The sequence below is a fragment of the Strongylocentrotus purpuratus genome, unplaced genomic scaffold (assembly GCF_000002235.5).
Source record: "Strongylocentrotus purpuratus isolate Spur 01 unplaced genomic scaffold, Spur_5.0 spur5_scaffold_8, whole genome shotgun sequence".
NCBI classification, from domain to species: Eukaryota; Metazoa; Echinodermata; class Echinoidea; order Camarodonta; family Strongylocentrotidae; genus Strongylocentrotus; species Strongylocentrotus purpuratus.
The window spans coordinates 5,173,052-5,237,216 of NW_022145614.1; the positions used below are offsets into that span (position 1 = coordinate 5,173,052).

The window sequence follows — 64,165 nt, forward strand, 5'->3', positions numbered from 1 at the left end:
TATTTTTGAAAGGACCATCTCTCGTTATGGAAGAAAGACAACTTCTTGGAGAAGTGATGTGAGTAGCTTTAGATCTAGATCGAAATTTCTGTAGGTCTACTTTTATTTTGTTTACTTTTACTAATTTTACCCTTCGATAATGCTATGATAACACGTCTGTTGAAGACTACTTAGATGTAATATTTTTTCTTTTCAATTCTAGGTTGAAATACCCTCTTCTGTTCAGGCTTTTACCACAATCATCTCGTGACGATACAATGGAGTTCCTTAAAAAGGTAAGGCGAAGAGCTAGACTACATTTGGATGGCATAATATGGGCCCGAGGGGGGGGGGGGGGGGGGTTGGGTGTACTCGCATATAAAGACATAATTATGGGACTGTGCCGCTCTAATGGGTCCCATTTTTAACAAAAATATCCCTAGAAGTAGAAAACAAGGGTGTTTTTGCATGGCAAACGCCAGAAAATTGTGAAAAATTGGCCTTTATTTCGAGAAAAATCCCCCAAAATTAATGATCCCTTAAAATGGGGTTTCAGGCTTGAGCGGCACACCCCAATCCAAACCAAATCTGAGAACCCCCCCCCCCCCCCGGAATTTGGGTCCAGGGCCCTGCCGTCGAGAGGGCCTTTAATTTATTTGAGGCTAGGGGGCCCTGGCAACATGGTTTAAAATCTTTCAGGTGTGGATTTAGTTCCGAATGTAATGGGGGAAGGCGGGGGTGAAGGGGGGGGGGGCACATACATTGATGTATTTCCAGACGTTGTGTGTCCGGAAAGGTTGTGTAGACTAGTCTAGTCTAGGACAGTTGATTTAAAAACAGACATTTGAAGACGTTTACACGCAATATTTCATAAATCTTTTAAGCGCCCCATTTTCACCTCTGGTGAGTGCCTTTTTAGGTGCGAGAAATTCCCCCTTTCTTATCTGATAGTTTTGCCCTTTTTTATTTTGACTCGTGCCCCTTTACCCTTTTTTTTTTATATGAGCACTTTCCCCTTTTAAAAATGCCCCTGTCAAAATCTGAAAGGGGCCCTATTCCTTCAACAGCGGAAATTTCCCTGCGCTGTCGACGACCTGGATCCGTCAATGAAATCAATATTGTATGTGGTGTTTGTTATTAAAATGAGTGGCAATTAGGATAATTATGAAAGGAGAGGAGAGGGGCATCTTAGTCCATTTATTATTCTTCGTTTACAAGTTTTTTCATTTGAAACTCAAACATGCTGTCTTTTTACTTATATGTCAATATGTTCATGATAAGTAATTAGTTAATTTCTATCTGCCGTATGGTATGTTCTTTCTCTACCTCTTTCTCCGATGTTCTTTGAGTATTTGTGTATGCATTTAACATAATCGAGTAATTCATGTCTTCAATGTCATCGAAACTATTTTTTAAAAATATTACGATCGCTTGAAAGAAAATGCTGGATCTGGGTGTACAGAAGGTTGACGAACTGAACTGCTTCCGGGTGATGAACGGCCATCTTTACTGGGAGATGATGCACTCGACACCTCTCTCGGATTTCGATTTGGCGCTGGAGGAGTTTCTGTTCAGAGAAAGACTGGAATCGGCTGTCAAGTCTCTTGTCGACAAAACGGGAGAACATAGTGATACCAGTTATCCAAAAATCGCAATGAATGTGCAGGAACATGTTCAAAATGGTGAAAACCTTAGAAGCACGAGATACCAGTGCACAGGAATTTATATAGGTGATAATTTAAGCAGAACTATTCACCGTGACCATGGCAACACAGAAAGTTTTAAGGAGGATGAAAGCTTGCCAGTGGGACACATCTTTGGCACTGATGTTAACAGTACTGGAGAAGGGTTCCAAGATTTCAAAGTAGAAAAACGTATTAATCACACTCATGATTTTCAGAATGAGCATCGGGCCATTACATTTCATACCGAAAAAGAAATTTTAAAAGTTAATGAAATGGGGGAAAACAAAAGACATGGCCAACACGATGGAGCAGTTTCGTCCGTGAAGAACAAAATTGATTGGAACTGCCAAACTTTACCCTATTACCATGGTAACCAGCAATTTAACGTCACTTGTCCTATTTTCAACGATGTAAATCGAAGCGGGATTAAAGCCTTTCAATTATGATCAGTAGATTCAACTTTGACCTTTTGCACGTTCTCGTTCTCGTGAGAGTTTGCTTTGTTACTGCGTAAGTCCTTAAAAATGTGCCTTATAACCATGTAATGGGAATACCTTGTACACGGTAAACTACAGACGGTATTATGAGAAGAAATCAAAGTATTGGACAGTGCCAAGAGAAAGGAGAGGGTAAACAAAGGATGATAATAGTTTGTATGGGAGAAGAAAAAACTGATTTTCCTCTCTCTTATTTAGGAGACATTGACGAGACAAAATTAAAATATTTAAATTAGTTTTCTGTCCTGTATACACTATTGCAGTATTTTGTATACCATGAACAGTAGTTTATCATTTAAATAAAAAAGATATATTAATGTTTACGAATAAATGTATCAAACTCACTAATTATGGAGTTACCTGTAATAGTCAAGAATCATGAGAATTAATAAGCAAATAACTACCGTTGGTGAAGGTGATGGGACAAACTATCACTTCCGAGGCGATCTGGATGTAGCTATCTTTCCGAAGCAAAGCTGAGGAAAGATAGCGTATACATTCTGATCGACGAGGCAGTGATAGTTTGCCATCGCCTGAAACCAAAAGGTGATTATTTGCTATATAAATTCCACATCTAAAACAATTTAACTACAAAAAGAAAAGGACGTGTATGCATCTACATGAAAGACACCAGGCCCAAATTCACACCAAAAAAGTTAAAAGTTTAACCAAATCCCTTGAGGCTACGGTGCGCGCATGTGTTTGCTTAATTGCGCTCATTACGCCTGTTTTAGTGCGCTTTTGGATAATCTTCAGTGAAAGTGCGTTGCCCTGTGTAGATAGTACCTCTATCTTCAGTGAAAGTGCGTTACACGGTGTAGATAGTAGTACTATCTACACAGTGTAACGAACTTTTTGCTTCTCCCATCAATAATGAGCGAACTATTTTTCATCACGTGATTTACTTTTGACCAACCGTAGAGCAAGAATCGTCCTTGTTTTCACGAAGTGACGGTAGTGAGGAAAATCGTAACGCAAAGTGAATGCAATTTTTTTTCACTACCGTCACTTCGTGAAAACAGCGACATTATGTGGAATATAATAATATCTATTCTTTGCAATAGGTATATAGCACACGATGCTAGCTTTTAACACCCCCTGTTCGACTATTCACCACTTACTGGGCACGTCACCACTAATGACAAAGTCTAATAGGAATATAGGCAAGAACATTATATGATGATAATTATGTCTTGTACATGTATTTCAATCTTCATGCATGTAGGCTCGAAATACAACAAGAGTGATATTCTATTTTGTTTTCAATAATTAAAATCATTTATTCGCACTAAGTTCGATCAAGAGATTTTTGTTGTTAAAATCAAATATCAAAAGGGTGTATTTGAGCAAATATCATCTAATAAATAAAATTGATACCGAAATGAAATCGATGTCAAAACGGTTACGCAGTTTCCATTTATTTACGAATGCGCTGGAATGGAAATGACTCGGAATCATTTTCTCTTAGAACATTCATACATTATTCATGTAATTTACAACAGGGCAATGGTATTTAAGTTGTTTTAATCACTGCAATGAACATAATTTATTACACATTTCTGTCATGGAATGTTAGCATATATCACACCTCTCTTTAGTTGGATTGTATCCATCGAGTACATGCTGGCAATCAAGAATTTTTATACAGAGAAAACACAATACTTCTTAAAGGGGCATGATCCCCGTATTCCAGAGGGCGCTCAAAATACGTACGCGCTGGCGGACGGCGCGATAGCTGCCTATATTGACACCAACAGAATACGGCTCTTACGCAGATGGCATGTTCTGATAACTACACTGGCGGGAACGTGCCCCTTTAAATTTATTGTTATGATACAATATGTAATTTACGGGTATAAAATATACATAAGATTAATAATTCCGAAATAGAACGCATTAGAGTGACATCATTATATACAACCTACAGTAGTTAATTACAATTGTATAACAATCCATTTATATCATTGATCTGCATTAGTCAAACAGATTTAAAATCTTGCTAAAAAAAGTAAGATTATACTACTGTATACATTGGAATGTAGTGTGATACGATTTAAAAAAAAATCAACGTTAATTTTAACGAAATTTCAGGGCCCCTTTTTATAAAAAAAATATTATCCGAATAACAAGACACGATAAGTGTTGTAAGCTACTGAAATCCCTACGTTAATTTGATTGGCAGGGATCAGGAAAAAAGTCATAAACTATGGCAGTTGCTATTGATAACAAGTTTTAGGAAACGGGGCCCAGAAAACTGTATTATATTAATTGGACTGATACATGTATGTTGTTCTTGTAACATCGTAATACCTCGGTTGACATATCAGCCGATAAATTACTAGTGATTCAGTACATTGAAAACACGGCTTTGATCATCGTTTATTATATAAAGTATCTATTTCATTCTTTACAAATGCTCACTTAATCTGACATGTATATGGCATAAGAATACAACAAAATATAAATCGTATGGTTTATAAAATAGAAACCAATTTCTACTTGCTTAAAGACATTACTTATCGGAGGGACAGCTAACCTTTACACAAAAACAGTACGTGTACTTTAAAACGCCGAGATACACTTCACTTTTCTACAAAGCTTTACATAAATGTGCTCCAAGATCACAATGATTGTACAAATATTGCATGACTGTGTAGACTTACGTATTAAATATTTTAGAAGTACTGGTCGAAATATAACTAGATAAAGTGCAAATATAATATATTCATTAAGACTTGCAATTAATTAAAAGCTCTTTATAAACGCGGGTATTTACACACTAATCTCATTTCTATCGACGGTAACATGATTTGAAAGATAAAATAAATATATACGATAATGTGAACTCATATAAATATAAATAAAATACCTTTTCAAAATAAGACATCAAATGTCACTGAACAATAATTGTTATATTGTGCTATAAGCATGCGACGCAACAGGCATGTTACATTGTTAGTCTGTTCGTTTATCGACTCTCAGTCATAATTGATATATAAAAAGCGTTTGTATAAAAGTAGCAATTATAATCGGATGAAATTAAACCAAAAATAATAATAATATAAATCCCAAGACACTGTCATTTGTTTTCCAATGAGGACAAAAAGATAATAAATAGTATATAAAATCAGTAGTTATTATTTTGTCAGTTCTGAAATTATTTTGTATATCTATTCTTCACTTAACATTGGTAAAGTATGTATTTGATATGTCATCTTCTGTTTGTAAGTTTAAAAAACCCTAAAGCTGATAAACATTCGGATTTGCAGAATTTAGAGCATAATTCCTTTTTACGTTATTTAAATGATAAAATGGCAACAAGTCATGTTCACTTCCTTAACATTCAGGAGATTATGGAGTGCGTAAATAACTGTTTTTAATGACCGGACGGAATATGATTGTAAAATGCTGGACCGCCTATAAATCATAGATGATCTCTCTTTTAGTACCCGACAAAGATTTTTTTTCTCAAGATAATAGATAAAATATCAATCTGAATTAGGAATGGCTTTGATATTTCATCTCGGAGGTAAAATGATAATGATAATAATAAAACGAATTTAAATTGCACTAGAGAGACCGAATTCCAATCATCAATTTAGAAAATAACTTTGAGACGAAATTAGTGTTCTCGAAAGTCCTTTGTTTTTTTGAAAAAATCCCTATCATTTACCATTTGCGTCTATGAATTAAGAAACCATTTTTACTTAAAAAGAAAATATCTTGGAATGGTGTGTCGATAAAACCGGTAGCTCTCAGTACAAGTCTGGATGGAGGAAGAGGACGAGAAGTATGTTGAATAAAATGACGTTAAGAGAAAAGACTAGCTGTACCGCGCTGCTTCCCTTCGTCTCACCGATGTCAATACTAAGACTTGATTCAAGGCTTGTCAAATCTTGTCTGATAGCTGCAAGGACGACATCAGCGAGAAGCATGCCACCATCATCTATTACATTTTTGTATGAAAAAGAAGGGAGTGCGAGAAGGAAAGCGAGACAGAGAGAGACAGACAGACAGACATAAGACAAAGAAATAATCAAATCAATTTTTCTTAATTTTAATTTTCAGAGCTTTTTATATGTACTGTATTCCATTCATTACCAAACTTTTAATTTGCGTATGTGTCCTGAAACATATGTAGGTAAACTGAAGAAGAAAAAATAATCAGGGTACAATCGCTTTTTTTTATTCTTACGAGAGTTTAAAATAATGATGACTTAAAAAAACAAGATGGTCTTGAAATACCAAGTATTTGACATAAAGAGTAACAATTAGAATATAAGCAAGTTGAATCGAACTTTGATTGAGATTCAAGTGAATATGGAACGCTATACGACGCCATTATCTTATGATGGACGTTACCCAAGCAAGCCAATTCTAGAGGTTACAATTCAACTTTAAAGCGGCATAAAATATATATCATTACTATATCCTCGTCTCTTTTCGGCCCTTGTTAAAAAGTATCTCCTTACCTTCCCGACATACTCCCGGAGCTACGGGCGAGATCCCGGTCACTTGTATCCAGTAGGCTGCTGATGTATAGTCTAAACTTTCCTCAGGATAATCATCACCAAGGGTTAGACCAGTGCTAGAAAAGTCGCTGTAAAAACAAAAGATAAATTATAATCATGCAGCTGATTCTTGTTTATGTTTTGCGATTTTTTTTCTTCCTCTCAGTGGCTTCACTCGACCATAGACATTTATACAGTAGGCTTGCGGTTGCACCATGTGAGAGAGAGAGAGAGGGGTGATTGAGGAGTCCTGAAAAGGACTCTCGGTAATCTTTCTTGAGGGTTTGTAGTCCCGAAAAGGACTGTTGGTGTAGTCTTGAAAAAGACTGTTGGTTATCTTTCTTTCTTAGCTTATAGTTCTAAGGAGAACTATAGCGCTTGGAGGGATGACTGGTGCACCCGCAAGCCTATTGTATATCTACATCACCATGCAAGCCGATACTTACAAGCAGCTTGTATAGACATTGTCGACAGATCCGCCATAAAATGATCCAAAATGTACCCGCCCCATTCCAATTTTTTGGCAATTGGCTGACACGATTCGAAAATTAATTGCCGACACATAAAAAGAAGGGGGTATTGGATCATCTAGTAATTTTGGATTGGGGTGGGGCAGGGGGCAGCTTCTCTCGGTGGAAAAAATCAACAAGCATCAGAAAAGCTGACCACAACATGAAAAAGTGACTACATTAATGAATAAGAAACCAAATAATATTGGAACCGCTGAGTTTGCTTATTGTAAATGTGTGATGTAAAGCTGCTTACTAACCTCTGTAAATTAAGATTTCAATGTGGTTGTTGCCACATCAGACAAAGGTTGAACAATTGTCGTCAATCATCGAGAGTAACTTCTGAACCATGCAGTATTTATACAACTTGAATTGTGTAATTGGTTATATGGACCGAAGTTTTAAGACTCAGTTTCTAACATAGTCTTGCTGCCTTATTTCATTAGAGTAATAGCTTCAATTTTGAACTTCAACGTGTATCAATAACACTTTTTACACAGTTTTGTTTAACAACTGAAATATTCGATTTATTTAAAATCTCACACGACAGTATTATTGGCGGCTGGGCAGCAGGTTGATTGTCGGGTACTGCAGTACTCGATAACGCTTGTCTTCAGGGCATTCAGTACATCGGCTTGAATGGAATTCCACTGCAAAGGAAGAGACAAACAATTAAGTTAAAAATCTGTATCAGGGGAAGACTGGGACTGAAATTCAGTTAGGGAAGATCGATGTGAATGCATGGCACACACAACCTATCGACCGGCATTCAGAACACAATTTGACCAGCCTTTAATATTATTAATACAGCCAAAATAGCGGCCCGTGACGAAAACTCCCCTACTTCTTAATGGTCAGTCCGCCCCTGGTCTGTTTATCCAGTGGCAGACCCAGGGGGAGGCGGGGGTGATGGGGGTGGGGGGGGGGAGGGCGAGGACAGGTATACGCTCATGGCTCTTGCCAAATTCGAGACCTTTCGTTGACACTTTTCAAAGATTTTGGATACAAATGTGAACCGCCCTCATAATTATAGAATCCTGATCCATATCAGGTTAGAATACTTAGGTTACAAAGAAAGAAAGGTCATACAAGAGCATTATCCTATGAAAATACAGTCAAATATCTAATTACATTACTTGCCAATAACACTCCTTTACCTAATGAAAGCAGGACCTACTGTAATTATATACAGTAGGTCTTTTTCAGGAGAAAGAAGGGCAAACAAAGGCGCACAATCCCTCCTTCAAAAACTTGAAGAGATTGAAAGAATGCATTGATACTCACATCATTTATGTCTTCATTTAGAAGAATGAGAACTCCATTCTGTTTTGCAGTAGCTGCATCTGTATTTTGAATATTTTAGAGCATTAAAATTCCAATGGTGAAATGATCAAAACGATCTTCAGATGGTAAACAATGCTAGTATAAAGACTGGTTACACCACATGCAGAGGAAACATCACGAAGGGGAACTTAGGTATCACAAACACACCGGGGTTAACATTACTGTAATAATCATTCATTTGAACTTAACATTGCGCAATCAAAGTTTCCGCTTATACAGTCTTCTTTTCATGCAATTTAGTTACCAAAATAGCTTTGCCTTCTATAATATGTCTGTTTTTATTTGCTTATCACGTATGCATGAATGTCATTTAGTATATCATTATTTTAGTACAGTATAAAATTACATATACATCTATATATTTCCTTTAAAATCAACAAATAAGAGCCGTAACATAACACCGATATTTTCGAGGCAGATTCGGAAAGGGCTTGATTATTTTGATTTCGTTAGGAATTGGAAACTTGGTTGAGTTACTTAAAAACATGCAATAGCGAAAATAAATAGGACATGCAAAACACAGCAATAAAACCCACAAAGCACTTCAAAAAGAAATAAAGGCAAACAGAACATAATGAAGCTATGAGAATTAAACTAAACAGTCTAAGCATTTTCTTTGTTTTAACCACCATGACATTTTGACTTTAAAAAAAAAAACACCGCCATGAACCAGCATTTGATATTTCCTTCTTTTTTTTTTAAATATGCAGATGAAAAAAATCTTTTGCAGAAATACGGAAGCAAAATAATGCAAAATGATGATAATTATATGCAATAAAGCTATCAAACATACGCTGACAAATGTTTCCATAATAACTTCTGGTACAGTTGCATCTACACATTTCTTCTTCAAAAGCCGAATCATGCAGACAGTTTGAAATAGAGCAATCACTGGCAGCAGTCGTGGTGGCAGCAATAGGTATCGATGTTGTAGCCTCGACTGGATCATAAAATGTTGTAGACAATGAGTTTATGGTTTGAGTTGTTGTCTTTATCTCGCCTCTTGTCGTTTGGCTCTGCGTTGTAGGGTTGCGACCGAGGGTTGTAGGCCTTAAACTTGTTGGATTGGGCGTTGGTTGCTGCACTCTTATTTCCACGGAGTCAAATTTCACTCTGAATGGCGTCAGCTGGGAGTCAACTCTATTCCTAGTTAAAGTGACACGGATTCCGAATCAATTTGACTCGGATTGTGTGGCATCAGCTGAGAATTGACTCAATTCAGAGTCAATATGACTCCTTTTTCGTGTCACTTTAACTAGGAATAGAGTTGACTCCCAGCTGACGCCATTCAGAGTGAAATTTGACTCCGTGGAAATAAGAGTGTGTGCAGGTGTTGTTTGAGCTAATTTGGCATTTGGCGCGTAGGTAATAAAATCAAAACACAGTGTCGAAAATTATCAGCAGCAACAACGATAGGTCATTGGATTGTGACAGGCCTAAACAATTTTATGATGTTCTAATATGGTGTATATTTTCTGAAAAGGTAAAATGTGCTTAATTTATTAATTTATACGTTGTAAACGCTATCATTAGTAAATGCCGTAGTACCAATGTGTGTGTGTGTGTGGGGGGGGGGGGGTGAAGTTCCAGATCAAATTCTAGTACGACTACCTATATACATGATTGTATATTATGCTGTGCGTTTGCAGGTGAGACAAGACTTGGTCGCTCTTTACGTGTGCAAGAGCCAAATCAAGTGAAGAGACGAGATGAAGTCTAGACGAAGTGAAAACAATATCATGCACATTTAGAATCAACATCAAACCACAATGGGCAAACACAAACCATGCATATACATATCCGTTGCACACAAAGCGTCATTTTCTAACGCAAGACTGCGTCACGCGAATTTCGCTGTCCCTGAAGCGCCACGCAGGAGAGACATCGTACAAATTGAATGCAAAACAAAAATCACAGAGCATACATTGTTTTGGATACTGGTGCATGCACTAATTTGCCTTCACGTGTATAGGCTTGATTGGCGCAAAAAATAACGCAATCGAAATGACGCCTTGAGTGTAATTATCAGGATCGAACTCTTTATAGTCGGGATTTGACATGCATATACGACAGATATACAAACTAGCTAGAGGTATGTTAACGGATGAAATTGGGAGTATACAACACCAAACACATTGACACACACGAGATTATTATTCTGTGCGACTCTGATCATGTGACATGATCTGAGTCATAATGATCATGTGCCCATTATAGAAAGTGATAACTACCATCCAACCCAAGTGCCAAGATCACTGTGCTCCGTCTTGAAAAAAATGTCAAGTTCTCGGACAAGAAATACAAATACTTAGGTCTATAGACAGAATTAACATCATCAGCGTGCCATTATAAAGTCCACTCTAAGAATTCACTTATGTCGCCATTTCCGACGACAAACCACAGTCCAAACCACCATGCTAAGTGGGTAACTCTAAAAGTGCTGAGCTGTTTAATATCAAAGACTCTAATGAAACAAGGATGTATTGAAATATACTAGAATGTAGTACTAAAGGAAAGCTTATCTTTGCCATTTTAGTTGCAGATGCATGCTTTATTTTTTTAAAGTCCCATTTTATGTATGTGGTACCGGTATATTATCACCATGGTGACGCCACAACACAAGCATTGTATTGTACAGCTATGATACCCTCTACATGATGATATGCCTGTGGTGCAAGGACATTTTATTCCCAAACTGACATTGAATCAAATATTAGCTGAGAAAGCAACTCCCATGTTTATCATTATCCCCAGTGGAGACTTATAAAACGGAGCATATTCACACGATGAAAGTAACTATCGATGCCATATCAAAGTATGTTTAAATCTGAACAGTTAAATTCATAAAAAAACAGGCCATAGTGTTTGGTACTGCTCTGGGGTTTATCTTTGTATTATCTGAAGCATTTTTATATCCACATTAATATCAAAGGGAGCCGAAGAACATGACGCCGCCATTGAATGTCGATTATTTACCCTTCTTAAATATGTATCTGTTTGTATAAAAACATGATAACGGTTTACTTTTTTTTTCTACGATTTCAAACTTGTCTAATGCCATATTGTTGAATGCAGCCTATGAAAAGATTTGATCGCCCATACTTACTACACACAAAATCGGGGTTCTCTGCATCTGTTGGGGAGAAGAAAATAATAATAAAAAATTAGAGGTATAAATTATTCACGGTCAGAAGCTAGCGTATGACCGGAAATGAGAGAGATATTTCATGGGTCATTTCTTCTTCCAAACACACACACTGTTGATAAAATCACAAGGCTATATTCTGTTTACCTTCGTATTTTTTCCACAGAATGGTATGAGAGATTAAAATATATATATAACATGATGGTTTAAAGCTTATCAGTACTAGTTTACAGGAGGGATTAGACCGCCCTACAAGGTCACTGGACAGGTGGTTATCTCATCAACTCAGCTCTCAGTTAACATAAGAAAGACAGGATCATGGGGACCAATGGTCACCGATTAGGCACTGTTTAATATAGAGAGGGCGCAAGTAGCTATACAAGTAGTGCAGTGGGCCTTTAAGTTTGTATCTTGATCATGATTTTCATTCATTTGAAAACGATAATCAAACAAAATGATTTTCATGACAATATTAGATAAAAACAAACATGTAAATTCGCCAGCTGATATTTTCTTTTATAACTAACCTTTTATATTTAGTTTTTGATGAGTTAGTTGGTTTATACAAATCCTACCCTGATGTCATTATCTGCACAATTTGATTTCATATGAGGCCAAACGTAAATTGTAAATTGCGTCATTGGAATTAAACAAAAACTTAGAGGATTAGAAACCTAAAAAGAAATATTTTGGTGAATACACACAGCTACACCCCATTACACAAAAAGATCATTATCATCATCATCATTCCTATATTAATTACCTAATTGTTCTCACCTAAATGGTTAATGAATTCAACGGCCATTATCTCATTATTTATATTATTTTGTAATAGAATCAGGTGCATAGTCATATCCGGCAGATTGAAGGGAGAGGGGGGGGGGGCTGGGGTCGCAGTCCCCTAGCATTTGAAATCACCGATATCCGGGTATTCACCACCCCATGTACGAGCATAAAGAGGTGATTTGTTATTTGTTTATCCCGACTTGTACAGCTTGACGATTTAATTACTTTGTTATACTTAGATCGCTCGCTCTGTTCGTTTGCTATAAATTTACAAATATTGAGTTGATATTAGGGCAAGAGATATCAGATCCCCCCCCCCCCCGCGCAAACGGCGAATGTCCATACAAAGGGAGTAGCTTATCGGAATTTTCTCGAGATAAACTTTATTTCAGTGCACACTGGAAGGGCAGACTCGGGGATATTTTCCTTGTGCACCTCCCCCCCCCCCCCCCCCCCCTCTCCTCCGCCAAATTATGAGTGTACATAATTGATAGGAGCATCCTCGGGCACTTTCATGGGTTTACTTTATCCGGTCCGGTCTTTTTTACCCGACACTTTCTGAAATTATTTTACAGCAAACCTACGTAAACTCGTCTCTTGGCCCGATACTTTTTAATACGAGATAAGTAATCACAAGAGTTCGTAGTCTTTTTTTCCTGTCTGGTATTTATATCGCAAACTTACTGCACATAGAGCAAAAGGCCGGGCATCCGTTGATGACGTAACTCCTATCACACCAGCTGAGGGGCCATCCGGGACTAGCTCCACAGTTCTCATGAGTGTCTTCACAATAAGCTAGGGAGGAAATCAAATCAAATTAAATCAATTATTGAAATAGAATTCAGAATTTTGGATTACCATTGTTACGAATATTTCATGAATTTGTAAATGATTGTGTGCTCACGCAAATAATACTAATTGAAGTGAATTGAAGTACACCTAGCCTGGTAATTTTCTTTTAATTTCCCGTTATTTAATTCTCACATTTGGTGTTGTTGCTTGTTCGTTGGATGAGAGAAGTACTATGTCGAACTCTACTGTCCGTAATATACAAGTAATTATAACACAGGAAAAAAACATGTTATTAATTTGCTCCACATTTCAATTTTATCTGATCCACTCACTTGCGCAATCAGAACCAAACCAGCCATCTTTACACGTGCATGTACAGTCATCATTCAGTGTCCCACAGTTTTGGCATTCGGCTCTGCATTCTAGCAAATACAAAAATAACAACAAAAATAATAATAACAATAACAATAATAATAAGAATAATCATAAAAATAGTGATGATAATAATAATGATACTATAAGAAGAAGAAGAAGAAGAAGGAGAAGAGAAGAAGAAGAAGAAGAAGAAGAAGAAGAAGAAGAAGAAGAAGAAGAAGAAGAAGAAGAAGAAGAAGAAGAAGAAGAAGAAGAAGAAAGAAGAAGAAGAAGAAGAAGAAGAAGAAGGAGGAGCAGAAGAAGAAGAAGAAGAAGAAGAAGAAGAAGAAGAAGAAGAAGAAGAAGAAGAAGAAGAAGAAGAAAAAAGAAGAAGAAAGAAGAAGAAGAAGGAGAAGAAGAAGAAGAAGAAGAAGAAGAAGAAGAAGGAGCAGAAGAAGAAGAAGAAGAAGAAGAAGAAAAAGAAGAAGAAGAAGCATGATGATGATGATGATGATGATGATGATGATGATGATAACAACATTGACTTTAAAATAAAATGCGTAATTATTTTACTTACCACATTCCGTTTCTGTGGGTGAACAATCACCTAAAATAAATGAAAAAATACAAGAAATGTATCAGAAAATTGCAAGAAATATAAGCATAAACTGGGCAATTACACGTCCATTATTTATACAATTACAACAATATTAGTAAAACCGAGTCCAAATTAAAAAATGAATAGCTGTAGCGGCCTATGACCTCGCTCATACAATGAAATAAGAATATTCTAACAACATTCCACTGATTTTCAGTATAACAGCTATGATGGCGTTGAAGTTTCATGATTGGACAGAATGCATCTGTGGAATAACATACACCTCATGAGATGATCAACAAAATGGGAGGTGGTAGAAAGATCCACGGAGCAAACCATCAGGTTGGTGATATGGGGCGGTAATACAAAAATATGGATGTTAGACCTCACGATTTAACTGGACCAAATGGCATTGGACCGAATGGAAATTGGCTATACACTTCAGGTTTTGAAACACGATAACCCTTTTAATTTGCGGTAGTTTGAAAACATTCCAAAACCATTGTGACTCAGTGTTTTAGGATTCGAATACTTACTGCATAGGTTGTCCTTGCATAAACCACTTCCACCTTCGCATTTGGTACAGGACGGTCCGCTCACGTAAGGGGATGAGCCCACGTAGTTCCCCCTGTAAATATAATTGAATAAATAAAAGAAATACACGATATTTTTCAATTTTAACTCTATAACATTGGCGTATCCAGAACACAACGAGCCACCCCCCCCTTCGTTTGAGGGGGGGGGGGGCTGTACTGTACATCCAGGAACACATTTATCCCTACATTCATCGGTTTATCTTGTTTTTCGCATTTTAATCTACCCAATTTAATTTTCACTTTTAATCCCCCACTATCATGACACTGATGCCCACTAATTGACTCGGCCCACGCCACATATTTGCTCTCACGCTCATTTCCATTTTAGAAATGAGTAATAGTTTCATAGAGAGCTAAATCACTTGTAGAAACCATGTAATAGTATCGGGACAGCAGTATCCAGAAATAATTTTGACGAAATTTATTTCACCATTTCGATAAGTGAACTGCTTAATGTTGGCCGATTTTCACAACAGTGACTATACTTCTGGGTACTTTTTGAACCGTGCCTCCATCGTAATAGCTTAAAGTTCAGCAAACATGGAAATCGTGTATCATCATGACAATAAATACTGGAAAAGGGTTTTGCGTGGGATATTCAGTTTAGTTCAATCACACATTGATTGATTACTGAGCATTATACATTGGAACCGTTTATTCAGAGTCCACTTTACTTCCGTCATAGCCCTTCGATAAAATGGGATAAATGAGATTCAACTCATTTTCTTTTCGTTCACTCGGTGGTTGCGAAAATAGCAGAGATAAAGAACGATTTCGCTTCAGAACACCTAGTCCTTAAGCCCAAATCCAAACTTTGTTTAGCCTTAGTTTAAAACAAAACAATTGCTGAGACCCCGGAAGAGAAAATACAAGCTCTTTAGAGTTTCAATTTTCGAGCAAAATATTCAAGCAACAAGAAGCCAGAATATACTATTGTTTGTAGCTTAGCTATACAAATATTTTTAAAGTCCACTCCAAATTTTATTAAGTTAAACCGAAAATGAAAATTCTTTTTGCCCAATTTATTGATCGTGAGGCCGGCAGCCACTGAGCAGCGCCAGATCGACGTTGCTCTATCCTTTGTTATTGTTGAACGCCAAACAAGGTAGCAGCAACTCCCGTCTTTTAATGTCTTTTGGTATGACGCGGGCCGGGGTTCGAACCCACGACCTCCCGGTTGTGAGGCGGACGCTCTACTGACTAAGCCAACACACTGGCTTGCTCGCTCGCGAAATATAAAATCCGTGCCGAAATACATAGATACTACATTGTTCAGAAATACAAGTAGCCGAACGCCATTTCGCCCCCCCCCCCCCCAAAAAAAAAAGAGAAGAAGATTGATAATAATAAAAAACAAAGTAATAACAAGCAAACGTAAAACATCTTAACTTATTGATGTTTACAGTTTTGTGGATTACGGTCTGACAGTTTGTGCTATTAAAATTTAAAAATCTGTAAACAGATTGTGATATTACAAATCAAAGAATGATAAAATATTATGACTCTGGGTTACACTGGATTACACTGGTTCAACAAAGTATTGAATAAACATTGCTAAGAGTTAATAATCTTGGCAGTTTTAATTGCCAGTTACTGTACCGTTTCATAGTCCATTATTCTGGCTATCGAATTCTATAGTTGATTTTTTTATTTTAAGAACAAATCTTTCAAAATGGAATTTCTGACCTCGCCCATTGTAGTTTAAACAAAACAAACAATAAACAAAACAATAACTTACGCAGGACCATAGTTACAAGTAACGAGCCATGCATTAGTGAATGTTCTGCCATCGTTATCTCTTGCCTCGGCGCAGAACGTTTGTCCACAACCCACTGCGTACGTCGATGCCCATACATTCTGAATCAAATGAAATAAGGATAACAAATAAGTAATTAAAATATAAAATCTTGATAAATTGAATGAAATTCCCATTTTCCCTTCTTTTCCAGTCAACAACATTTGGATTATTGCAGATTTTGGGCACCAAGCCCCCCCCCCCCCCCCTGTTTACATGTATAATTGGAGCTTTATACGCATATGGCTGCTCTTTCAGATTTGATAGGGGGAAGAGTCAAGCTGGGCACGTACCAAATGCATTTATAATTGAGAGACACAACAAAGAATTACAAGTCCTCAAATACAGCGGAGCCAAAATGACACCAGGGCCACCAACGCCCCCAGTCTTCCCTTTATAGTTAAACCTGCTTTAGTGACCACCTGTCTACAAAGACCCCTTGTCTACAGCATGCACATTTTTTGTTTCCCTTGAAACTGGTTTCTCATTGAAACGTGTACTAAAGGAACCTGTCTACAAAGACCACTTTTTGTGTTGCCTTGGGCGGTCGCTGTAGACAGGTTTGACTGTACTACGGTCTACAGGCGTAGTACTCTGTCCACATACCTGTGTGTAGTGCCCACACTGCTCCCCGGATTGACATGTCATATCTTCATAGTTGTAGTATATGTCCTCATTGTACCAGGCCTCGGTGGCCCGGGTCCCGTCCTCAGGGGTCCCCGGGGCGGCGAGACCATAGCGGATGTAGAGGTTCTGGCCCACAGCAGGGAAGGGTGAGGTGTTGGCTGGGTTGCCATGCTCGTAGAGGCAGCCGTCCGACCATTCCTGCGCCATCGAGGCAAGGGTGTCATCCCACTCCTGCATGGTCGAAAACGAAGAGATTATTAAAAAGAAATATAAAATGTAAATTAGTATCTATCTTATAATAACAAGAACAGCCACCCCCAAAACCCACAACTACAATACCAACAACTGCACGACTACAACCGCCAACACCAACAATAATAACATTTATTATTATTATAATAACAACAACAAGAAGAACTATTATTATAATAATAACATCAACAACAAGAACTATGATAATGGAAGAGGATGAGAAAAAGAAGAAGCAGGAGACAGATTTTTAGTAAAAAGGCGCACACACATAATTCTGATCACATTAAGTAGAGAACATTTTTCGGAATATTGTGCCCCCTCTTTGACAGAATCCCGGATCTAGACTATCCTGGCCCTGAATATAGGACCGTAATCATCTAGAGGTAACCATGGAAATGTAAACTAACATTACATTGTCAATATAGGCAGAATGAGGGCAGGTGAATTCAGAAAATTATAAATATTGATTATTTGCTTTTCAGTCGATGCATGATTGTATTTTATTATGACGACCAAGCGAGAGAAAGGGAAATAATGATCATAGTAATATAGAAGGAAAGCAATAGCAAACAGAAACAAAGATTCGGATTTTGTTACTAATCATTTGCTGAACAAAATCATGAACAATATCAAGTTAAATAGTTTGCATAACTATGTACAAAAGTTATATTTTACGGTTTCAGTTTGTATATTGTAAGACAATGTAAAGTATTCGTATTTTTTAAAGTATCGATTGTAATAGAAAATCCATTATTTTTGTTAGGTTACGTTTTCTAAACTAATTGGTACCAAAATAATTTTTTAGCTTGGGTTAGGCTCGACTAGCACATGTGCTGTTATCTGACTCCTTTTACCAACCAATAGTTTATCTTTTAACGAAAATTAAGGAATACATATTGGAAACAGACAGAAAGATAGATAAACAGACAAAAAATCGACAGATGTCGTTGTGAACACAGATCCTTAATAATTTAATACAGGTAGACAGACAGACAGATAGACAAGTCCGCAGATATATCAACTACTGACCAGATAGCGGTATTCATATGATTATTCTATTCATATGAATAGAAAGGAGAATATGGTTCTAGTAAATTATTTATTACTATTTTTTTTTTTACTTCTTCAGTGTGTATAATTTGTAAGGGACTATAGTATAAAATAATGATAACTTTAAATATTCAATAACGATTTTTTTCTTCTAAATCTTAACAATTCTGTAATATAGGGCTCTCTTCTTTCTTTCTTTTTTTTTTATCCCCACCCCCCCCCCTCTCTCTCTCTCTCTCTCTCTCTCTCTCTCTCTCTCTCCCTCCCTCTCCCTTTCCCTCTCCCTCCCCTCCCTCCTCTCTCTCCCCTCCCTCCTCTCTCTCCCCTCTCCCCCTCTCTCTTCCTCTCTCACTACCCCCCTCTCTCCCTCTCCCCCTCTCTATCTCCGGCTCTACACACATGACTCATGATCAGAAATCTGATGTCAAATATTTGTTTTGTTCATTTGCCTCTCTATTAAACTTATATTCATTCCTGTTCTCTAGTTCGCTACACAATTAGTTTCTATGTTTCCGATTTACCCATAAAGTGCAAGCTAATCAAATAGACAGAAAGGTCTTAAATATTTAACAGCAAATATCCCCGAAATAATGACATACGAAAGGCAAATATAATCACTCAAAAGAGTGTGGTTGTTATTCTACCTGACTGTTATAGAAAGCATAAATGTTTGTTAGTAAGCAACCGACTGCTTTATGTCCTCTCCGAGGCAACTCAAATCTTGGTTCACATCAAAAAATGCTATTTCCTATAATAATGTCTTCCAAAAGGAAAAAAACGTGTATTGAACAGCACAGAATTATGTAATATAATTGAAAGAATCTAATAAATGTAGAGTGTATAATTTATTTCCTATAAATACAGTGTTTCGAGGCGCTTTTTGGGTGTAAACTTCATTACAATGAATGTTCATAACAGTAAACCTGGAGGCGCTATGTGTAAATCATAAACTTTCTGTCTTGAACTGACAAGAACGAGAAGGAGACACGCTAAACACATGAGGAAGAGCATGAAACATTCGTATTGTGACGTAACAGTAAGGTGTTGATAATTCATATGTAGTTTACATTATAGCCCTTATCCGATTTATTTTTTTGCGTTCATCTCCGAAATTCGTCTAAATATCAAATTCAAATCTATTTCCACTTACTGAACAGTGAAACGTAAAATATAACAAAGATAAATTTATCGATTAATAATTTCGAATATCAAAAATGATAAAAAGTATTGATATAAAGAGTTACATGTATAAAACATAGTTGACAATACACAATAAATATTAGTACATCAAAATTCAAATGTGGACATGAGTTGGGGTTGAATTAACCTTGTAAACAGAAGAAAACAAAATCAAATAACAGTCAAACAACATGGCCAAGAAGAAAAGGCAGAGAAAGAGATTGGGAGAGAGAGAGAGGGAGAGAGAGAGAGAAAGAGAGAGAGAGAGAGAGACGGAGAGAGAGAGGGAGAGAGAAAGAGAGAGAAAGAGAGAGACAGAGAGACAGAGACAGAGAGAGAGAGAGAGAGAAAGAATTGGGTCAGGGAAGGAAAAAAGAACAGTAGGTATGTACATAGATAGTACAATAGAACTATTACAATCCCGCTTTTGGAGGGGTGGGCGTTATGACAAAAACAGAAATATCGTAATATTGACGGCAATAAAGTGTCTGTAAATACGAGTGTTAAACACTTCGATGAGTTATACTGCCTTATCATTAACAATTATATGTTTTACTTCATGAAGGCAGGCCAAACATCAAAATTATCATTTTGGGAAAAGAATTCTCGTCCCAGATAGATAAATGTGATTCTTTGCTAAAGAAAATTCTAATTACATTCGCATTCCACTATTTTATGAGCCTGAGACCAGGTTCATGCTGAGACCGATGACAATAACTTCTGCAAACAAGGAAGTAGGGAATGTCTACACTCAAACAATGCCGTTGTTACATTGACGTGCTACACTTTGACACTATGTATGTTCATTGAAAGCATGACAGCATGCCATGAAATTAAAGGATATTCAGACAACACTTTGAGGCTTAGGGGGTGTGGTATAAACAGTGAGATGTGAATTATTCAACTCATACCTCCCTGGTGTGGACTTGTAGATAATATCCTAGAGTTCATGTACAGACAGCGTATACCGTGGACTCTATATTGATTGTAAATTATGGATTTTCAATCATGAACATGCTGCTAAGTATTGACTTGCATTTCATTTTCAAGTCAGAGAAAAAGAGAGTCGAAGAAATAGGAGAAGATATAGAAGGGGAAAAGATAGTCATTATACATAGGGATAGAGATAGGGAGAGAGAGAGAGAAAGACACAGAGAGAGAGAGAGAGTGAGAGGGGGACATAGACGGATAAAGGGGAGGGGAAGAGGGGTGGAGTGAGGGAGAGAAAGAGAAAGAGGGTGAGAGGGAGAGGAGGGAGGGTGAGCTTTTAATATCACTATTAATCATGTCTTCATTGTCATAATCATCCAAAAAAATATGGCATTGTGATAAAATTCTATTTCTGATTACAATCAGGGGAAGGATTTATTGTGTGTGCCTTGTATATAAAAACCCTGTGAAAGTATCTAGCATTGTCTGATAAACCTGATTAGTGACAGTGCTTCGTAACACCCTTATGAAAAAAGGGTACAGAAGGCTTCTTTTATCAATAATGACCCTCATGGTAATTTCCTTTGGTGTTACAATTTCAGAGATCTGTGGGAAACGTTATTTGAAAGAGAGGAAGTTTATCTCACGCTTAGCAAACACTTTAAAAGGTTGACAACTCGAGCCGGTGAACAAACAAGAACAAAACAAACGCTAAGAAATATCACCGGGCATATATACCAGCAATGGAGGGCATTAACAAATTAAAAAAGGACTCATTAAAATCACAAATATTGGGATTTTAATGTTAGAAGGTAGGCGGATGAAAAAAAGTGGTTAGATACCGCGTAAGGAAAAAAGAAGAGAAAGCAACAGATTATGAGGCGTCACTTTGCTTGACGTACGACTGCGTCGGCGTCAGTGACTTTGTGCGGTCTTTGACGCGCGATGTGAGAGTGAAAATCGTACACAAATTGAATGCAAAATGAACAGTACCAACATATTTGATTTATTAGCTTATGTATGGGCTAATTGCCTTTACGAACTTAATGAGCGCAAGTCGTGACGCAACTGAAACGCCTCGTGTGCGCTTGGAATTGGAGTTATACGTTGAGCACTGCCCATCCGTCAACATTATTTTGATCGCGATTTTATCATTAATCGCCCATGTTTTGCTGAGGTATCTGGACAGCAAAATGCCACACCCATTTTCTGTTGCCAGACGATCTTATAATATGCGCAGGCAGGAAAAAATATTCGAATTGAGATGATTGATCACAATCGAATTGAATCGAGGAAAAATCCAATGAATATAATATATACCTCCACCAGCAGCGCTTTAGTGCAGCTTCACAGTGTTTAACGAGACTCTTTATGGGTAATAGAAATCGTAAGTAAATACAAAAAATTCTCAGTAAATAAAAGAACGGGGAAACACGCAGACGACAGGCGGCTAAATAAACTCAGAAAGATAATGGAAAGTAAAAAGCGTTACACTTGGCGACGAGTAAATAAAAGATGCCTGCTAGACATGACAATGCGTTAGTGGGAAGATGAGCGACACTGGTTTAAAGATTGACGCGCGACGTGCTTGAAAGACTAATTTAGACCGCTTAGAGTCTTTGGAACGTATAGTTGGATACAATAAAGAGTAACTGCTTCTGATGTAACCATGGTAACCTAACACTATGTATCAGTTTTCCTTTCGAACATATCACGTGTCAATATCACATAACGTGTTTTACGATGAGCTGGTATATGCTTTCGATGAATATAATTAGATACCATCATCATGTGAGTGCAATGTATCGATGTATCTGATTTCATTGAACATATTCATAAAACCAAGAAAATCCTTGTTGATATTCAAGTACAGTAAAAGTAAAATGATGCAAACAAAACGATTTAGTAAGGAGAATAACAATAATTATGATAATTAATGAATATAAATAAATATATATTTAAGAGTTCAAAATAATGAATGTGGGCTGTAGGTCATTCATTTTAATATGTGGAAATTAGTTAAGAAGATAAATAATGGGGAGGCCGAGGGCATAATTTGTCACAAATATATCACTTTTAAAACAATGCTTGATAAATCCCAAACGCCAAAAGAGTTACAAATGAACTCTTTGGAATATCGTACTGTATTGCCATTTATATACCTCACTTAAGAAATCCAGCCATCTGATTGGTCGAATTGCATTCATAAACTTCAACTGTTCCTGTAAAATTCCCGGTAACCATGCTTAAAACATTTCAATATTTTTAATAACCATGGTTATTAAAAAAATAGGTCAGTCTCCATGGTTACCCCATAGGTTTACATGTTAAAAAATGGTTTGAGCGATGGAGGATACCATACGTGTGCGAAAAATTGGTCGGCAATTTCAATACAATTGAATCTCGATCGATCTTACCGACAATTTTATCTTGCATTGTTGACATGAAGACGAAAATTAACTCTCAAAAACAAAAAAACAACATCTGCCGATAGATCTTGATCTAAGTTCGTGCCAATATGCATTGCAAAAGTAAAAGAAGGGTCCATTTCATGGAGCTTTTGCGAAGCATCCCTCACGCGGAGCCGTTTTCAATCCATTTTAATGTATATATTGGAGAAAACTGCCAAGCATGTTAACGGCGCGCGATAGCCGAGTGGTCTAAGCGTTGGTTTTCGCAAGAGTTCGAATCCCGTCTTCGACAAAAATGTAAATTATTTTTTATTTTTTATTTTTTATTCTATTTTTTTTCGGCATATAAAAGTATTAATGACTGCTTTAATATTCGAGAAATAGTTGTTTTCATACGCTCTCGGGAAGGTTACAATTGGGCTATTCCCCTCGGCAAGCCTCGGGGAATAGCACAATTCTAACCTTCCCTTGAGCGTAATAAAACAACTATTTCTCTCAAAGCAGTCATTAATACTATACTGTATCAGTTGTTGTTGTTTATGAGGATGATGTTGTTATTCCTGCTGCTGTTTCTATTGATGTTGTTGTTGTTTTGTATGACCTTGATGTTGTTGTTGATGAAGATGATGTTGATGTGCAGCCGATGATGACGTCTTCTCAATGTTCAAATTGTAAATAAACACAATTTCACGTAATGCGAATAGAACTGGAATTAAGTGATTCAACTTTCATAAGTCTGCTCTATTTTACTATATCACGTATCCGCCACTGACCTACCTATCACATATCAATTTGACCTTCTCGAAACGTCAAATTACAGGTATATGACCTCTACCTCATCCTTCCCTATACCAGCACAAGTGAGTAAGTGTTTCTTTAGTGGAAATATTTCCCATTGATACTGTAAACAACTTTTTTTTTTTTTAATCCAAAGCTGTACCTACATGTACTAAAATCAGAATGGATGGGTGGGAATAGGACCCTATCATTTACCATTTACTGGGCAGTGACACTACAGCATGACTATAATCTATTGAGTGTGATGGAGGGAGGGGTGTGGGAGAGGGCAGGGGGCAGGAGAGAGAGAGAGAGAGAGAGAGAGAGAGAGAGAGAAGGGGGGGGGGTGTCAGAGTGCAATCATAAATTTGAATGTCATATAGTCCCGATACAAACTGAAGAATACAAGGGATTAAATTATTCATTGATGAAATTAAAAAAATACCGAATTTCCTTTAATCTACCTTTAGGAACTTATGTTAGTTATGAAACGTATGAAATATGATGATTCTCACTCCCTCCTCTTTCCCCTCTCTCCATCTCTCCCTCTCCCTCTCTCCCCCTCTCCCTCTCTCTGTCTATCTCTCCCTATCTTCCTAGCTCTCTCATCCCAAACCCAACCGCATGATAATAATATATACACTATGTCTGACCTGCCCGTGTATTAACAGCATATTGCTAACGGTTGACTAGATAAAACCGGTGACCTTACGATCAATAATCATATCGGGCTTGGTGGACTCTATACAACCTTCAATCAAACCTAGCAGTGGCTTAATGCCTTTTCCCGCAGGGCAATGCCTACCGCACATTATACGTGTACACCTGTACTATATGGCACACAATGATTTGATTTCATCACTATAATGTAATGTAAACAGAAGAAATGTCATATTTCTAAACATCGACGTTACTATTCATAGAGATGTTCTACAAACATTCCTCTGCATGCCTGCTTGGCGACTTATATTCACGCATTCTTTCTATGGTAATCATAATGATAGTTGCAAAATTATATAGCGCCTTATTCACTGGAAAGAAAGCGCTTATATAATGTGAAACAGTCAAGACCGAGTAATAAAACACTTGATATGGTCATTATGAATTTATATATCAAAGCAGATAATAAAGCTATCATAAACTTCATGTTACATATTGTATATCTTGTTTCCTTAAAGGGTTGACCTCTTACAAGGTTTGTTTCCTTTTCGACCACTGCCTTCCTCACTTGTTATAATTCATATTATGTCTTTGTCATACATTTGTCCATTCATATATGTATTTTTATCTGTTGATCTCTTGAGATGAAATAAATGAAACTGAAAATGAATGTTTCTTTCCATTTCATGGACCTTTAAAAAATGTAAGGATGAAATCAATTATAACCCCGGTGTTTCTAAATTACATTTGTTAGACTATTATATGTTCACGCTATTTTTGCTCTACATTTTAATTAATCAATATAACTTTACACAAAGGAAATTGCAAATATCAATAGTGCAATATCAATAGAAAAACTTACATTGCCAAGGTCGTCATGTCTGCTCAACTGGTGTTGATGGCTTTTTTTTTGTCTAATTCTATTTGCGGGGGCGACAATTAATTCCCCTCAAAGTTCTTTGTACTTCGAAAGCGATTGGTGGATGTGTGTTTAACTATCCGTACTTCTTTTATCATTGTGTATGATATATTCCGGGGACAAGCCTGTGATAGGCTTTTTGCCTTTCTTTGTCCCTCCTACACATGTTGATATGTTTTTTTGTTATTTCTATCTATTGCAATTTTGTATTGTACCTTTTACTGTTGATGGATTTCTGTATATCTTTACTGCATTGTTGTTATTATAGGTTGTTTCATTTTTTATCGAATTGTGAAAATAATGAAATTGATTGAATTGCTTGATTGACTACTCCACAATAGGTTAAATGCAGCGTAATAAACACAAGTTTATCTATAATTCATATATGAAGGCTCGTCTATATCCTTTACAATCAGAAGATGAATTGAGGTCCTTTTAATGCATGGAAGCTCCGCTAAACCAGAGTAATTAAAAGTAGAATTTAGCTCTTTGTATTCTCCAAACAAAAAAAGCTATATTAAAATTCAACCTGTGTAAACATCGAATACTGTAACTATGATGTCCTTGGTTACTATTCAGTTCAATTCAATCATGCACAATGACTCTATGATTATGATGAACGGTATGATGTGGGATGGGTGTGCAAAACAAATAGATACATGTAAATAGTTTATTGGTTTCCACAATATCTCATTTTACAAAGAGTGCCTAACAACATATTGAAAATGATTTGTAATATACATATACAATACCGGTACACACTATTCAGAAAATCGTCCTTCAGTTAAACTTAAGAAAACGTATGAAGACAAACAAATCTAAATACAATCTTTAAAACTAGAAATTCATCAATTATTGTGGTGGTGATTGTTTTACCTGACTGCTAAGAAAGCATAAATGCTTGTTTAGTGAGCAACCAGACGGCTGACGGCTTTAGGCCCTCTCCGAGGGACCTGGTAATGAGGATTAATGCCTTACCAAAGGGCACTAGCGCATCGATTTGGTTTCGAACCCGGGTCACCGGTTACGAGACCACTGCTCTACAGACTGAGCTATCGTGCCTCAACTATTAAGGACAATTAACTATCAATTAAGGACATAAACAAAGAAAAGGTAAAGAATGAAAGAAATGTAACAATAGAAACTGTTAACTATGAACTAAAAATGTATTACTAGTTAGAAGAGAAAGTTTATTTATCGAACCATGAGTGCACCTCTGTCGATTATGGGAAGATAACAACACACTGATACTTTACCTTTGTGCCCCAAACCCCTAATATTAATTCTCCCCATCAATCACCTCCCAGCTCTTTACACAATACACAAAAGCCTGCAATGGCAAGCCAACACAGGCAAATTGACATTTGACGCGAATTGTTGGATATACCCGTTAAATTATTCACTGAAAGCCTTAACCCTAGACGATAATAAGTAAATAATTCCGGGAGTGCGTGACACAAGACTTGATACATGGGCCAAACTAGGGGCGGATCCAGTCGGTGGCAGGGGAGGGGGCCAAAGAGGAGAACCAATTCGTAAGAGAATATTTAGCGGCGAAACAGCAAGCCGATGAATATGCGGGGCGGGGGGGGGGGTATGAGCACTAATATCCCCCCCCCCCCATTTGAGCACCAGGGGAGGGGGCGCGTCTTCGAATAAATGTAAAATTAACGTGTTTTTAACTGTTTTTTTTTCTCAGGGAAGGCCCCCCCCCCCCCTGGATCCGCTACTGGGCCAAACGTAGAAAGAAAGGTATATTTTGATGTGAACTATTTCTCACAGATGCAAACTCAAATAGCAATTAAATTACTGACAGTTCAAGACTAATATTAAATTGGCAGTCTTTGTTTAAATGAATCGAAGGTTTCGTACATTTTTTAAATTTCGACATGAACATTATTGATTCCTGACTACATTATTTGACGGTATCCACACAGAACATCAGTTTTTAGCACGCATACCCATTGATTCAATACATTTTCTTTCGGACAAAAAAAGTATAGATCAACTACTCATTATGGATATCAAGTGTGATATTTATCATTTATGATCCCTCCCCCCCCCCTCTCTCTCTCTCTCTCCATCTTACCACATCTTCTCTATATCTTTCTTTTCACAATTTAGTTTTTCATTCTTCCTGTGTGACCATGGTTTTGAGAATAAGTTATATAAATTGATTAAATTCAAATTTTCGTCTGTCACTATCGATAGTGAATCCAGCATAAAGTGGAGTCCCCCAGAAAAAGAGAGACGAAAATCAACAAATTTGGAGTGGCTGTGGGTCTAGGGTACGTGGTACCCAAGTATTATCGCCCCCCTTCCAGGTTATCACATCTTGAGACGCCATTGACTATGAAGAATAATTCATATAGTAAACAAATACACGCTGCACTTGAGATGTACTGGTTAAAATATAGTCGTAAAGAGACTCCAATAGTTCTATTGTAATTCACCGAGGCCCATATTTTTAACCAGTATCTCAAAAAGAAGGCAGGGCATATTTGTTTTATATCCTATACAATACATCAAAAATGTATTTGAAATCCGTTACGCTCGGTGAATTTACAACTCAGCGTAGATTGCACGGCGTCAGCGCCGTGACACAGGGGAGGGGGGGGGGGGTGTGGCCAATGGAGGCATTTGAACATACACCTGTAGTAGTTTTTCAAAGCAACCTAAAATGGTTCAAATCATATTTATAGTCACGTAAATATCTCTCAGTCAATACAAAACCAATACATTTTTTATGCAGGATATAATATACACATTGGATCACGCATCAGCGGAGATGCATCCAGCATGAGTCACCGTAATGGCACTTTTAAGACATTTAGGGGCGGGAAGGTCCGTAATTTACTTCTGAATCTGAAAAGGAGGTCCGTCTGTTCGTATTTTCCATCCCTTGGAAAGATAATATTTACGAAAGTTCGGACTCTATAATCCATTGGTACAAGAACATGCAAGAGGGAAAACGTCGTTAGCAATTACTATATGTATATGAACAAGAAAAACACAATTTGGTGAATGTGAACGAGCTACAGCAATACATTTCGTAAGCATTTTGGTGTTTTGGGCATTATTATGTCCCATATGTTACCACTTTTCTGGAATTATAATACATTATTGAGAACAACATAAAATGTTAATTCATTTGATTCCTGTTGTCCAATTCAAGCTCTAGTTTTGCTATTGGCTTCATACTATCATCAGATACAATGACATTTTAGATGTGGTCGGTATTTATTAAACGTATGGGACGAAATAGCTTGGACCGGCCCAATTACAAAATGCTTTTAAGCCTTTTAGCATCATTACGAGAAGTCAACGCTATTCAGCATAAAATTCACCGGATCCCGTGTTTCCGTCTTAGATTGATGTTCCGTTTTGACTTTAATTAGTGCACCTAGTCTACTCAAGAATTTAGATATACTCTTTTATTCTGGTATAAAAAAAGGGACTCGTTGTATACGATATCACATTCACATACCTTAATCATGATTATAGTAAGATAATGCTTCATGATACGCTTCAATTCCAGTTACGCTGGAACCTTTGAAATGATTCTGTTTTTGTTTTAACTTGCAGTTTGTCTCTCCTCCCACCATGCATCTGCATAGCTTTAGCTCTCGTTCCAACGTTCTCTTTTTGGAATCATTATTCTTTCCACTTAAAAAAAAAAAGAAGACCTTTTCAATATTTTTAAATCTATTAATAGCTCTTTCTCGCATTAAAAATACAGGGCTACTATTTAAACTTGTGTATACTTCCTTATGCTCAGTCCGTTATTCACTTTTCGAAAAACTATACATTTTAATATAGTAATATTCATGACTACTCAATAATTTGTGTACTTTGATAATATTACTTTTTCATAATCATAACAGAAAGGAAGAGAAGAGGAGAGGAAATGACTCAATGACTGCAGCATTTTTAGTTTCATGTCAAGCACTTAATAGCCATCCTTAATGAGTTTAATTTACGAAGTTCTTTGCAGGTCTAATGGTAGCTTATTTCCATGAATAAAGGAAGATGTTGCTGCATTCTAGAAGAATACAGACATGTTCAAAATTATTGATATTAATATGTTCCCCATATGGCTTTTAGGCGAGGGCAAAGGTGGGGGTAAAAAAAAAATAAAAAAAAAATATTCCAATGGCTGACCTAAAAAAGGTGACCTTACCCCCCCCCCCCCCACCAACGGAACAAAATGTCAAATTTTCAAATTTCGAGACCCCCCCAAAAAAAGTGTCCCTCTTACCCCCCCCCCCCCCCCCGCTTATTCAGCGGCTGGCTGAGTCGTTGCGAAATTTTGGGCCCGATTTTAATCCCCCCCCCCCTTGAAAAAATCTTGCGTACGCCACTGCTCACAACTAATTTGTGACATGATCTTGGGAGATAAGAAAAGGACGGGGCAAATGTAAAGCATCCAAGAAATAACCCCATTGCTTTCTCTCTCTCTCTCTCTCTCTCTCTCTCCCTCCCTCTCTCTCTCTCTCTCTCTCTGTCTCATTCTCTCTCTCCATCTAATCCTTTACCTATCTGTCTATCCTCTTTCTAGCCCCCCCCCCCCCCCCACCATCAGTCAAAAATTTGTCAAATTAAGTTAATTAACAGCTCACCATAGTTTTCATGTTAGCAGCTTCTGGTGTCACTCTACCCCTCCCGTCGTTGTGCGTAGCAACGATAGCATCTGCATCTGATGAGCTGTAACTGGTTGTCACTGCTCGCCTGCTCCTACTCTGCCCCGCATCATCACCGCTCCTCCGTCCCCTCCCCCTCTCACCACCGGCATGTACAACCGATGATGATGACGATGTCTTCTCAGAGATGATGTCGACAATGGTGTCTCGTCCGACTTTATGAATCCCTTTTTGTGTTGCTATATCGCGTCTGTCCCTTAAAAAGAGAGCCTTGCTGGTGTCGACATGCACCCCACTCTCCTCTGGCTCCCTACCCCACACCCCGGGGAAGGAGGCGATGGTAACCAGTAAAGCTGCACTGCAGCACAAAGTCAAATGCAACATCTTTTTTTCGCTTGATCTGTTCGGGTGACAGGACAAGTGTGACAGTATTACCTAGTGCTAATGGTTTGTTTATGCTATAGCTGATTATTTCCTCCTATGCTCTAACAATGGCTTATTTATTTCCTCTTTCGGACCAGTGCTCGTTATTCACTCGAATGGCATACAGCCAGCCAAACAATAATCTGCTGTCTCGTCTCGTAGGGTATTTATTGTGTATTGATCCGCCCACAATTAAGTTGGCGCAGAAAACTATGAGGGCACTAATATCGTGTTAAGTCACAGCCTTACGTGCAGTTTTAACCGTGAGGTTCATTCCCATTATCAGAAACATTTATACCAAATACGAAACGTGAAAAAATGGAGGGAGTTACTGAATTCTATACTTTAAAATGATTTTCCACAATCATAATTGTCGGTATTTTCTCCATGACGGTTAATTTTGGTGGTTTCAATTGGACTACAAAAAATGAAAGCATAAGAAGCAAGTTTTGCTGAAATATAATGGCATTAAAAATGCGTGGTAGAGAAAGGGGGAAGAGAGGGAAAAGAGAGAGAGAGGGAAAGAGAGTAAGAGAGAGAAAAAAAGAGAGAGGGAGAGAGAGAGAGAGAGAGAGAGAGAGAGAAAGAAAGAGAGAGGGAGAGAAAGAGAATGAGGGGGAGAAGAGAAAGAAGAAACACAAAACCTTTGATGATAATTATTTTGTTTTAAATTCGTAAATTCAACCTAATGCGAGTAAAAATTAAATAATAAAACAAATTAAAACACACCATAGCTCTGCTTCGGATACACGGTTATTATTAGTATAGTAGTATTATTGGTATGGGGGGGGGGCATCTGACTGTACAATAGGAGGGGACTGAACATTGTACTGAACAAGTACAGTCTAATGATCGTACATACTATTTGATATCCTGCTACTGCGGATATGAATACATGTAATTCTCATTTCCTGTTAAAGAAGAGTACCCTTCTTATCTATAAAGCCACCACACTTTACAATCCGACTTCTATTCGATTTTTTTCAAAGAAATGGAATATCATCTAGTTTTAAAAAATAAACCCGGAAGTAAACGTGTAACATCTTCTTGATTGAGTTCCCTTATGATCTGATATTAGTAAAAATCGAAATTGTGCGGTATTTCAACATTGGTGTAGCTGCTCAATATTCCAAGCTTCGGAAAGGTGGCCCAATAAATTTTGAATAATCCCGTCGATCTGAAATTTAAAAAAAAACCTTTGCCAGGCATTCAATATGCAACACGTTCGTCATATCAACTGATTCGTCATCGTCGTTTATCTCCAAATTCCATCTTAAACTAATAATGTACTTTTGTTTGAGTTCCTTATCCAACAATTCTGATCTGGCATTACTTACATGGCCATGTATGAAGTTTATGAACCATTTTTTCTTCTTCACGGTGTTAAAATATACTTCATCCTCCGCTTACAATTTTATCTGATGACTAGAAATTAACAAATCATTGATTACGATGATGTCTATTTAAATCATAAATGCCGTTTCATTCGAAAGTCGGAAATTTTGTAAACTTCTTGAATTGCATTCACATCATACAGCGATTCAGGTTGGTATTACCTTTTTAATGTAACGTAATGTCGTTTTACATTAATTGAAAGTACTATAAATTCATAGAAGAATCATTTAACCATCCATGAAAGAATGGACAATGTAAAAACTCTCTACTTTTAGACGTTGCATTAGATTTGGAGGAGGCAATACTAATGATATAATTTGTATTCACTTTAGTTTGTAAATAGAAAGAGGATGAATTTACTTCAATTACAGGAGATTATTTTTAATTTCCATATAAGGTGTGCATGACTGTGTGCCAGGATAAATTTACTTCAATTACAAGAGATTATTTGTGATATCCATATAAGGTGTGCAATTTGCATGCATCCGGTATTCTCGTTGGGTGAGTAATAACCAAACAGTCTTTTGTAAGTAAGGACATGATACACAATTAACATTAGGAATGATACAGTATTATAATGACTTTTTTTCCGTAAATATAATGTCACATTTTCTCTTCTTCATTAAATACACTCTACCATCCTTTTCCTCCTTTCCTCCACCTCTCACCCCTCTCCCTCTCTCTGTCTGTCTGTCTGTCTGTCTGTCTGTCTCTCTTTCTCTCTCTCTCTGTCTGTCTCTCTCTCTCTCTCTCTCTCTCTCTCTCTCTCTCTCTCTCTCTCTCTCTCCTCCCCCCTCTCTCTCTATCTCTCTGTCTCTCTCTCCTACTTTTACTTCGAACCCTAACTGCCCTTGTATGCTTTCCGGAATCTTATATGAAAATCACATTTCATTGTTCAAAATCACCGTGAAGAAAATTTAGAAGAATTCAAAAATGCTTTTAAAGATGTTGGCTTTAAGCAAGCTTAATGATTTGATTTCGCTTTTCGAATCATTCGTGTTATTGGAGCAATGATGACATGTATACATTATATCATTTACATTTTTGTCATCAGTTTTTCAAACGTCATTTAAATGCAAGCATGGGTATGCTGGGAGTGTGCTCCTGTGCTCGTCTCATCCGCATATAGATGTCATGGTGTAATCATGTCATTAACATAAACACGCTAAATCCCCTTGAAGCGTAAAGGGGAAGGTACATCGATCAAAGCTTGGATTAGTTTGTGTCTGATGGGTAGTAGCCTAAGTTCGGAGGGATGGGGGCACCAGTGGGGGGGGGGGGGCACGTCTATCAATCGAATGGCGAAAATTAGAGATGAGAGGGGGAAAGGAGGAGAAAAATGAGAGGACTCCTCCTGTTCCCTCTCCATGTACATTCACTTTTTAATCACCGAAAGGGTTCGACCCATGGACCTCTACAGTGGTTCGATCCCCTCCCCACATGAAACTAGTGCCTGCACTTGTTGCAACCACTCAGCCTACGCTAAGCCCGATGGATAATGTAATAATAATTGTCAAATGTTCAGTTGAAATATATAATTCTAAGCAATTTCATCCCCCAACCTTGTGATATTGATAGGGGATATAAAAGATTTATAGCAACAATCGGAGAATGAGCTTCATACCATTAGAACTGTACCCACAAAAGGTGACATTGTAATTTACCTTTATATGATTTGCAATGATTAATGCAATACACAAGTAGGTAAATTATCAACATAAAAAGAATTTATATGAATGACCGTTTGTCATTTTCTAACCAATTAATCTAATTTGAAGTTTTTTGTTTTGTTTTTATTGGGGGGGGGGAGGGGAGCTTTGCATCAACTAATATAGGTAACAAGGTATTGCTTTTGTAGTGTATGGTACATCGACTTAAAGATCGAAGAGCGGGCGAGGGTGGCCAGGGAGAAAAGAACAAAACTCGAACTGATAAAAAATGAAATAACTAGCCACAGTGAGTGGTAATGGATTGTGCATTGTATTCCAGTGCCAAGTCACTAGATGAGATCGGAGGGAAATTTCCGCTCCGCCGCATTTTTAATTTAAGTGAATTAATACAAGTGCAATTGGATTGTGAAATAATTGCGTCTATACAGAGACAAGTTATTGAAATTTTGCGCTCATGCAGAGTTAAAGGTCACCGACCAGATCAAAGGCAAACAAGAATGCGTGAAAAGAAAGAAAAAACTTTTGCCCGATACTGCATATTACAAACTTGAACCGTACACCTTTTTACAAAGAGACTGGGACTGTATATGTTTATGATCAATTGGCAGACTTGCTTCAGATAAATCGCAAAAAGTTACTAAAGAGGGCCTAGGTCCACGAGTTTTAGGGTTGTTATGATTGAAAATCGATAATACTGAATTCGATATTAATCGCAGAATGCATTTTGACTTTGCAAAGAGCCAACTTGCGATCAACTCGCTTTAGTCGTAGTTTATTATCTCATGAGACGGGACAAAGACTTGACGATATAATTTTGCCCATTCTTCACTTACCTTCAGTGGAGAAGTATTCAAAATGTATTTATTTTTTAAATGCAATGTCTTTATCCCCTGATTATTCCTTTTTTTTTTTTTTTTTTTGGTGGGGGGGGGGGGGGGGGGGGGGGGGATGGGAAGGAGCCCTTTCTTGAAGGAGCAACCGTAAAGACCCGCTGCACGTTTTGTTTCTTCCCTCTGGATTTCGACCGGGGGGGGGGGGTGTCGTGTAAACAGGATTATTAATCCATAACTAACGAAATAGACAAAAAAAGGAATCCCCTTTTTTTACATTGATAGGTAGGATTTATTCCTTGAAATGCTAGAGCGCCGTATGGCAGCCGTGCTAAAGCCAGGGTAATAATCAGGAGCACCAGGAGTGTCAAGTCTGACTGACATGAGCGCTATACAAGAACCCACTATTATTAGTATTATTATAATTATTATCTATAAAGTCAATTCATGCATAAAATGTAAACATAATACATGATGCTAGGAAATTCAAATAAGGAATAAATACTGGGATATTGTTGTGGATATTTTCCATTCTTTTGCGACGTGATATATGAGAGCTAAACAGGAGAGGGCAGCACATAATTTTATAATGAGTTTAAATTAAGTTGGTCTCTTCATTTTGATGGCTAAGTGATGTAATATTGATTGATATCGGTTTATTACTCAAAACATCACAGCAGATTTATCAAAATTAAACAAAAAGCCGAATACGATTTAAAGGAATGCGTTGATAACTGTATTTTAATATAACTCCACATCTTCTGTGTATCACAAAGGGAACATAAGTTTGCTATCATCAATTTATTGACGGTTAATTTGCAAAATAAAAATAAACTTACAATTTTTCACTCTCAAATGAAACCAAAGCCAAAAAAAGGGTCACTTTAATATATATTCTCAGCTTCTCAGCAAGGTCTTTGACAAAGTCGTAGCGTGTGTCATTAAGGGCATTGTTCTTACAATGAAGATGGAAGGGGGTATGGGAGTGGGTCTGTCAACCATAAGATCTGATACACAAAAACGTGATGTAATGAAACGACACGACACTTCAGTGAATTTAAAACTGGGATACTCCCCTCTTGTGTTACTTATGGTATAGTATTGCATTTGTATGATCGTCTGATTTTCGTGACTTACAATTCTCGCTACCCCAAATAGCGATTCTGCCGAGATCCGGGGAAAATCCTGAAAACGCGCGTTGCATTATGGGATAGCTTTTCGACATTACAGCTTCCTGTGCAGGCGCTATATTACAAGGCGCGATAGCGCAAACGTAAAACACAACGTGTATGCACCGAATATGTCGTCTGCTCGGTCTTGTTTTTTTTTCGCAAATATTTCAACGTTTATTTGAACATTTCATTCGTTGTTTTTTGCGTCTTTTGACATCAGTGACGATGGTTTTCTTTTGTGAGGCTGCACAGTGCTGGGCTCATGATTCCAAGCGTAAGAACCCTGAAAAATGGGGGTGGATGAAGGCCGTGACCTGGGATGGGACTCTATACCGGAAGTTGTAGTGACGACCCGAGAGAGTGAAAATTACCTCGTCTCGCGAATTTCGAGATTTTCGTACCTATTTAGGGTAGCGAGAATTGATTGTGAAGATATAGATGTATCTTTTTTGTATCCTTCCTCCGCTAAGATCGGAGATGGTCGGCACTGTGAGTCCGCCGAAGTTCACGCGCCCTTTCGTCAACTATGATAGAATCAAAGAAGGTCAAAAATGTTTGGACCTTGGAATTATAGTACAAATAGAATGTTCTTTTCTAAACAATGAACTTTTATCCAAATTCGCATTAATGATATGAATAATATACATGAACAATTATGATGCTATCAAATATATAATATATGCTTTTTATCTAAATCTATGAAAGAAAAAAAAATTTGACCGAAGGGAGAAAAAAAAGGAGTAAGTAATAATTTGTAATATATTGATGTATGTGTAAGCTGCAGGCACGTAGCCACGGAGGGGGGGGGGGGGGGGCACGTGCCCCCCTAAAATGTCCAAGATCGGTTGAACTTTTTAAGACCCCTTTTTGACCTCGATCGATTACAATGTATGTGCCCCCCCCCCCAAACATCGAACTCTGGCTACGTGCCTGGTGTAAGGTATGTGGTCAGGTGTGATGTAATTTTGGGTAATCCTGTTTCAAATAGACCAGTTCACGGTTAGCACATTACTGCAATGACCCGAATATCCACAGATCTTAAAAACATGAAGAGGTCCCACTTTTTACATTTTGAAATAATCACTCCTACAGCGATGGAGGTGCTATATAAATAGCCTTTGTTCCCCTTTTCAAAGAATACTTCCACCTGTGTATCATGGATGGCACTGAATGTGCATGAATGAATAATGTTACATAACTTTCATGAACACGTATCCAGTATTTCGTCTCCGTGTATTTCAAAATTTGTTCTGCAATGACCTTTATCTGCTCATGCTCAGACTGCAACCGTGAACTGGCTTATTGTTGCAACTGAACTGTAATGTTTCTACATGCAGAGGGCAGCATCTACAAACCTGGTTCTACGCCGACTTTCCACACGGTTTTTCATGTCAGAAAGGCGTTGCCAATATACGAGATCAATCAATACAGCATAATTTGGCTCTGACGACATCTGCTCGTTGCTTCGCGGAACGTCAAGGAAAGCGTTAGGGCTTTAGTTGCAACTATGTTGTATGTTATGTTTATAGAGTTAGAGGTAGGTGAAGTGTTGGGACTAGATTAGAACTTGGCAATTCAGTTCAAGCATGATCGCAAAGACTTTCGAGGAATAAACATAAGAGCAATTTCAGTACCATATATTGTATATTGTCAATATAAATCATTTTCCAATTGTGTAATACCTCCATCTTATATTCACGCATTTATGTCAGGCTATTGAATTGCTTTCTTGAAAGTTTTGCGATCTTATTTCGTAATTAAACACTAAGTTATTGTTGAGAGAGCACAGGCTGCCCTATAAAGAGCACGACCATTGTCTACAATATTATTACTCACAAATCCAGGCCACTTGCCCTTAAGGTTTTTGCCAAGATTGATAAATATGGGCCAGCGGATACCACTTAAATTAATCCTAGACAGGAGAAGGAAAACATCCGAACTCACCACGATTCCGATCCATTTTTTTTTTTTTTTTTTTTTTTGGGGGGGGGGGGGGGAGGGTGGTTGTTGTTTTTTTTCTACAAGGGGGGGGGGGGGTCGGGCCGCTGAAAAAAGTAAGTCTGGTGCAAAAATGTCATTAGCAACTTACATTCTTATTCTTGTCCGATTTTCTGATAATTGCCCTGATTTTTGTTGTTGTTGCTTTCTTCTGCCAGAGTAAATGTCCTATTAAAAAACTTTCTATTTAAGCATTTGTTCATTTTTAAATCTACATGTAGATCCCTTTGTCATCCTATCAAAAGCTATTAGCGTCCGTCTTGGATTTTAACCCAAGGGAGCACGTCGACTGTCAAATAAATAGGTTAATGGGATTATGGTCAACGCATAATAATATGAGAATCTGGATTCCACATAGTGATCCCAACGTTAACAGAAATAGAAAAACATCAAACAACACTGTGTGATAACGAAGTGAATATGAAGGCAATTCAATGATTACGATGATAATGATGATTATGATGAGCATGATAATAATCAAATAATAATAATAATAATAATAATAATAGTAATGAAAGCCATTTCAAAAGCTTTTACTAAAATTTATTCCAAACTGCATCCGGAAAGAAAGGAAGAACAGAAAAGAGAAGAAATATTCATTGTAACAGACTATCTATTCTGTTGAACCGTATACTTTGTATATGCCTTTGATAGATGAAAGACAAGGCAGAGGAAATGCATTATACTGGGTATCGCCTATTACAATAATACCACCAGGAAAAGCGGATAAAGTTTTGAATAAATCCGAATTCCATCATTATGCATAGACCCTAAATCCTGTTACCTATATACCATTTATTATCTTATGATATTATAAGACGAGCATTTGGTGGCTGAAATCCCATACGGTAATAGCAAAATGTTAGTAGTAGGTAAAGGCTTTATACTTTTAAATGAGATCATTACGATGTTAAAAATCAATACAAAGTCTAACCAAGGCAGGGTTTACGCGACTGTTTGAGATCGATGAAAATTCATACACGTATCAAATTCCCGGCATGATTAAATGTTAACGTATTGGTAAAAAGCGCTCGAGCTCTAAGTATGCATTGTGGATTAAAATGGTGTGAAATTGAATTGCTAAATGGAGCAGGTAATAAAACCTCAGAGAATAATTATAATTCACACTTTTTAAACGTATTGTTCTTGGTTTTTAATGGATAAGCTCTCGTAAATATAATCATTGACATATTTTACCAGCAAAAATTGATGCTTTAATATTGTATTTCAGTATTGTTCGTTTGATTCATGGGTTAAATAATACTTTTATTTGATAATTTGAATTATGCATGTCATCAAGCATTTAGCAAGGTTGGAATTTATGCGGGTAAATTGGATAAGTGTGTGACGTGTACAAGTATAGGCTACATGCATGTTCAACAATATACAATGCAGCCAAGCCTACAGCACACCTTAAGTTATCTGCATTTTCCGTGTTTGATGTAACTATCAATAACTAATTATCAGGCAGTGACGCGTGGCTGGGAGTTCAACCGCATGGGGAAAGTGAGAGAGGGAGAGAGGGAGAGAGGGAGAGAGGGAGAGAAGTGGAGGGGGAGAGAGGGAGAGAGAGAGACAGAGAGAAAGAGACAGAGAGAGCGACAGAGAGAGAGAGAGGGGAGGGGGAGAAAGAGAAGGAGGGAGAGATGTAATAAAGACTTTATGAAAGTCCTGGAACCATTAAAGTTGTAAACTAATCAGCCTAGTACCCAATTAGTTACAAATAATCTAGAAAGGTTTTATGAATATAGGCCCAGTATTTTTTTTTGTTATTTACATAACCAATTATGACGTGACTCTATTAAACCAAAGGGCGGATCCAAGATTTTCTATAAGGGGGGGGGGGGGTAGGCAATTCTCCACATGTCTGATCGACAAGCAAAGAAAAGGGGGGGGGGTATGTATCCCCGGATCCACCCCAACAATCTGATGGATAATTTCGCCGACTTCATTATCTTAGCTCCGTGTTTTTACCATGCATTTACAATGTAGAGACACGGGGGGGGGGGGCGGCAGATCTATGCTACATCGACTATGCAACTCGACATGTTACGTCTATGAATACTTCTAATTATGTCCCTCTGTGTCAAGACCAAAATTGATTCGACAAATTGTCTCTATAGAGTCAGGCATTATTGATTTGGTATAATCGCAATCATAATATATGGCACAGAATGGGGCTGGCATACGACTTCCACCTCCAGTTTGAATGCCCAGGAAGGAGATATATATATATATAAAAAAGGGTATTATCTTTGGGTGATTGAAGATAAGATTCATACAGCTTTATTAAAAAACATACGTTGCCCCTCACCTAGATTCGTATTTTGGGGGGATTGGGTTGGCCTAGTGTTTGTTTAAACGGATGAGAAAATGTTGCCAATAGATAAAATGTGAAGGTCCCATTATGTCTTATATATTTTTTTAATTTCACATTATATACACACTATACATACAATAACTCAACTTAATTCAAACCTACACTTTCACACAACATCATCCGATAAGCATCACCTATGTAAGAGATGATTTGTTTACCCCCAAACCCACCCCACCCCCATGCCCACTATAACAAAGGCATCAAACACTGTTTCAAATAACCCCATCATAGATTTGTTAAAGTAAGTTTTGAGAAAACCATCCTTCTTTAAAAGCATGGTTTAATAATGAGATGCATGACCCTACGTGTTATCAGTGTCTGTGATATGGTGTAATATTGAAGCCCTCACAAAATTGCGCTTCAAAATGATCATGAAGTGACTGGTTTTACTACACTCATTTTCCGCAATAGACTGTAGTGTTATAAAAGCCGTTCGGAAAATGAAAAATGAAATTTCGATTTCCAATCATAAATATCTTGATAATCAGACAGGCGATCAGCTTGTTTAAAGACATGGGATTCCTGACTGACCCAAGAGTTTATACTTATAATTGCAGCATGAGCAAAATTCTTGATTTTTTCCCAGAGTCTGAGGCAATATTACCGAGTCACTTTAATAAATTAGTCGTAGTTTTGTTCACATTCCGACGCATTCGAAATATTTTCTCTATAAACATATCCCTTTATATTCCCTTAAGAATCGGCCTGCTGGCTCTGCTATCCCATGTACTAATTACGATATTAATATTGTAAAGTAAACAGCTCGCGGGCCCGGGAAAGCGAAAGTCGAATCGATCCCTTTTGCCAACTAGCTCGGTACAACAGCTGGTTGATGCAGAGAAACATTAAAAGGTATGGATTGAGCGAGCTAATCCCTGGTATATGACCTCGTTTGGAATACAAGGGAATACATGACGACTGATTGTGGCAATTAGCAATTATTCAAATCAGTAATGATTATGCTAAAGCGATTCGATGTATCCTGGAACACAGTTGTATATATGAGCGTGAGTTAAAGCGTTCAGTGCGCAAACATGGAGAGTTGATTGGGAGAGAGAGGGGGGGGGGGGGACGAGGTGACAAGTTAGATGAGGGAGTGTATACATATACATTGTGTATATATTTACATAAAGAGAGAGAGATATAAAGAGAGAGAGATAGAGAGAGAGAGAGAAGTGGAGGAAAGAGAGAGAGAGAGAGAGAGAGAGGGGAGAGAGAGAGAGAGAGAGGGGGGGGGGGGGGAGGAGGGGAAGATAAAGAGAGAGAAATTATCGAGAGGAGAGAGAGGGATGGGGGAGAGTGGGAAGGAGAGAGAGAGAGAGAGACAGAGACAGAGAGAAAATATATAAAGCCAATTCAAACTTTCCCTGGTTTTCTCAAATTATATCGCATACGTTCTTGCAAGGAATGTCATTCCTTATTAGTTTGCCTTCTGAAATCGAATGTTAAGCGCTGGCAATCATTTAGGGAGTAAATTAAACACTAAACGAGATAAACGACCTCTAGACATCATCGAAATGACCCGTGGTCAATCGGGAGAGGACCAATCAAGCCTACAAAGCTCCTGCATTAAGGGCTTGATATACGCAAATATCTTATTCTTTAAAATTGATTAAGATTTTATCTTATCAGGCAGCTTATATACATTAATACTGCTTGTGAAACAACAAAATATGCAGTGGTTTAGGGCTTTGAGTCTTGATCGGAAGATTCAAAGTCTTGATAATTAAGGATAAAAAGTACTTTCAATGGATGCAGGAGGCCAACATGATCGCCAGATAAAGTATCTCGCTGTTATTTAACTCACTCGCTTTGCTTTCCCGCAAGTAACTAATCTATTACCAGCCAATCCTATCCAGGGAAATGATAACAATTCCTATACTTAAAGATTTTTTTTTTTTTCAATTTCATTTTAAAGTTCTGGTCATGCAATTGTATTGTGCAAGAAATGGTGTGGAATCGATCAGAAAAAGTTGATCATTTAAGTATTGGTGTACACTGAAAGCCTCTAGAATCATCAAAATGATAATAAATTTGGCCCAGTCTTGGTAAAAGTAACAAGCACTGTACACAGAAAGATGTATATGGGACTACATAAATATGTGGCATAAAATGAGGACCCCATTTCAAAGCTGTTACACGTCATATTTAGAATTTCAGGGAACATTATTTTGTTCTCTGATGTTCTTCCACACTTGCATAATAACAATGATAACACTCACAAATTATGTTTCACCTCTCCCCGTTACTCAACTTCTCTTTAAAAAAATAAAAGATCATCAACAAAGAATTACGGATTCATAAAAACAAGAAAGAGTGGCTATAACTTTTCAATTATCAATTTCTTCCACCCGGTTTTAGTAGATGTCTCTTTTTTGTGCATGCCACCTCACTTTGAAAAAAACTTCCGCCACCCCTGCACAAAGGTATCGAATTAGTTTAGAAGCAAAAACAAAAACAAAACAAGAACACTGCTTTACCATTAAACCATCACGACTCCCGTCAACAAGACTATACGTGTAAATTATGTCTATATCTCTATATCAATATTTTCGTAGCTATTGTGATAATTGAAATTTAACAAAAGAACAAGACACCGCGCCATCTTTACAAATTATGTACAGGTGCAGCTCAGCATTCAAATAAAGTTATTCAAATGATTTAACCAACGTGGTATGGAGTCATGATTACTATGTTTTACAAATTCTAAACCGTGCACACAGGGATAAAACGTATTATTCGTGAAAGCAAACAGAATGACATTTTCATTAAGGTAAAAGCAATCATATCAATGAGAAAATATTTGCGAATAACAAAATATTCAATATTCTGAAAACATTGACAGAATGAATTTCAAAAGAGATGAACCGTGAAGATCGTGCACAATAAAACATAGTTATTGCATTAAACCATGCTAATATTGACATCCCTTCAGAGATAATCTTTATAAGTGGAAAATTCCATCCAATATGCTTTGTACATATTGTAATGAACCAGAATCGTTTATACACATTTTGCTTAGATGACGCCAAGTCGCAGTCTTTGGGGGGGGGGGGAAATCATCGTCTGGTCATGAATTTGTTCCCAAAAAATATTGTGTTAGGAGAAAAAAACATCATAATAATTAGTTTCAACATTGTTAAAAAAAATGTTTACGCACAATATGCAATTTATAAGGTGTATACGCTTACTCATTTTAGAAGTAAATCCTTCAATATTCATTCAATTTACTTTCAAAAGCGATTTTATGTTTTTATGTCAATTGGCAATACAGAAACCAAGAAAAATTGTAATATCAGGATGAAACTTTCTTAGTTAAGCATTTAACGCATTTCTATTCATTCCTTGATCTTTCCCTTCCACTTTCTTTTTGTCTCCCCTATTTATTTTATTCAGTCTGTTGAATATGTATATATATTGTAATCAAACTCTATATGCAATGTTGTTAAAATGATATAAAGTAATAAAGTGCCTCGTATGAGGAAAAGAGGAAAAATACTAATATTGACATAAGGAGTCAAATTATTTGTTTTTATTTTATGACCTTACATCATGTCATGAAATGAATTGAATATGGCTTATGTCCTTATTACACATTTTGTATCTATTATAATTCATGTTTCTAAACAATGAGAAAGTTGTTGTTATATTTCAAACTGTTTTAAATGCCATTTGGCCGTCACCCCTCTATAGCCAGGGTTCTCCGTCTACAAAGAGGACAACATTTATGATAAAGCTCTCTTTAATGCAACGATATGGCATTTTAATTTTGCAGCTGAAATTGAATTCAAGGCTAGATAACTGTTTTGTCGAATACAGTAACAATCTTTTACACCTGTCAGCCTCCTTTTTTTAAATATTTGAAAACATATTATTAGGAATTCTAAACACTTTTCTTTTATTACGAGAAATTGGAAGACAACAGAGGGATGTCTGCTTGGGAATTATCAGCCCGGGAATTCAGATCTCATAATACTATATCTCACCTGGGAATGTCATCGAAAAGATTAAAGCTGCCAAATTCATAGAAAATGTTTTTCATCCCGAAAATGAAAAAAGAAAGAAAAGAAGACGAAATCATTATTTTATTGAGGAAAACCTAAGAATATTGATATATATAATATATTTTAAAATGAAATACATTTGTCGAATCAGTATCACTTAAAAAACAAATAATGAGATAATTTTTATGTTAGTGTATGTTCCCCCATTTTGTATTATGTTGTTATCATATACATTCAACTTCTGTACGTTTATGCACACGTGTGTGTGATACGAATGGCGTGTCACCGTGTGTATATGCATTTTCGGCAAAAAAAGAAAAAGCATCCCCTGAAAATCTCCACGGCGTGGGTACATGTTTGCGCGCACAACCAGCGGTTGCCTCACCACACATCAAATGCTGTGTACACGCGTTAACAGGTGTGAGTGAGAGAATATTGTCTTTGCACGCCACCGTTGGAGCAGGGAAGCAGACACAACATTATTTTCGCGTCTGAAAGTAGGATTCGCCTCGCTCACAGGACACAAGGCATTGTCGGCTTTTTTCCTCGCTTAGTTTGTTTGTGGTCTTGTCTGCTGCATCCGATATCCAACTGACTTTCATCCCGCTCTCAGGTGTGCCTGTTTCAATTAGCTCGGTCCCATCGCGTCCTGCGTCTCCACAAGTGGATTTTAGGGAAATTGTTTGAAGGAAACACCAACCATCTACAACAACAACAAAAATGGCATCCAAAGATTACACCAATTTATTGTGCAAGGATTCTTTAACAGCCGAGGATTTTGCGCGTGTGTGGGAGCATTTTGATGAGGACGGTAAGAATAACCTTTTATCATCTAGATACATCTAACTTTCTAATGTCAAATGTCTTATCGGACTTGTAATATAATGGGATGACACCTTAGAGTATCAATAATCTAAAGTCACGCTAAGGACTGGGGATTTAAGAGTAGTCATATATATCAATCATAATTCACGGAACAATAATATTGCTTGACATGATTTGGTTTGTATCCATACATTACAGTTTTTTCTACTGTTGTAAGTCCATGGGAAATTCCTTTATCGTATAAAAAATGGATAATCTTCTTCTTGAAGAATAGAAATCATTCTTAATCGCAAATTAAGCTGTAGATTGTAAAGAAAGCAACTTTTATTCAGTAGAGATACTATCAGAATGAGTTTCATTGGAAAATATATTTTGCGTTTTTTTAATCTAGCATTCATCCTTATACACCATTGAAAGTGAGAATCATTCATTTTCCATTTGTATTTGAACAAAAATGTAAACCAAGATCATCACGATAAAACCGGTCTCTTAATGTAAACATCGTACTGTCGGGCAAAATGCTTTTCTTAAAATCAATTTATTGTATACCTTTATCAGCACATTTATTATGTGTATTGATACATGTTATATCTATATTATCAAAGATTGTCTTTGATAGTCCGAAATATATGCATTTTGAATATATTATTTCAAAGAAACGCCAATGATTTTTGGGAGTCAAGTCTCGCATGGCTCTCGACGATTGCGCGACTGCTGATGTTGCCACGCCCATCGGTTTGGGTGCTCCACCATCCATATACGCTCCCTTACAGCGCAACACCATCACACCCTTTCATCACAGTCATCCAACCAGGGGGTTTCAAACCATAGCCATCCATCTCCTGTATCCGAATCTGTTTTTTCGCATTTTAATCTCTCTCTCTCTCTCTCTCTCTCTCTCTCCCGCTCTATCACAGACTCTCACTCAATCCCTCATTCCCTCTCTCATCTATATATTTTATTCTAATTGTCTGCCCCAATCTTCAATTCATTATGTCTATTCAGTTTCACCGTTATTGTTAATTCCTCCCCTCTCTGTGCCCCTCTTTCTATCAAATACATTATATTTCTCTATGAGCTTCTGTTTACTGTCTTTGGATGGCGTTTCACACCTTTCAACCATCAATCTTGTTGCATTTGTTCGTAATTCTGGACCAATTTTAGCATCTGTACTGTAATCTTACTGAGTTCCATCCTATTCTCCCTCTTTCCTCCGATGCGATCGAACCTTATTTTCCTCTCTCGGGTTCGTCCCTCTCTCTCACGGTACCTCCATCAATCTCTCACTCGTGTCACGCCCTCTCAGCTTAAAAAGAATGCATCTCCGCTGAGTGCTGAAATGGTACGATGCTACACACACAATACCCTCACACACACTCCTCACACACAAACACAAACACACGCGCACGCACACACACAAAACGCCCACACAACAGGCAAGCACAACGCAGTCGCATGGTTCAGTTTTAAAAGCTATAGCTAGCTTATAAGCCAGCTACGACTCGGCATCGATATAATGATAATTAAACATTCACCTCCGACAAGCCCCTCCCTCACATCCAGGCTTTGCACTTAAAAGCAGCTAATACGCTTTATGTTATCATTTGCTATCAATTCAAAACACGTTAACCTTGAAGTTCTTAGCGAATATCTAACAGCAAAAATGAAGCTGATTCTATCAGCGTGCAGTGCGCTGTATTTTAGATTTTTATCGAACTAATTGCAAACGGAGGAAACTCATTGGTGATGATGCCGATATAGAGCTTAACTATTATCCTCTTCGGATCTCGTTTTTATCATCGAATGATACAAAATAAAGGTTCAATATTTTTCTATTACGGCTGTCTCGAGGTCAATGCATTTATTCGAAAACTCAATAATTGTCACCACATTTTTTTGCTAGAACATAATAGAAAGGGAGGGATAGATCAAGGTCTGCATTGTTGGAAGAAATTAATAAATTGCCGCTCATCTTGATTTGCATTATATTATTGTATTGTTAGCAGACCTTGAACATACTGAAGGGGAAAATTTGATTTGCTAATTTTCTATATCTCCCACATTCTCTCCCGATCTTTCCCAACACCCATTCCCTGGAATTCCCGAAGTGAATTAATTATTTGTTTTGCATCGTAAAATTAAACTGCGTTCATTAGGCAAAGCTATTTATATTTCACAGTCATACATGTAACTCTAATGTGATAATGAGATCGACAATCTTTCGCTCGGGGGGGGGGGGTGGTTATGTAATATCTGCCCCGCCTCCTTTCACGCTTGCTCCTTTCCCCCGTGTCCACTCCATAAAATGACCATGAAGTAGGTACTATCTTCTATACTGCTTTGTGAAATGAAGCTTTGTATAATCGAAAAAACTACTAAAATGTCACATTCATCCATGTAATTCTAATGAGATAGTGAGATCGACAATATTTCGCTTAGGGGGGTGGGGGGGGGGGGTAATTTTCAAATCCACCCCATCCTCCACTATGCTTGGCGCTAAACTCACGATGAGACCGTCACACATGAATGCTTCTCGTTTCGGTCAGGATTCTAATCGGAGCGTCACGTCTCATATTTGCTTTAATTGTGGAGCGCTAGGAGTGTCAAGTCTGACAGACATGCATGAGCGCTATACAAGAACCCACTATCATTATATTTTTTATCAATCATCTTAATAGGCCTATCACAAAAAATTATTGCCCCTCCTGTATATCTGTGTCCGTCTCCTCCGCTTTCTATCTCCCCCTCTCTTTTTTCTCTCTCCTTTCTCTCTCTCTTCTCTCTCTCTCTCTTTCTCTCCATTCCTCTTTGTTGATGTTTCTCTCTCTCTATCTCTCTATGTGGATAGTTGATGGCGTGATAATAGATTATGATTATTGAATGACTACATCTATAAGTTAACATACCATGCTGTATAAAGATTTTGTTGGGTATATAGCAGTGCTAAAATCGCATTGAGCTATAAGCAAGAAAAAAAAATCATTTTAAGCGCTTAATAAAGTATTCACAGTTTAGATTGATTTACGAGACGCTAAGAGCACACTATATTCTGCTTCATTGCTTCCAAAAGGTTTTTTTTTTTTCATGGAATTAAAAAGCTGATTTTATCTCACAGATTATTCCAGTACACAGCGTTTTCTCTAAAAGTAATCTTGAATATTTTTTGTATTGATGGGGGAAAAAAAAAATGCTTCCTTAGATAAAAAACAATATTCTTAATTTTCAGACTAGAAATAAATGATATTTCCCAAACGATGTTTTATAAAATGCTAAGTATAAGGAACACCTACAAAAACCGAGAATATAATTATATTATGATGAAAACATGATTCAATTATATCCATGTCTATAATGTGCTGGATTCATTTGTGGTAGAAACATTCCCGCAAATTTTCGTTAGCTACATGATAGAGACAAGTCTTAATTACATTTAGCTAGTTTGTCCCAAATTGGAGTTCTATTATCAGAATTAGCTTAAGGTAAGTCCCATTTAAGAATGTCATTAGATCTACTTCATGCCCCAACATCTACTCCACAGGAAGATATGCCAATCTACAGTAGATCGTAAACTCTTCTTTCGTGATGGTCTGTTAGCGCGCGAAGTATAATTGAGATAGTCTGTGTAAGGAATGAGAGGTACACCAAGCAAACAATCCTTGAGTGATGTTTTGCTACATTTTCATCAGTGTTTGCTTTACCGATGACATTACTTCCACTGAAGGTCAAATCATGCAAATGACACTCGGGGAGTGGGTATGAAGTCCCTGGAACACGGGGTCGTTTGGCTTTGCTCAACTGTCATAATTCCCTGGAGGAACGTTCCATCATTATGACAGGTTTGATATAGAAAGGAGGGGGAAATATTCATCTACGAGACCTGACAGACTTCCACGCTATAACAAGGCTTTGGAAATACCGCCCCCGAACTAATGAATTACAATGTATCTTCATTATACCTTCCATAATGTTAAGTGCTCCCTTCATTGAAACAAACTAACTCTGAAGCATTTAAAGCAATGGAACAAATTAAAAGTCTTTGACCATTTTATTATACCATTATTTATATTCTTCTTTGGTAAGTGTCCAGTTCATGCATTATTATGACTAAATGTTGTACATCAAAGTTTTTATTACCCATGTCCATGAAATGATCGTGACTACATGGTTTATTCTTGATAAAGTTTAGGACTGATAAATAAAGTTTGAGAAGAGATAAACGCTATCAATCAAGAACACAACATTCTTGTTACAATCATTTTCACGAACAGAGGTAATAAAATGAATTACTCCAACTTGTATGGGCAACAGTTTATGTAGGCTAATGTTAATTTAGTAATCAGTATAGTCAACATTTGAATCAATACAAAATATTACATTATTTCTCGAACATGAGGGGTTTGAATGCCCGAATAATTATAATTTCGAATTTTAAGGCATGTAAGGGATGCAGCCCCTCTAGCCCCCCCCCCCTCTATTTGCATGTATGACTACGCTCGGATGTCTTCATCTTCTCTCATTTCTGCCCGACATATAATGTTAAAAAGTAGACAGTGTCAATATTAGCTTCGCTCGTGGACGGTCTTCATCACGTGGGTGTGTGTTCAAGAGTGAAATTACTTCTCCGTATGTATCTCATGACAGGCAATATACCCACCGTAGGTATGCTAAGTGGTGCACACCAGTCTTATTCAAGCAAAAATTGCTTTGTGCAATATCATGTGACACATCACGTGACATGCAGCGTTTTATCATATGTCAGGAATGGTAAACAAAACATGCCATATGTTCGGCTCCTTGTCGTAGAGGTGTATAGCTGTTACCCATCACGTCTGTCGCATCAGATTATACTTGCGATACTTTCTTTTGTTGCGTCATAATAGTCTATCAAAATATTTGCGGTGGTGTCACTTGACATACCATTTTTCCTGGAAAATGCACGTGTTTTTTTTTTTGCGAGCGAACACGCTCACACCACGTTCCAAAGTCTCAAACCAGAATTTGCTTTCGTGTAGACATAAAATGTGATCTTAAAAGATGTGACATAATATTTGAACAGATCGAATAGTATGAGGCACTCTTTTACTTTGTAACATTAAAATTAAAGTTTAGTGACAATTTTGTTGGGGTGTATTTCGTATTACTATCCATTGTAATTGGTCAATAATTCAGTAACTCGTGGTATAATTCTATTTTTCAAATTTGGAGATATTTTCGATCAGGTTTTGATCTAAAAAGGACATAATTATAGCCTTATAAATTATTGAAAGTAATCTAAAAGTTTTAAAAATATAGGCTTGTTGTATTCGTTATTTTATAGAGAGGAGATCAGTTTTAATCAGGACCATTTAAATTATTTTAGTACACATGTTATGGATTTTGATGAAAGCATATGGTTGAATGGTGATGACTAAAGGAGTTCTCAACCAGTTATATACGAAAAAGAGGGACCCGAAAATGATTAAATTCGATTTTAATACTCACAGTCCACGTACAAGTGATAGCGGACAATATTGATAATAAAAGTAATGAAATTAGAGTATTTGATCGGATTTCATGACCTTAACGCTTCGACCAACACTGCATTTTACATTTAAAGAAAAAGATAACAATTGAAAATATCGACTTAGCAAGGCTGCAATCTGATGCGGAACCCGAGGTAAAAACGGAATACGCTAATGGGGGATGGAGTGACTTCCAACAACAGAAAATTAATCATAAAACCTACTCACTGTGAGCAGGTATATTAGAAAAACACAGCAAATGCATCCTGCTTCGCTGATGTGAAACACTCTACAAAATTAATGTCAAAACCATTTCGCATAATAATGGTGCTTCCAGTCCGTCGTATAATGCCGTCTGCTTGGCTGACACAAACTTAACGGTCTTTAAGCTAGTAACCATGGCAAATGCTTTTAAAATCGCCATATGAGAGAAATAAGTAGATTTTATGTGATAATCCTGAAATCATGCGATTTTAGCCTATTACATGTCGACCTAGTTTGACCAGTTAAGCACGTTGTATAGGGGAATATGCGAGAAGGGAAACCCCAAAGAAAATACCCTGTTTTCATGATGGAATGATAACTGATAACTGAACATTAATACATTGGAATATGATATCACATTTGATTTTATCAATTCTGATAGTGTTATTACTTATAACCTTTTCATGAATTCATTTAATCATTTAATGTCTCCCAACTTGTAATGTTTGTAAAATTCAGGCATGTGTTAAAGGTTGAAGTATGGAAACCTACATGTACTTGGAAGCCAGTGTGAATTGTTGTAATTTATAAATATTTACAACATTAAGTTCGTGATAAAATATAAACCTAGAGTTTATAATAGGTATTTTATGTACAATGCTCCACGTCAAGATTTCCATTTTTAAAACCATTTCAGATGGCATACTTTTGTTATCTACAGTCATGTGAAATTGAATTTTAATTGAAATTGATGATTCCGTTGTCTCCTTTATTTAATTCTAACATCAAACAGAACAGGCAGTGCAAAATTTCAATACATTAAATTTCGTTCACCCAGATATTATAATTGCTAGTCGTGAGGAAAAACTGCCGCATTATTTAGATCTAACGATAAGAATTTCATTTTGAATTTACAATACAAACAAATTAATTCAATTGAGTGAGGAAAAAGACAAGCGGTGGAGAAATGAGGAGAGAGAAGTAGGGAAGTGAATAAGGCAAGGTAGAAGTAGGAATGCTTTAAATTGAATCTTGAAGAGGCATTCCTGCAATGGTAGAAGTGTTGATTTGTCCGAACAAATTAATAAACCAGTTTATAATTGTAATTGAATTTGATGACGCAATGACGAGTATATTACCATTAAACTGTTGTATTCACTTGTCACGATGTTCTGTATTTCAGTAGGAAGTATGGTAAGCTTTAGCTTGTTTCGTGTTAAGAATTTATTTACAAAATCATGCGTAATATTGTTAGAATATTAAAATTTTGAAAAATTTGTCTCAAGAAATACAGGAATTGCTTCTTACGAGTTGTGAACAAGAAAATACACATTACCTTATATAGGTACCAAATTTATTTTGACCCCATTCACCAAATCTCTTTCTATCTCTTCCTCTTCCTCTTTCTCTCTTTCTCACCCTGTCTTTCCTCTCTACTCTCTCCTTTCTCCCATCTATCTCTCTCTTTCTCTTTCACTCACTCACTTCACAATCAATCCATTCAGTAGATGGAAAAGTGGGGCTCTTGGACTCGAGGGGGGGGGGGGGGGTCTAGGAAAATGTGTCAAAGACACATCCGCCCGACACCAAATTTATCTCAACGACGTGAAACTGAAGCGTAAATTATAAGGATATCGTCGCATCTTGGGGAAAGTAAAAACCAGTGACGATCCAAGTTTACGTGTAAAATGTGCATGCATGTGAGTCCAGACAAAATGAAATCACGTTCTATATCATCGCGCGGGGTTGCAAGACCTCTTACCTTAACAATACCGAATTCACAGAAATTAATTCAAAAGCGCATTTCCCAAGTGTAAATTTGTGCATGAATCTTAGATATGCATGCTCTCAAAGTGGCTTAATGCCCCTCCCAATAAACCATTATATCAAATTTGATACAAAAGCCTATTCTAACCATAATATCTAATCAGCTTTCCATGAGGATAACAATTATATCCTTAGTTCATTACCTTCATCAGAAAAAGTGATAAAAGACGTGCACAGAATCTAAATGAGTGTATCTTTCGGTCTTCCATGCAGTGCATACTATTTACAGGGATAATTGGCGGTAATTGGCACTTTCAATTTCAATTAGCTCATTATCTTTTTCAAGATTGAATCGTTTATGCACATTTGCAAATTTTACGACAAGTGTTTTATAAAGTTATCAAGTTGTATGACGTCAGAGGAAATGATGAGTGTTAAAGTATCTATTATGGAAACATTAACTGCGAATAGCCGGCCACCTGGGGCTAGATCTTGTTTTCGATTTTGCATTGATCGCAAGAAATAGCTTTTTTTTATAAATACAATTCATTCCATAAAAGTACTAAAATGTCCACTATTCGCACGTCAATAGAGATTAGCTCTTTCCTGTGTACCTCGTGTGTTCAAAAATATCCTCGCCTACAAAGGAAAATGTGGCATCAGAAAGTGAGCAGATTGAGGTCTACCAAAACAAATTATAAGCACGAGCTGGAATCGAGCACAAGAAAGAAAGGGACGAGAAAAAAAATCAATGTCCATAAGAGAAGGAAAAAGTACGCTAGCTACGTCATTGCTCCCTTTTCCCCTCCAAGTTCAGAACCGCGCTACAGGGTGTCTCATAAAACTTGGCACTGATCATGCTGATGTTGAAATTTTTGCAAAACATGATTCATAGGAGAAAAAAATAACAGCTTTTAAATGATTGCTGTTATAGTTGTTGATGCTGTTGCTGTTGTTTTGTTGTTCTTGTTGTTTTCGTTTTTGTTGTTGTTGGGACTTCTCTGACCCCTGGTGATCCCATTTACAGTACACCTTCTCCATGCTTCTTTGTATTATGTAATTTCGCATGGCTCTCTCAATAGGGGTTCATCTGTTTCCCTGATTGCATCTTTCATCCGTCTAGGCATTTACCTCCCTTCCCTATTCTCCATTGACCCTGCATTCGTCCAAGCATGAAGTCATGCTTCATTACCTTTGACCTTATGATATTTGATATTGATATTCGAATACGAAATTGGTTCTCCATATCAGATTTTTAAAACCCTTTTCGATGAGAGCCGAGGTGAGAGACTGTCTCTCGGACATTTCTCGCTAAAAGATTTTATCTTTATTTGACAATAGGCAACAGTATACTTTCTTATCTGCACAATAAACTAGTTTCACTGTTATGTATCTTTTTATTAAATTGTGTTTAGTGTGCGACCCAACATTACTTCTGCGTAAATTAAAAATCATCATGAAAACATATCCATAGCTAAAAATACGACCGCTGTTCCACCGTCAACTAAAATACTATACTAAACCATCTCCTCTTATCAAATTGCGATTCCTAACCCTAATATGTCTTTGACGATTTAAGGCCCGGTGCAAATGTAGCCAGATGTAATGTCAGGTCATGCACTTACAAATCTTAAACAAAATCATCTGTCATCCTTGAAGTACGCAAAAGTAACGAAGAGAAGAGTAGGGTTAACAAAAAGCAATCAAGCGCTCGATCGTGTATGCGTTTGTTGAAACACCTTGTAGTCAAGAAGCCCCGAAGACAAAAAACATCCTCACTTGACGACGCGGATATGGGGAAGGAATGCAAAAAACATCTCCTCTTAAATTTAGATAGGCTATTTTAGAATAAGTTTCTAAATTCGGTGCGCTATTTTGGGATCGTTTCTAAATTTAGTCTTGTGGCACCCCTCCTTCTATTCGCAGGTGTATTAGTTTGTGTTTATTTAAGAATAAGAGAATTTGTTTACTCATTTTTGTCATTGTGAGAATTCATTTCAAAAGGGTACTTATCGTATCTCATCTCTCTCTCTCTGTAAACTATTTTGACTAAAATTTGTATTATCTTTTCCTTAATTTGATGATGACGTTAAAACAGCAGAAGTGCATAACACTTGGGACCCATGTATCTATGATTATATTTCATTGCAATAACATGAGGAATAATAGAAATATTATATCATGGAAGACATTTTACTTCGTTTTAGTCATTAATGTGCAAAGAATAATGATATGTGTATCGGTCGGTGTAGGAAGAATTTCACAAATTATTACGTTATTACGCTATTATTTGATATATTTCTTCCAACACTTTTTCGTATGTCTAAACAATGGGGGAAGGGAAAGGGGAATAAAGTCTAATACTGGTTTCCATTATTAGTCTATACATCTTTTTGCTCTTGATTTGTTTTGCTATGTATTGTAGTGTTTTGTTATACAATTTATTAATGTGTTTATTGTTGTACATTGTATTTTATATCGTACAGTATTATGTAATACAGGGCTTTCTTGCGAAGCAGTTTTTACGTCCTGAAGAGAACACGCAGTATAAAGAGACAGAATAAATAAATAGATTTATAAACATCTGACGAAGACATACAACTCCAGGCATCATTGCTGCCATTAATGAAAACGATACTACTAACGATAGTGCATAATGGTGACCCGCCATTATTTTGTTCTGGCGACATTTACGCCCGGATTGTTTCTTCAGAGATATAGGGTAGAAATGGGGATTTAATGAGTTTTTCAAAGCTTGGTTTATGGTTAGGGCTAGGGTTGGGTAGTGGACAAGGGAAGGTAGTGATAGTGGTAGTGTCGGTTGCAAGGTAGTGGTAGTGGGGAGACAGAGGTAGTGGTAGTGTTGATTGGAAGGTAGTGGTAGTGGTAGTGGGAATATAGAGGTAGTGGTAGTGGTAGTGTTGATTGGAAGGTAGTGGTAGTGGTAGTGGGAATATAGTGGTAGTGGTAGTGTTGATTGGAAGGTAGTGGTAGTGGTAGTGGGAATATAGAGGTAGTGGTAGTGGTAGTGTTGATTGGAAGGTAGTGGTAGTGGTAGTGGGAATATAGAGGTAGTGGTAGTGATAGTGTTGATTGGAAGGTAGTGGTAGTGGGAATATAGAGGTAGTGGTAGTGGTAGTGTTGATTGGAAGGTAGTGGTAGTGGTAGTGGGAATATAGAGGTAGTGGTAGTGGTAGTGTTGATTGGAAGGTAGTGGTAGTGGTAGTGGGAAGATAGAGGTAGTGGTAGTGGTAGTGGGAATATAGAGGTAGTGGTAGTGGTAGTGTTGATTGGAAGGTAGTGGTAGTGGTAGGTGGAATATAGAGGTAGTGGTAGTGGGAATATAGAGGTAGTGGTAGTGGTAGTGGGAATATAGAGGTAGTGGTAGTAGTAGTGTTGATTGGAAGGTAGTGGTAGTGGTAGTGGGAAGATAGAGGTAGTGGTAGTGGTAGTGGGAATATAGAGGTAGTGGTAGTGGTAGTGTTGATTGGAAGGTAGTGGTAGTGGTAGTGGGAATATAGTGGTAGTGGTAGTGTTGATTGGAAGGTAGTGGTAGTGGTAGTGGGAATATAGAGGTAGTGGTAGTGGTAGTGTTGATTGGAAGGTAGTGGTAGTGGGAATATAGAGGTAGTGGTAGTGGTAGTGTTGATTGGAAGGTAGTGGTAGTGGTAGTGGGAAGATAGAGGTAGTGGTAGTGGTAGTGTTGGTGGGAAGGTAGTGGTAGTGGTAGTGGGAATGTAGAGGTAGAGGTAGTGGTAGTGGTAGTGGTAGTGGTAGTGGTAGTGGGAAGATAGAGGTAGAGATAGTGGTAGGGTTGAAGTAGGTAAGTGTAGGAACTTGAACTCGGATCTATTGTCGCTGGAGCATAAATATGTCGTAGAACCTTAATAGTGCCTGGTCGAAATTACATCATACGATCTCTATGTAATTTGTAGTGAAACATCCTTCTCAATTAAGGGAAAGCTCCCGTATGCTACTATGGAGCGTTGTATTCTGGCCATTAGTTCGCATTGTCACAGAGCTACATTCCACTCCTACTATTTTACAGCACAAGCAATTAGCACTAATTACAATTCGGGAAAATGCATGCGCTCTGAGTTAATAGCATTAGATATTTATTGCTCATCTTGTTTCTTGTAAAATAAAATCGATAGCGCCAGGCTTACAGCATTAGGAATTACATGGTATGGCTACTTATACCGGAGATTGACTTCTACGAGCTAAGTGATCGGGTTCTGTTCACATCATGACCACTACGAGCTAAGTGGCCGGGTCCTGTTCACATCTCATGACTTCTACGATCAAGTTGTGTTTACACCATGGATGTATAATAAGTTTTCGGGTTGAATGGGGTGCGGGGGGGGGTGTGGCTGGGGTGGGGCATCGCAAATGAATGTTCAAACAGTGGAACGGAAAAAGTACACTCACATTTGCCGACGGAAAGACATGCAGGCAGAATGTCAAGTAGGCTCATGATGAGAAAATCTCAAAATATCCGTCTCGGGAAAGGAACGATTGACCGTGCCCCCTCCCCGTTCTAGTTTAAAGGTTAGCATGCATGGGGATATTAATGTTTGCTACTGTATCAGGACAAATACTCAATGACAATTAATACCAGACGTCTATATTCTTTGAATTACCTAGGATATAGAAGGTAGTTTCCAAGGAGTTGATTGCCCAAGGGTTAGTTTTGTTGGGGGCTAGTGTCCTAGGGTTAATTGCATGTATACGGTGTGTAATTTTTCATAGGGGTAATCGTCCTAAAGCATGTAGGGTGACAGCTATCCTATTGATGCACCATATGAAGCTTAGGCTACCTCAAGAACATTACGCTGATATAAAGATATAGGTGGTAAGATCGTAGTAAAATGGGAACGGAACAATAATTGCATTCATTAATATAAACACAACCATGGTGGTTGAGATGATATTAATTTGCTCGTTACGATTATGCAATAGGTCCCTTGATTAATGACACAGTCAATAGTCACCGAGAGTCCACTCTGGTGCAAGCTGTTTAATGTTGACTGATAATCGATAGGAAAAGAGCCAGAGCTAAAAGCAAAAGAGAGAGACTGGCCAAGTCTGGGAATAATTCATCATATGGAGGGGGATTGAAAAGTATTTCATTTCAGTACAGGTGAATTATTGTTATGTTTTCCATGATTATATGAGTCTTTGAATGTCTATTTTTCAGGAGCCCGGTAGGCTTGTAGGTCATAATTTTTTGTTTAGGAGATAATCATGAAATCTTAATAACTTTATATTAGATTTGTCATCACTTTTAGGATTATTTGGAAAGAAAAATACCACACCTATTTCTGACGATCATGAAGTCCACTCTAACGGACATACCAAAGGTTCATACTGCCTTGTAGTATCGTTTTTAAACACTTTATTCATACTAACGCAAGCCTTACAATTCGTCCTTGTTTTCACGAATTTACGGTAGTAAGGAAAATCGTCACGCAAAGTGAATGCAATTTTTTTTCACTTACCGTCACTTCGTGAAAACAGCGACGAATTATGGTTAAAGGGGCTTTTGTTCAGAAATATATACTAAGAGAAGACTAAGAGAACGTATAATGATACCTACCTTGCTCAGTATTTTTTATCATTCCATGTTTCCGTGCGTGAGATAATAAAGCGCAACTTCAACGTTCAACTCTGACAGACGTAAAATATCAAATGTAATGTTTTGTTGACATGGGCATGCGTGGCATTTTCGGCAATTTCTAGGAAAAGGAAAACAAACTGCGTATAATGATGTAGTAACGCACGCATATTGTAATAAAAAGAAGACAACGTCACAATCCTTTTTCTTTTCTGTTTTGTATTGCGCAAAAAAAGTATTGTGACGTCATACCAATACATTACAACGCCTGAATATGATTAACACCGTTTTAGGGAAAGAAGTCTAGTTTAATTTTTTTTTTTTTTAATTAAGCGTAGAGAATCGGTAGGACTTTTAAAAAGAAATTACCATCATCATCATCTATCACTTGCCTCGGTGAGTTTCAACGAGACAATGAATATAACTTCCGGGTACAATGATGTTGGACGAGGGCAATTTCATCGGTATAATTAGCAGTTGATATATCTGATCTATATCGGTGCGAATTAGGCTTTAAAAAGCATATATTCTAAAGCCTGTTTAATATTTCATCAGGGTAATAGCTCATAAAATAGTTTACCCATGGACATTAGTAATGACGGTAAAACCTTCCTGTTGATAAATGACCACTAACGGCGGTAATATCTTTAATATCATCTCCCATGGGATGGTTCAAGGCGAGGTCGATTAGTCTATAGTGGACGAGGGGAATGGTTCGCCATAAGCAGCAATTCATCACAGCATAGTACACTTTCGTATTTTAGACACGAAGTTTATAGACAAGTATAAAGCCCTGTGTTTAAGTCAGTTTACATTTTGAGTCCATTACGAGGCCCATTCAACGCCGGCCCCAACGTCGCGATGTTCCGGCGAACGTTGCTTTACTTGCAACCACGCCCAATTTATAGACGGAGGTGCTATCGATGGGGCACTGATGCGATGTGGAGGAGGAAGTGGGCAGTGGACGTAGTAGGTAGGAGGAGTGCCAGAGAAAAGGCTATCTAGTGAATAGAGAAGGTCATAGAATATTATTTTCAAGTTTTAATCCATCTCTTCCTTCCTTCCTCTCTGCAACCTTCCCCTTTTCGCCAATGATGAAGCAGATGGATTGGAGATGAACATGGAAAAAGAAAAGCCTGAAACTTGTAAAGAGACAAAATATTAGATTTTATTGATTGATTTAATTTGGGTACCAAACCAAATTTGTATTTTGGCAAAAGAATTACGAGAGCCAAAATAAGATTGATATTAAACTACCGTATGTGACTGATAGGGGTAAGAAAACAAAGATTTAGAAAAGAAGAAGGATATAATTAAAAGTCAATGGCGGATATTATTTTGATAAAAGCAGGACATTTTTCAAGTCAGAAGGCAACATTCTCAACTGAGCAGCATGGTTATGAGAGTTCTTAATGACTTCACAAGTGCACAACGTGTAGATGTATGCTGCCACGGGAATACACTGTACACCTCCGCAAAACTACTCCCTGCACGGCAAAGCGCAAAATGAAATTGGAAAATGATATTGGCCAACCTCGACGGGCCTCCAAAGTCAATGCGCCTACACGCTGCAGAGTGAAGGCTCTATGCATGTTGATGTAAAAAAGGGGGAGAACTAATTTACATTCATATCCCGTCGGTGCATGCCAATCCTCTATATCCTGCGTCAACTTTGCAATGCAGTTACGGAAAGTCATGCATGGGGCCCCTGGTTAATATGCATGGGTAGTCATGGAAGCGTGATGAGGAGTATTTCATATTCTGCATTAATTATTATGCACGTTGTACACGTTTAATCATGATGAGAATAAATTAATACGAAGGGGGTACTAAGGGTAGCAGCCGCAGCACCATCCTCAGCAGTAGTGGAAGTAGGAGAAGAAGAAGAAGTAGTAGTAGTAGTAGTAGTAGTAGTAGTAGTAGTAGTAGTAGTAGTAATATAAGTACTGTAGTAGTAATATAAGTAGTCGTAGAAGTAGTAGTTATTGTAGTTTTAGTAGTAGCAGTAGTGTAGTAACTTGTAAATTTAGTATATTTTTAAATTTCTTCTCTTCATTATTAAACTAAGTATTTTTTATAAAATCATGATTTCATTTCGAATTATTATTACTATTATTTATTTGGCATTTTAAACATACAATAAAAGGTAATTATGTAACTAATATGATTTTTTTAGTTAAAAAGAAGAACTGTATTTATAATCACACTAATAAATTGGAAGGCAAAAATCTTAGTACCCCTTTGTATGGAGGAAATACATTACGTTATCGACTGATGATAAATCTTGGCTATTGATTTTTTTTCAAGTCTGAAATCTGTTGTTTTATATAATCTTAAGATTAAGAATTTCTTCAGCAAAACACATTGATTTCTTTTTCTTTTTCCAAAGAAAATGCAATGTTCAACGTACCGAATATAAATGATCGCAAATTGTTCTACATTGATATGAAGAACAAGAATCAATACAGGAAACCAATTTCCGTTTGGAATCTGACTTCTAGTTTGCCTAACATCTGTCTCCTTTCTTCTCTTGTTTTTCATTCTCCTTCATCTATCTCTTTCTCTATCCATCTTTACCTCATCCCTCCCTCCAAACCCCCTCTCTCTCTCTCTCTCTCTCTCACTCTCGCTCTATTTAAAGTAATATTTCCTTTTCCTTTTCTTTCTCACAATTATTGTTTCTTTTCTTGTTCAAGGAAATTAACCTTCAGTTAAAAGGTTGACAATATCACTACGTTAATATAAACAATTATTACAGAAAAACAAACACCGATTTGACTACACATGTCCCCTAGATTGTACATCCCTATTTCTCTCCCTGACCCTTCTCTCTCCCCCTCCCCCCCCTCTCTCTCTCTCTCTCTCTCTCTCTCTTTCCCCCTCTCTCTCCCATCATTTCACTCAAGCAAACAATGTGCATGTAAATCGATAATTTGTTTAAACGATGTTTAACACTTTTATTCACTGAACTGTCATGACAGTTCACATCTACTGTAGATCAATGTATATAACTTCAATCTAAATGATCAAAATCACAACAGCAGAAAATATTGCAATAATAAGATTATGTCTCATATGAAAGAATTTTTTCCTGTACATCAGACGGCCACCACATATGAATACCGGTATTTAATCTGTGAAATATTTATTGGGTTGATTAACATTACGATTTAGATGGTTTGATTAGAAAAGCAAAACTTGTCATTCGAAGGGCGAAATTAAAAGTCAATTCAGTCGTAGAACAGAAAGCATGAAAGCTTTCTCTGACAACAAAATAAAGCTCATTAATCGCGAGATTGCGCTTTAATTCCAGACCAGTTTTGTTCGGTTCGTGGGCAAAATTATGATTACGACCAGCACAAATAATCCTGTCTTAATGAGATTTCTGCGAGCTGTCGCGTGCTCGGCGGGAATGAAAATTTATGGCGCGCAATTTACAGCAGTTTGTTGATGCTCCGGGCTCCTTGTAGGTTAAAATTGCAAAGTGGAGATATCGACATAATTTGAATCGTCATTGATGGCCATTATCTGTCCATGCTATCAGCCTCTGGTCATTTATCTTATTTTCTTGGATCACGTGATGTAGAAAGTGGCATTAAAATGCTCTTACTCAATATAATTGCGCAGGGGCAATTTAACGTTAATTCTTTCAGAATGGAGCCTGTCATTATGAGTGTAGAGCTACTGGAAGTGCTCACTTGGAGTTGGAGATGGGGTTAGAACGGTTAAAACAATTTTACGACTATTTTTTTACATAGAATTCCTTCGAATTACGAATACACGAGGTTTTTCCGAGGGTCTCTTTTCATTTATATCACGTGATGGCGTCAGAGGCTCTTCAAATTTAAAATCATAGTCCTGAAACCAAATCATGTACGTGTATATGCATGATTGATGACTATAATGGAATATTAAACCATGATAAAATATGACATGAACATTAAATAATTTTGTTTCATTACAAAATGTATACATGCATTGTTGAAATGTTCAGAGGGAGAGAGAGAGAGAGAGAGAGAGAGAGTGTGTGTGTGTGTGTATATGTGATAGGCAGAGTAAAGAGGGGGAATGGGAAAGAGAGAGAGGGAGAGGGGAGAGAGAGAGAGAGAGAGCGGAGAGAAAATGACAGACAGACAGACACTCAAAAAGAGAGATTTTTAACGCGAAATATGTGTTTTGTGTAATCTAAACGGAACACCTCCCAATGTCTGGGATGAATATGTCGTAATAACGCCGACTCGAATGGGTACAAGTGTCATGATTGGGATGAAACTTGAAAGTTTGAAAAAAGCACTTCATACCGCGTACTCTAGTCCTCGGCGCCATAACGCAGGTGACATAATGAGCTTTTGATTCGGATTTCCAATGCGAATTGGAGATCAGTTTCAAGTAGCAGCTCCGTGTATTCCTGAGAGGCAGCAGTGAAGCATTATACGGTTGTGCATGCATCTAGGCGAACGTTTCGTTTTCTCCATAAGTGTCGGCTAGCAAGTTCATTTATGCGTAATTTATTGTCTGCACGCTGAATGCCAGAAAGGCGTTAATTACTGTATTGCACATTGACCAGAGATAATAGCCCCGGTGGCTCCCGGCAGACTATGCAAGACAGTGTCTAATATCTGTCCCTGTGCCGACTCTTTTCGTCTCGCTCCATTTTTATTAGCGTCCATGCTTTTGTTTTCTTACTCAATTATTCTTCTTCCTCTGTTTCTGCCTGCCTGTCTGTCTGACAATCTCACACTTTATCTCCCTCTCTCTCTCTCTCTCTCCCTCTCTCTCTCTCCCTCTCTTTTCTTTCTCCCTCCCTCTCTCTACCCTCTCTCTTTCTCTGTCTCTCTATCACCCCCATCTCTCTTTCCCCTCTCTCTTTTTATCACTCCACAATGATAGTTCTCGACTCTACTTCTTCTACCCCCTGCCAACCCCTTTCCAGTGTCTTGCTTTCTCCCTCGCCCATTCTCCCTTTCCTTCCGTCATGCTGTTTCTGTGATGTCTTACATCGATCAGGTTGCTTGTCTCCAGATCCCAAGGCCTCTGATAAATGTTGATGTCACATCATGGCTGTTCCGCTCTCATTCTTCTTCTTCTTCCCGTCACGTGACAATTCATTTTTCCAATGTTTTAACACTTCGATTGGTTACACAGATATCCGATGGCGATTCTACGACGCATGCTTCGGTGACATTATTGCTTCGTGTTCGTTTTCCTACGCTAAACGAATTCTCAACTTCAACATTGAAACAAACACTACCACACTGTAACCGTAACCGTACCCGTAACACTAAACCTTACATTAAAGCTCAGTTGCGTCATTAAAGGCATTTATTAACAATGTTGCCAGTTTTACAAATCTAAGATGCATTGCCCTACTTGTTATCAGTGTCTGTAATAATGGTGTAATATTGAAACCCTAAACAAATAGCGGCTTAAAAATGAGCATGAAGTGCCTCAAAAAGGAAAAATCTGTGAGTGACCGGTTTTACCATACTCATTTTCCCCAATAGACTGTAGCGTGATGAAGTTTCGAATTCCAATCATAAATATCTTGATAAACAGACAGGCGAGCGGCTATTGCACCAATATCATGATTAATATTAATATGAAAATGCTTTATTTCAGTATGTGTTTATTTTTTATTTTTTATGGCAGTGTATCCATGGGAGCCTTAAAACGCCTATCACTAATGGTAAAGGTTTTAAAGCCATGACCTTCACGTTTTGAATGACATTTAATTTCTTTCTTAGGAATCATCTTTTATGTCATTTACGTTTCGGTGGTGGCATTTTCTACAGCAAGTCAGCAATGATACCAACATAACAAAACTGGATTAAAACAAAAGTAGGACCAATAAATGCGTCCGACCCATTTAGAAGTGATCTTATTTCTTTCCTGATATCTGTCTCATCCGTTATCGGCGCCGTTCTTAAAAAGATTCTCCACTATTTACCACACAGGCAATGACTTTTTTTCTAAATGCCAATTGTGTCGTTGGTCTGTCTTTATGCCACATTAAATTCATATTTAGCTTTGAACGAGCTTACCGAGTAATTGCCTCCTTATCTGACGGAGACGAAATTCTAATTTGTAATCATTGGAAGTCATTACGTTCTGCTTAGAACGTTAAACAGTCTGTCAACATCTATTAAAATCAAGGTTGATGCACTTCTTTGTTTGTAGAAAAGTACATCGTTGTCTCTAGTGTTTTATTTTCGGGGTGTGGGTGGAATTCTTTGAAATTGTACTTTTGTGTTGCAATATTCTTGATAAGAAATGGAATTATAATATATTTCAATATGCTATTGAGAGCAGGAATTAGTCAAGTTAACTTGGGTTATTCTGCATTATT

General features: G+C 37.4%; 1 protein-coding gene across 2 annotated transcripts; it reads right to left on the reverse strand.

The window, feature by feature from the left end:
* Window positions 1-3,548: 3,548 nt before the first annotated feature.
* LOC593642 lies at window positions 3,549-30,615 on the reverse strand. Of its 2 annotated transcripts, XM_003730190.3 has the most exons (13): window positions 30,016-30,615; window positions 17,198-17,449; window positions 16,535-16,653; window positions 14,737-14,828; window positions 14,180-14,209; window positions 13,581-13,670; window positions 13,141-13,251; window positions 11,632-11,658; window positions 9,319-9,465; window positions 8,466-8,524; window positions 7,725-7,831; window positions 6,634-6,761; window positions 3,549-6,107 (listed from the first exon to the last, which is right to left on the reverse strand). In XM_003730190.3, the coding sequence occupies exons 1-13, from the start codon at window positions 30,418-30,420 to the stop codon at window positions 5,917-5,919; spliced, it is 1,758 nt and encodes a 585-aa protein (XP_003730238.2). In that variant the 5' UTR covers window positions 30,421-30,615; the 3' UTR covers window positions 3,549-5,916. The 2 variants fall into 2 exon arrangements, with proteins under 2 accessions (XP_003730238.2, XP_798206.4); XM_793113.5 differs by lacking the exon at window positions 9,319-9,465 and having other exon boundaries at window positions 30,016-30,614.
* Between the last annotated feature and the right edge of the window lie 33,550 nt (window positions 30,616-64,165).

Coding starts and splice junctions, on each gene's coding strand:
- LOC593642 (XM_003730190.3), bottom strand. CDS start 30,420: ATGTTGCATTTGACTTTGTGCTGCAGTGCAGCTTTACTGGTTACCATC. Junction 13,671..14,179: donor ACCCACAGAAACGGAATGTG/GTAAGTAAAATA, acceptor TGTATTTGCTAG/AATGCAGAGCCGAATGCCAA. Junction 13,252..13,580: donor GTTTGGTTCTGATTGCGCAA/GTGAGTGGATCA, acceptor TTTCCTCCCTAG/CTTATTGTGAAGACACTCAT.